Source organism: Capricornis sumatraensis, chromosome 1 (genome assembly GCF_032405125.1).
Source record: "Capricornis sumatraensis isolate serow.1 chromosome 1, serow.2, whole genome shotgun sequence".
Taxonomy (NCBI): Eukaryota; Metazoa; Chordata; class Mammalia; order Artiodactyla; family Bovidae; genus Capricornis; species Capricornis sumatraensis.
In genome coordinates, this window is record NC_091069.1 from 216,045,945 (window position 1) to 216,118,033 (window position 72,089).

Consider the following 72,089-nt stretch of genomic DNA (forward strand, 5'->3'; position numbering starts at 1 on the left):
TTCTTTAATCATTTTTTAACAGTATATACCAGATAAAGAGCTGGCATCTTACAAACAGTATTTAGTAGTCTCAACAGTACAATGAGATGGGCACTATTCTCCTGACGGTTCCAGGTCACCCAGCTGCTGAGTGACAGAGCTGGAGCCGACACTGGATTCCCTGGTTCTAAAGCTTGTTCTCTTAACCATGGTGCCATCCAGAGGGGATGCTGATGCTGACATTTCAGTTTCTCACTAGATTACAGGAAAGGCCTAAGGCCAGTGACATTCTGGACTTGCTTGTCTAAACAGCCAGGCAATTAGATAAGGCACTGATGCTCACAAATCAAATCAGTCTCAGAGTTAAAATGCAGCAGAGGGATTGTGGAGAACTTCATTCACAAGGAATGAGGTCCTGAGGAATGATTGCACCAACAATCACAGAGCTTAAGAAACTCTGGTTTCTGCTGGCTTAAGAAACTGGATCTCTATCTCCCTGCATTATGCTACCTCCAGGTCTAAATTATTCACAATGAGCTTTTCCCTTTCCAATTCTTCCATTCTCTTATTTTCATTCATTTTGGCTTGGGAAGGGGAGATTCTGGTCAGATGAAGCTTTAGTCTGACAATGTCACCGATAGAAAAGAGAACTGTGGAGCGGAGTTAATACAGATACCCTGGCTGGGATGATTTTGGAAATCTACTATCCTCCATGGGCTACAGTACTCAACGTCCCAGAGGCAGCTTCATATTGACCTTGACAACCTGTTTACACCTGGATAAAGCCTCATCTTTTAATGTCCCCTGAGAGGGGCTTACATAGAACAATGCCTCCTTCTCTTCTTGAGTTGTTCTGTCATAAAAGATTTTGCAAGTTTTGTATAACTCAGTTCATTTGCATTATTTGCCCACAAGTCTTCTTTCCCTTTAGAAAATGTGAGCCTTTGGCTTAATCATTCTAAAACAGTAATACATATGACTACTGCTAAATTCAAGTTTCTGGGTTTCACCCAGATGTTCCGAATCAATACGTCTGGGTGCCTTGGATCTGCATTTTGAATGAAGGTGTGTCGCAAACGGTCTGTTGATCCCACTTTGAGATGCTCAGAAACAGTATTCTCAATGACATGTGCTCTTCAAGTCTTCCTGTTCTTGTGAGTGCCAAGCCCTTGGTACATGTCTGCTGAGAAAATTAAGGCCATTTCTATCCTTCTACTGCAAATATAGACTATTTGGAAAACTTTGTAGCTACTTTGGACTAAGCTTCTTTTAATGATCACTGGTGTTGATTTTCAATGTCATCTTTCTCAGACATTGCTCATAGTTCTGTTTGTTTGTTGTTGTTTTTAGGATCCAAAAGTTGTGTGTTAATGAAGTTACTTAAGCAGCAATTTATCTTTAAAAAGCATTAGCAAATTTCACAAACATTTTACATTCAAACTATTAGGCGATAGATTGAAAGGTAGAATAAGAAATAGTAATCCATTTGCAGGTGGAAGAGACAAGAAAAAGAGACAGCTTAAAAGAAACATTGGATTTCCCTTTTCTGGTAATACAGAGGAATTTTTACTATTTGCGATGTCAAATAACCCAAATTCACAGAAAACCCAACAGTCATTTTTGCAATAATGAGACCTCCCAAGCATGAAATAGATGCATAAATTGGAATTTGATAGAGTCAGAAAATCTAGGATCTCCTCTTAAATTATAAAATAAAATCTTAGCGTTCTCCTGCCAGTTTTTGTGACAGTCATTACTTTTATATTTGCACCAAAAATTCTAAAAGATGAAGAAAACAATAAGAAGTATATGTTTGCCTAACATCTGTTGACATTTTGTGAGACTAAAAAAAAAAATGAACATAGGATTTAGTGATTTGCTCTAAAAATCATTATAGAGCATCACCAATTATTATAGCATCTTCTGGCATTAGTGAACTGCTGGAGGTTTTTATCCATTATTTTCAAGAAATTTCTGCTGGAAATCCATTTGTCATAGTGACTTCATAATCATATTATTGGATGGCACAAAACTGAACCATTTGGAACTTTGGTGAACAAAAGCATATTTATTTCCCTTTTTACAAAAAAATTCATCTAACAGTCAAGGCAAATTATTCTAAACTAACCACCTGTGTGGTTCTCATTTCAAAATAAGAATAAAAATTCAAAACACTCAAGAGCTTGCCTCACTGTGATCTTCCAGCCATGCCCTGTCTAAAGTTCTCTGAACTTGGCATCTGTTCTTTGGAGGTTCTGCTGTTCCCTGAAATGTTAGAGACAAGTCCATCTGCTAGCTTTGTCCCCAGGAGGAATCAGGTTAGGAGCAGTCATGTATCTTGAAAAGAAAAACTCTAAATCAAACTCTGAATCCCAAGGTAAAAGACCAAAGACAATATAACATTTTAATTTCCCTTGATGTCAAAGAATATTCTGAAAAGACACTGGTTTAAAAATAGAATTTGACTAGTGTACTTCCCTGGTGCTTCCCTGGTGGCTCAATGGTAAAGAATCTGCCTACAATGCAGGAAACCCAGGTTTGATCCCTGGATTGGAAAGATTCCCTGGAGAAGGAAATGGCAACCCACTCCAGTATTCTTGCCTGGAGAATCCCATGGACGGAGGAGTTTGGTGGGCTATAGTCCATGGGGTCACAAAAGAGTCAGCCATGACTTAGTGACTAACAGATCACTTAGAGAGTGTGCTTCCCTGGTAATTCAGTTGGTAAAGAATCCACCTACAGTGCAGAAGACCCAGGTTTGATCCCTGGGCGAGGAAGATCCCCTGGAGAAGGAAATGGCAACCCATTCCAGTATCCTGTTCCATGGACAGAGAAGCCTGGCAGGGTTGGCCATGGGGTCGCCAAGAGTTGGACATGACTTAGCAACTAAACAACTACCAGTGAGCATCCAAAACTTAAACAGACTCACATTTTTTAGAGTGAAACCATGGTGGAAGCAGTGGAAGAAAAGTCAACTTCAAGACAGTCTCCATGGTCTTCAATTTCTCTGCATCAGATCTACAGAGGTGGGAGGAAATAGCTTTCTTTGTAAGAATTGCTGGCTAGTTTAAGTTTTCCCCGAAAGTAATGCTGGATGTGAAGAAAATACCCATGTTTTCAGGAAAAAAAAAGAAATGGAACAGGAGAACTTTATCTTGTGCTTCATTGCATGATGACTTGTTATTCAGTTTACTTGATTTTAGAGACAAAACAGACCTTAGGCAACTCATTCATCTAAATCAATGAACTGTTCTCTCCTGAGTGTGTGCTCAGTTGCTTCTGTCCAACTCTTTGAGACCCTGTAGACTGTAGCCCACCAGGCTCCCCTGTCCATAGGATTCTCCAGGCAAGAATACTGGGAGTGCATAGAGTGGCCATGTCCTCTTCCATGGGATCTTCCTGACCCAAGGATTGAACCCGTGTCTCCTGTATCTTCTGCATTGCAGGAGGATTCTTTATGCTGCAAGGCACCTGGGAAGCCCTGTTCCTATCTTACAAGACCAAAATTAAGTGATTCCTAAAGATTATACTTTTATTCAGTCCCTAAAATATAACATGAAGCAGATATGGAAAGGTTTGGAGAGGTTTTCCCTGCATCTCACGGACATTATTCTCTTCCTTTAAGATATTTAACCCACAATTGCTCTTCTCTGGGGTCTGCAGATGATAAGAGCAGTTCCAGAGTCCAGCTCAGAAACACCTGTGGGCTCTATTTGTCTGGAAATTTCTGGGCCTGGGCTGGTGGAAATCACAGTAGGCTCAGGGTCAGGGGCTCAGACCTTGTGGTTTACTTGTATAACTTGGTCTAAGACATTTAACTTCTTGGAGCCCCAATGTCCTCACCCGAAGCTCTAGCTTTCTACGTCAGGTGACATATCACTTGCAAACCTCCACTAGTCAAGAGAAAGAGATAAACCTCCAAGTAACAGGAGCCTCCATGGTTTGTGTTGATAACAACTAACTTTCACTGAAGACCTACAATGTGCCAAGCAAAAGTCCTTCACATCGATGACAAAATTGGAAAATAAGGAGGGTTTTTTTTTTTTTTTTTTGGTTTGCTTATTTTATTTTTATGGAACTCTGAACATTTTAGCATGGAATACCCCAGGAACTGTAACTGCTTTGTATATACTGCTGGACTCCTTGCAGATACACTACAAGAGGAGTGAAAGGGAATAGGGTTTTTTTTTTCTTCTTTCCTCCAGACTCACACCTATGTAACTCATTGATCATCCATCCACACAACAAAACTACATCACCTACTCATAGGAAAATACCCATTCACAAATATTCAAATATACCAAGCAGAGAGAAGGAGCCCACCTAATCAAAAATGGGCACAGAGCAAGTTTTCCATAGTATTCTTGTATCACATCAATAAGGTGTGTTAGCTGGGGCATCTAAGGAAGGGCTCTTGCCCTAAGAGCAGCCATGGCTAATGAACTCTTTAACACTTATGTACTAAAACTTGACATTTTTCTGGCAGTACTTTCAAAAATATAGGGTGAAAGTCTATCCAGAACTGTGGGAGAATCCATGCATTCATTTTTTAAAAAAAATTTTCAACAAATATTTATTGACTTCCTAGTAGGATGTCCTGGGATACAACAAATAGGGAAAGTCTCCCCCATAATGAAAGACAAATGAGGAGACAAAGGAAGTATACATAACCAATACATTCATGTGAATGAATTGTACCAACTTAATCTCTTCAACAGTAGTAGCACATTGGGTACCAAGATGGACAGGGCATTTGACCTGGGAAACTGAATATATCTCTCTCTTAATTTCTTGACTTTTCTCTGACCTATGTCCCCTTGGATGATGTCACTCTGAGGTTGTGTATTTGCCACTAAGACATATTAAAAAGACGTTTAAACTTCTGTGGCAGAATAATAGTGTTAAGCATTTACCAGTAGGTTTTTCCTTGGTATTTCCTTTCTTTCACCAGTGGAGGAAAATTCATATGGCTCTTTAAAACTACTTCTGTTAGGGTCTTGGGGTTCTTCAGACACATTATAGGAAGAAAGCTAAGTAAAGGGCTTGATGCTTTTTAACTAAATGAAGTCAAGGCCCTCGTATAAGAATAAAGTAACAGAATGAAGTTAGAGAGGCTGCAGAGCTGATGTGTACATTGCAACTTCAGGTGAGTGAACTTGATTTCTAGCAATAAGCATTCTATCAAATTTAATTTTCTTTCACAAACTTAGGGTGAGTAAATGCAATTTCCCATTTCAAGCAAACATGTCTCTGAGATTAAGGAAGTGTGTAGTGTGTAGTCCATAGAATATAATAAGGTTTAGAGTCAGTATTTCTCCAAGGAAATTCTTGCAAAAAAGTCAGAAAATGATTTAATGATCACAAAATGCAGAATAAATATAAGCATGGGGGGAAAAGACCTTCACCCCAAACTTGCCATTTATATTCTTAGTCTGCTTGAAGTAAAAATCGTCCACTTTCCAGCTATTATATTAAGATGTTCTGGCTAACTTAGTGCTTTGTATTCACTAAGTCCTATGCCAACATTCTTTAAAGTTCTTTGTTAAACTCATTACTGAAGCTTATGACCCTCTGGCTTTGGTCACAACTTCAGCCAATGCCGAATCAATTGAATTTCAGAGAAAGGCTAACTCTATTTTTGTTACTCCCTAGCATCACCCTGATACTTATAGCTGGGTGCTTAAGGCCTTGGGTAAAAGTGATGGTGTCTAAAGAGGAAAATAAGTCATTTTCTCTGATTTGTTCAAAAGTCCAACCCTCAAAGAAAAATTAAAAGATGCTAGTGTAGAAATAGTGCAACAGGTTCCTGGGAATGCTTGACCATGTAAATGAAACACTGCTGCCCCAGGGACTAGAAGAGATTCCCTGGAGAAGAGGGAGGAGCAGTGAGGAGTAGATGGGGGGATGGGGGGTGGGGAAACTTGAGGGAGGAGGGCCTGTGAATAAAGCCACAGTGGAACAGGAGCAAACCGACCCTCTTTCCTGGGAAGAGTGTCTGGAGAGGCAAGATCCCAGGGTAGAAATGGCTACCTCTTGTATCAACATAAATTTGCCAGAGGCAAACACATAGTATACCCCTGCCCATGGTGGGGTGGAAGCAGCATACTCGTCTTGTGCCCAGATATACGAAAACTAGTAGGTTCCTAAAACCTTGCAGAGGGTATGAGGGTGATAAAACAGCAAGGACCAAACAGGATATTTCTGTGTTCCTGTGATGCCAGCAGGAAGAGATGATGACTCAGGCTGGAAGGCCTGACCTTCCTGATGACCATCCACCCCTGTGCCCTGGTTTGTTGTTGCCCAGTAGCTCAGTCATGTCTGACTCTTTGTGACTCCATAGACTGCAGCACACCAGGTTTCCCTGTACTTCACCATCTCCCAGAGTTTGCTCAAACTCATGTCAGACATGCCACCTGACCATTTCATCTTCTGTCATCCTCTTTTCCTCCTGCCTTTCTTTCCCAGCATCAGGATCTTTTCCAATGAATTATCTCTTCGCATCAGGTGGCCAAAGTATTGGAGCTTCAGCTTCAGCATTAGTCCTTCTGAAGAATATTTAGGGTTAATTTCCTTTCAGTCCTGTTCAGTTCAGTCGCTCAGTCATATCCAACTCTTTGCAACCCCATGAATTGCAGCACGCCAGGCCTTCCTGTCCATCACCGACTCCTGGAGTTCACTCAGACTCACATCCATTGAGTCAGTGATGCCATCCAGCCATCTCATCCTCGGTCATCCCCTTCTCCTCCTGCCCCCAATCCCTCCCAGCATCAGAGTCTTTTCCAATGAGTCAACTCTTCACATGAGGTGGCCAAAGTCCTGGAGCTTCAGCTTTAGCATCATTCCTTCCAAAGAAATCCCAGGGCTGATCTCCTTCAGAATGGACTGGTTGGATCTCCTTGCAGTCCAAGGGACTCTCAAGAGTCTTCTCCAACACCACAGTTCAAAAGCTTCGATTCTTTGGCACTCTGCCTTCTTCACAGTCCAACTCTCACATCCATACATGACTACTGCAAAAACCATAGCCTTGACTAGATGGACCTTAGTTGGCAAAGTAATGTCTCTGCTTTTGAATATGCTATCTAGGTTGGTCATAACTTTTCTTTCAAGGAGTAAGCGTCTTTTAATTTCATGGCTGCAATCACCATCTGCAGTCATTTTGGAGCCCCCCCCCCCAAATAAAGTCTGACACTGTTTCCACTGTTTCCTCATCTATTTGCTGTGAAGTGATGGGGCCCGATGCCATGATCTTCGTTTTCTGAATGTTGAGCTTTAAGCCAACTTTTTCACTCTCCTCTTTCACTTTCATCAAGAGGCTTTTTAGCTCCTCTTCACTTTCTGCCATAAGGGTGGTATCATCTGCATGTCTGAGGTTATTGATATTTCTCCCGGCAATCTTGATTCCAGCTTGTGTTTCTTCCAGTCCAGCCTTTCTCATGATGTACTCTGCACAGAAGTTAAATAAGCAGCGTGACAATATACAGCCTTGATGCACTCCTTTTCCCATTTGGAACCAGTCTGTTGTTCCATGTCCAGTTCTAACTGTTGCTTCCTGATCTGCATACAGATTTCTCGAGAGGCAGGTCAGGTGGTCTGGTATTCCCATCTCTCTCAGAATTTTCCACAGTTTATTGTGATCCACACAGTCAAAGGCTTTGGCATAGTCAATAAAGGACTAGTTTGATCTTCTTGCTGTCCAAGAGGACTCTCAAGAGTCTTCTCTAGCACCACAGTTCAAAAGCATCAATTCTTAAGTGCTCAGCCTTCTTTATGGTCCTACTTTCACATCTGTACATGACTACTGGAAAAACCATAGCTTTGACTATACGAACATTTGTTGGCAACGTGACGTCTCCGCTTTTTACAGTTTAAATTTCTAGGAACTGAGTGTAGTTCCTAGAAAGGAGATGAAGATACTTTTAGTGATTTAAAAAAAGATTTGCCTTTTATGAAATGAGAACTTGAAATAGAAACTAAGTTGAGTTAAAGAAAAAGTTCCACTTAAGGGTGGTTCATGATTGGGAACTCATGTATACCCGTGGCGGATTCATGTCAATGTATGGCAAAACCAATACAGTATTGAAAGTAAAATAAAGTAAAAATACAAATTAAAAAAAAAGTTTATGAACAATCTTCCTGCTATGTTTTTATAAAGAGTTTGGTATTTCAGCTTAACTGAAGTTAGTTGGGAGTGGTTCTTGTCAGAAACTTGTTTAGGTAAATAGATTTTCTGTCTTTTGTTCAGGTGGTTTGATTTTGTTTGTTTGGTTGGAAGGAGTCCAGAGGAAGAAAGGGGGAATCTCTTTAAATTAGAGTGGAAAGCAAAAGTAGTTGTTTTGAAGTCCCTAGTTTGGATCCTGGATTGGCAAAGACTTTTTCTAGATAAGCTAATAACATTTGATAAAATTACAGTTCAGTTCAGTTGCTCAGTTGTGTCCACCTCTTTGTGACCCCATGGACTGCAATATACCAGGCTTCCTTGTCCATTACCAACTCCTGGAGCTTGCCCCATAGAGTCAGTGATGCCATCCAACCATCTCATCCTCTGTCATCCCCTTCTCTTCCTGCCTTCAATCTTTCCCAGCATCAGGGTCTTTTCCAGTGAGTCAGTTCTTTGCATCAGGTAGCCAAAGTCCTGGAGTTTCAGCTTCAGCATCAGTCCTTCTAATGAATATTCAGGACTGATTTACCTTAGGATTGACTGGCTTGATCTCCTTGCAGTCCAAGGGACTCTCAAGAGTCTTCTCCAATGCCACAGTTCAAAAGCATCAATTCTTTGGTGTTCAGGTTTCTTTAAATGGCAACCCACTCCGGTATTCTTGCCATGGAGGAAGGAGCCTGGTGGGCTGCTGTCCATGGGGTTGCACAGAGTCGGACACAACTGAAGTGACTTAGCATGCATGTATGCATTGAAGAGGGAAATAGCAACCCACCCTGAATTCTTGCCTGGAGAATCCCAGGGACAGAGGAGCCTGATGGGCTGCCGTCTATGAGGTCACACAGAGTCGGATCGGACACTACTGAAGCAACTTAGCAGCAGCAGCAGCAGCTTTCTTTATGGTCCAACTCTCACATCCATACATGACCACTAGAAAGACCATAGCTTTGACTAGATGGACTTTTGTTGGTACAGTAATGTCTGTACTTTTGAATATGCTGTCTAGGTTGGTCATAGTTTTTCTTCCAAGGAGCAAGCATCTTTTAATTTCATGGCTGCAGTCACTGTCTGCAGTGATTTGGGAGCCCAAGAAAATAAGTCAGTCACTGTTCCCATTGTTTCCCCATCCATTTGCAATGAGGTGATGGGACCAGATGCCATGATCTTAGTTTTCTGAATGTTGAGTTTTAAGCCACCTTTTTCACTCTCTTCTTTCATTATCATCAAGAGGCTCTTTAGTTCTTCACTTTCTGCCGTAAGGGTGGTGTCATCTGTGTATCTGAGGTTATTGATATTTCTCCCAGCAATCTGGATTCCAGTTTGTGCTTCATCCAGCCCACAAGCATAAGGATTAAAATTCTTTGGTATCAAGTTTAACCTTGCTCTTAAAGCTGTTATAAAGTTTGAAAAGTTGAATGTAATCAGTGATTTTTCAACCTTAGCTCTATGTCACAATCATCTTCAGAAGTTTTTATAAATAGCCACACCCCAGACTTATCCCAGACGTATAGAATCAGAACCATTCCTGCTGGGGTCTGGTACTTAACAGCCTTTCTGGGTAATCACTTATTAAATAGTCACAAGGCCCTCGAATGGCTAATGCGGATGGAAACCTGGGAAACCTGTTTTACTGCAGCAGACTATAAGTACTTTCAAAAGTCATGGGCATGGTAATTACTGCATTTATTCACAAACAGTAACCACCAATGGTTTGCTAGGCTCTCCAGGGGGTACTATATACAGGTAAATAGGCTTTTAAGACTTATCAACAATATAAAATGCTGTTTCAGCTTCAACAGTTCAATGTGAGAAGTATCACATAAACCCAAAGATGAACTAAAGTCTAGGAGTTGGGCAGTATGTGAGCAGTATTGCCAGCCATGCCTAGGAGCTGGTCATGCTCACACAGCTGACAGTCAGGGGGCTTCAGCAGGTGCCAAGCAGCCTGCTCTGACAACTCCATATTAGATAATGTCTCCAAGATGCTATTGGATCATGGCATTGCTCCGAAGCCTTCAGAGGTTCCCTACTGCCCATGGATGACCCTAAAGACCCTGAAGCTCTGACCCACCTTTCCTAGCCTATTCTACTATTGTCCTACAGTCATCCTCCTCCAGTCAAACAGTTTTCTAACTAAATCTCAAATACTTAGCCACCTCTAAGCCTTGCTCTTCCATCTGCCCGGAAGTTCCTTCCTCTAAACTTGATCTACTGCCAACTTACTCACTCTTTCAAGCCCACATCAATTATTCCCTTCTCAATAGACCTTTATGTATTCCTTTGCTAGGGCTACCATACAAAGTTCCACAGACTGGGCAGCTTAAATAATGGATATTTATTTTCTTACAGCTCTGGAGTTTAGAAATCTGAGAACAAGGTGTCAACAAAGTTGGCTCCTTTTGGAGGCTGTGAGGGAAGCATCCACACCAGGCTTTGTCCCTTGGCTTACAGATGCCATTTCTCCTCATCTTCACATTGTCCTCTCTCTGTCCATGTCTGTGTCCAAATTTCCTCTTCTTAAAAAGAGGCCAGTCATACTGGATTAGAGCCCACTCATTTTAATTTAATTACCTCTCTCCAAATACAGTTGCAGTCTGAGGCACTAGGGGTTAGGACTTCAATATATGAACTTTGGGAGGACACAATTTATCCCATAACAACTGCCTTCTGGTTGTTTATTTCAGCCAGAAGTGATCTTTCTTCCTCTGCTGACTGTCTCCACTGCACGTAACGCTTAGAAACAACTGGACTTCTATCTTCTTTTCCCAGCTGGGGACTGTCACTCTGCACAGTAAAGATATATTACAGTAGAAGCTGCTTAATGACCCCACCTGCAAATGCTGCAGATGAGTGGTCACTCTCGTCCTCCTTGCCACCAACACCAAGGGCCAACAGGGAGCAGGTCTCCTTCTGTTCTGACTGGCTGAGTTTTAAGTTCACCAAGAATCAGTTTATTTTATTGCGGTGCAGTTGATTTACAGTATTGTGTTAGTTTCATGTATACAGCATAGTGATTCAGAATTTTTGCCAATTGTATTCCATTATAGATTATTACAAGATAATGAGTATCAGTTCAGTTCAGTTCAGTCGCTCAGTCATGTCTGACTCTGCAACCCCATGAATTACAGCACGCCAGGCCTCTCTGTCCATCACCAACTCCCGGAGTTCACGCAAACTCACGTCCGTTGAGTCCGTGATGCCATCCAGCCATCTCATCCTCTGTCGTCCCCTTTTCCTCCTGCCCCCAATCCCTCCCAGCACCAGAGTCTTTTCCAATGAGTCAGCTCTTCACATGAGGTGGCCAGAGTACTGGAGTTTCAGCCTTAGCATCATTCCTTCCAAAGAACACCCAGGACTGATCTCCTTTAGAACGGACTGCTTGGATCTCCTTGCAGTCCAAGGGACTCTCAAGAGTCTTCTCCAACACCACAGTTCAAAAGCATCAATTCTTCGATGCTCAGCTTTCTTCACAGTCCAACTCTCACATCCATACACGAATACTGGAAAAACCATAGCCTTGACTAGATGGACCTTTGTTGTCAAAGTAATGTCTCTGCTTTTGAATATGCTATCTCGGTTGGTCATAACTTTTCTTCCAAGGAGTAAGCATCTTTTAATTTCATGGCTGCAATCACCATCTGCCATGATTTTTGGAGCCCCCCAAAATAAATTCTGATACTATTTCCACTGTTTCCCCATCTATTTCCCATGAAATGATGAGTATAATTCCCTCTATATCCCTTGGCTTATCTATTTTACATAGAGTAGTTTGTATCTCTTAATCCCATAATCTTGATTTGTCCCTCCCCTCTTACCTCTTCCATTTGAATAACTGTAAGTTTTTCTTCTATATCTTTAAGTTTATTTCTGTTTTACATACACATTCATTTGTATTGTTTTTTAGATTCCATATATGTGATATCTTACAGTATTTGTCTTTCCCTATCTGACTTATTTCATTAGGTGTAATATTCTCTAGGTCCGCCCACACTGCTGCAAATGGTGTTATTTCATTATCTTTTATGGCTGAGTAGTATTCCATCATGTATCTATATCCATATGTCTTTCTCTATATATATAGATATATATACTGCATCTTTTTAATCCAATCATCTATTATTGGGCAATTGTGTTGCTTCTGTTAGGTAGTTAGAATAGGGAAAAGGAGTCCAGAATGGTGGTGGCTAAAAGATAAGGAAAGGAAAAGCCCGTGAAAATAGAAGAAAGAAAGGTCCGAGGACTGGAGTGAGGACCTCAGGTAGAACAAACAACACTCCTGGCGAGCCCAATTTACATAGGGCAGGCCCAGGGGGAGAAAAAAAAAAAAAAACCATATAAAAAGAGGAGCCAAAGGGCCGGGGCCCTCTCTCTCCACCCCCCCACCCCTCCCACTCCCTGCGCTGGGCCTCGAAGATGGATTTTCCTGCTATTTTCTAAATAAAATAGAACTGTAACATGGAGCTGTAACACTGATTTGTCTAAGAGCTATAACACAGTCTGCTCGAGATCTGAGAGCTATAACACGGTCTGTATAAGACCCGAGAGCTGTGACACGCCAAGTGCTTTAACGTCCATCACTCCAAATCTTTGTTGTGATGGGACAGAACCAAGGAGCATACACTCGCCTGACACTTCCATATCTAGTCTATTATAAACAGTGCTGCTATGAATATTGGGGTGCATGGGTCTTTTAAGAATCAGTTGTTTTTGATTCAACACCTGTGTATGCATTGTTGGACTTAATGTATTAACACAGTTTAGCTAACTATTATGTGAATCCATGAAAGGTGAGGGCAAAAGGAAGGAATTATTTTTATGAAAATAAAGATGACTGCTTTGGAAAAGCTTATTGAAAGGGAGCTTCTAAAATATTGCTATATTGGGACTTCCCTGGTGGCACAGAGGATAAGAATCCACCTGCCAATGCAGGGGACATGGGTTCGGTCCCTGGTCTGGGAAGATTCCATGTGATGTGGAACAGCTAAGCCCATGCACCATTGCTAAGGAGCCTGTGATCGAGAGCCTGTGAGCCACAACTACTGAGCCTGTGTGCTGCAGCTACGGAAGCCCAAGCCTAGATCCCACGCTCCAAAAGAGAAGCCGCTGCAGTGAGAAGCCTGCATACCGCAACTAAGAGTGGCCCCTGCTCACTGCAACTAGAGAAATCCCAGACAAAAAAAAGAAAAAAATGAAGGCCCAGTACAGCCAAAAAAAAGTTTTAATTGTTATATTACGCATAAGTGAGACAATTATAAGACTTAAAGGAAAAAATGACAGTTACAGCCTGGAGGCCTCTGCTCTCAGAGTATTCTAGGAGCGTCTTTAAGTTCTTACACTAATGCAGCAATAAATTTCAAGGAACCCCAACCTGGGAATTGTATAAATGTGGTTTGTGAAAGACAACTCCAATATCAAACCCAGATTTTAAGGAGACTTTTCTTGTCCTGCATCAAATGATTCCTGAATGAATACACAGCTTTAATTTCAAAGAAAATGTTTATAGTATGTATTATTTTTTTTAATGAATTCATTTTTTTTAATGACTCTTCATTTTTCTTTACCACTTCCAGTCAATGATCCAGTCCCCCATCCCTCTTGCAGAAACTTAGAGGGACCTCCCTGAATGAGCTCCCATTCAGTACAGTGAACGATTGTACTGAGATATGTTTTTAATAAACAAAGAAGGTACCAGAGCTGCCTGCAGGATTTGCTAAGCTCTGAGCAGCAGCTGACAGACCTAAGGTTTGAGGAATAATAAAGCTTCTTTCCAAACAAAGAACTCCAGGCAATTGCTGCTGCCAGTATTTCTGAGCAGAGACACACTGGAGACTGGCTGCCTTTGTTATCACAACCTATCGCCTCTCTGGCCGGAAGAGGAAGGCCTCTACTGGGGTCCCTCCCAACCATACCCACACCCGCAAGTCAGTCCACTCAGCGGCTTTTGAGCCACTATTTATGGAATGCCTGCTCATACCAGCCAATTGTACCCTGAGAACCATTAGAATCTTTTCCAGAACCAAATTCCCTGTACAGTTGTATCAATATGTTACCACAGCCCCTTCTCTCAGGAAACAAAACATTTTACAGTTACCTACAACAGAAAGGATGCCTAATCTTCACTCAACTCCTGTCTGCTTTAAGAGAACAAGGAGCACACAGAACCCATCAGTTTTTTTTTGTTATTCTGAACATTAAAAAATAAGAATTATTGCCAACCACTGAAAAAAAATTAAAACTAGACACAGTAATTCTTACAGATTTTTAGGTCAACTAAAATGTAGCCAGTTGCAGAAAAACTTGATGGGAAACCCACTCTTTATTTTGTAACTTATGGACATCATTGGGACAGAAGATTCTAGAATGGACACACAGCAGGGAGGAAGAGGCATGGAAGCATCCCAGCACCCAAAGATCATCAGCAAAATGAAGTTCCTCAACTCACCTTGGAGGAGGTGGCAGTTGCACTTGGGGATTCCTCATTAAACAGTAAGGGCTCTGCTTCAGCACCACTCAGCTGGGCCACTGTCATCTGTGCCTGCAGTACAGAATGAACTGCACTGTCACCTGGTGTGTTTTTCTTAAGGAAAAAGTTAAACGGATTATTAACTCTGTCACTACATACAGAATTACACTGCAAATCATCAGCTATTTCTCCCTCATATTAAATCCAAGATACAGGAAATTAATCTGCCTCCCACAGTTCTCTCACTCCATTATTTATCTACCAGCCTATTTCCTTTCATTCTTCTCCAAGTTCATTCTCACTCTCCTTTCCCTTCCCTAATCTTTACCTTCCTTGTCCCCTCCCCAGCTTTACTGCTAGCCTTTATGTCCTATACCCGAAGGAATGAAAACAAACAAATGAAATTCTGGGGTTGAACATAGAGAATAGCCCAAGAATCCTAAAGCTGGAAAGACTGTTAAAGATGTAATACAGTTCCATCCACTATTGACAAGCAAATTAAAGTGCTAAGAAGTGGAAGTTTGTTGTGGCAGAATTTTTTGGCTCTAGGAGTTACTGTTTGCAGCTGTCCAGTTGGTACAACTACAAAAACTGACTAAAGCAAAGACCATGTTGCACTCTTTTGATTCACTGAGGACCTTTCCTCTGAAGAATAGCAAATCTGAGATGGCTCTGTCACCTGGAAAATGTTTTAAAACCATCAGTTGACTGCAATGGCATTTGTGTCTCCTCAATTCTGCAATCACATGTAGGCGTAGTGAGAGTTGATGTGAAAGCTGCATCTAATAAGATGTCTGTTGTATATCCATGTTAAGAGTTAAATAAACACCTCCATGGGATGCACACTTTTTACATTCTCACATTTAAAACAGCCCCAGGACTCTCAGGAGAGTACTAATAAAAGACTGAGAGTACCACACGCTAGGACTATGTGTTATTCTTGTCAGCACCCTGAATCATGAGCAAATGCATTCTCTTTGGGGAATGGACATTTTTCTCATTTTAAACAAGAATAAAATTCATCTTTTGAATACTCTGAAAATTTCACCTCCTCTATGTATCTTATTTATTTGTTCATTTGTTTGTTTGTTTTTGCTACATGTTTAGACATAGCACTTCTTACCTTTGTCCTTGAATTTCTTATCTATGAGATACTCTACCTTTGGCCCAGGAATTTTTAGAATTAAGTCATGGAGAGAAGTGTTTTCCCAATACAAATTTCTGTATTATGGTACAAGTAATGAAAATTACTGGAGAGAGCTCCTCATTCTTTTTCATCTGGCAATCACCCCCAGGAGATAACATATTCACTGCTTTCATTTCTTTTGAAAAAAGGATAAGTTTTTCAATTTTGAAGTGAAATGAGCTTGTGCTAACTTCTCTCTCTCTCTCATCTAGGGTCAAACAAACATGGTGGTGTTCTGCCACTGGCAGCCAACATTAGTTCAGGTCAAGATGACTCACTGAGAGGAAGAAGTGAGAGGAGAAACAACACCAGTCACTATTTCAAGCCGGCTGAGCTCAACTTGGCACCTCCAGGGCCTGAACTCACCCTGCCATTCCTCAGCAGAGGGACAACGTCCAGGTATGACATGGATGTAACACAGGCTATGAGATTCCATGCAAGACTAGGGTTTGCTGCCAACAGAAGGCTAGGGAGGCACTAAATTCAGAGATATGCCCTAAAGATGAGGGAGGAATAGAACAAACACCCTTAATCTCAGTCACAGAATCAGAAATCAAAGCAGAAAGCTGGGGGGTGATGGGGGGAGATGAATCCAGATCTCATTCCCTCTCAATGTAAAAGAATTTTAAAAGAGTTTTCTAAGAGCAGAAACTGCCACCAAGGGTGTAGGAGTCAGGCTAGCTATGGTCTGTGACTGGTCTGACAAAGGCTAACTCTTACCCAGATGTCCAATAAAAACACTTAGCAAGTATCATTTCCATAAGGCTTTGTCTACTCGAAACACAAGCCAATTGTTTGGGTCCAATTTATGAAGCAAGGTCTTACGAAGGTTATGGGGTGAGGAGGCCTGATGACAACTAAATTGCCTTAAATGGAGCTCAAAATACCACCTTAAACATTCTCCTCTCCCAAGAAATGCTTAATCATAAATCAAATGACTCAAACTGTATTAAAAATGACAAATAGAGCAAGCACTTACATCTCATTTTTTTCTTTTAATTCACCAATGCATCAAAGATTTTTGAAGGATATTATTCCACACACAAAAAGATGAAGTGTACCAGGAATGCAAGATTCCAGGGATAAAAGAAGAGATTAAAAATCAAATGGTGGACCAGGCTTCATGCTGAAAATTATTCTGAAAATAGACATACTCATTTTAAGACAAGGAGATGAGGACTGTCTGTTCTGAACTTGTAAGGAGTGGTGAATCTCACAGTAATTGGACACATGTTTTTCATCTTAGAAGAACTTATGAATCCATTTTAATGCATTAAAGTTCATGGGTACTATTTGTCCACAAGTAAGCTTTCTCCCCTTTTTCCCACTATGCATTCTTTAATGGGGTTTTGATTCAACGGGGGAAAAAAACCTTCCAAAACTCACTAATGTTTCCTGAATTGCCATTAGGCTAGCTTTAGAAGGAATTTTAAAGTATGTGCTAAATGAAACTTTCTGTCTAAGAATCTTTAATATTCTAGTACTTTTGAGTAACAAGTTATTTTTATGTGTCCCTACTTTTATTGGTAGAAATTCATTCTCAGCAATAAGAATTATGAAGTGTCTAACTCACAATGCAAATTTGTCTTGACCTGGAATAGATTAGAAAGTGGATCAGGCAGGAAAGCTCAGCCTGGCAAATCATAACACACCTCTTCAAAAGGTACTGATGCCGAGCCTTTGGAGGGCTCATTGTGGAAGGAAAGGAGAGTGAATTCTGTGGAAGCAACTCATTTCTCCTCCCTTCATATTGATTACAAATACCTAGAATAGTCAACTGATTCTAAAGGCAGTAAACCTGCTGTTTTTTTCACAGCGTTTTTCAGTCTACTTGGAAACATCTGTTTTTAATTGCATTTGGATTTGAAAACTAATTTCGGGTGAGATTGGGTTCAGGCTCCAATCAAGTTGGAACTGAGAGATTATTGCTTATCCACGCATCCTGAAACTCACGGAGGGTTGAGGCCAAGGATACCACACTTTCCGAATGTGTGCACGAGGCACATGCATTTAGAAATGAAAAAAGAATGGCCTAATTCTCTCAGGGAAGCTTCTTTAAGGCCAATGATTTTGGGTTTTAGGTTACAGCTTTTAGACTCCAGATTCGATTTTGGAAAAGGTCAGCTGGAGGACAACACCCTCCCATGCATTCCAATACATGGAGCAGGAGATGAACAGTCATATGATCAAATCAAAATAAAAACAGTATTTTGGGTCCTTCGTTGACAATATCATAAATCCAGCCCATGCTCCAAATTTGAAAGAAATGGAAACAAATACGCTGTCTCCTAACACAATGGCATGGAGTTCTCTGCCCTTCATCTTACTAGAAGGTGAAGAAAGGAGAATGACTCAAGAATTCCCCTTTGTGCAGGTTCCGGGATTGCCTTTCTCACTCCAGGACCTGCTGAGGACACAGGTTCTGGAGTTAGTCCCAAGCTTGTCGCTCACTCACAATATATTTCTAGTATCCACTCTCTGCCTCAAGGCATCCAATTTTAAATGAGGCTTTTATTTTTCTGCTTCACAAGAAATATTTTGGGAGTATTTGTTCGTGATCTATAGCAAAGTACTAAAAATCATACAGGGTGGCTAAAGTGCAAAGAGCTATTTTGATTTCCTTTAATGTCCAAGTCCAAAAAATAACTGTAAAACTCATGCCAAGAATTCTTAAGTGATTATTTGATATTTTGACAACCCAGAATATGAGCCCTAGGTCTTTAACTTTGCAATTCTGAGCTACAACCAGTGCCAATTTTATCAGACTGATCAACTTCCCTGGTGGCTCAGTTGGTAAATAATCCACCTTCAATACAGGAGACCTGGGTTTGATCCCTGGGTTGGGAAGATCCCCTGGAGGAGTGCACAACCCACCTGAGCATTCTTGTTTGGAGAATCCCATGGACAGAGGAGCCTGGTGGGCTACAGTCCATGGGGTAGCGAAGATCAGACATGACTGAGCAACTAAGTATGAACATGCATGTTTTCTGAAACTCAAATAACGAGTAAAGAACATAAATATAATATTCCAGTTTGATTACATAACTATTATACATTTTAATAAACTAAGATATTGAAAATGAAGAGTACCCTCATATTTGTTCCCTACCTTCAAAGGATGTAAGTTTAAACACTATGGTTAATTTTAATGAAATTCATTATCCAATTAATCCAAAAGTTTTACTACCATAAGCTATTCATTTCTAAGAATCACTTTCATTGACATAAGGAAGAGCACTGGTTACCACTTACAAATTCTAAATGTTCTCTGGAGGGCTTTTCAGAGGTGAAAAGACTCTTTTTCTTAATACCTGCCATTAAATTCTAACAAGAAGTTTGTATCTAAAATACATCACTTTCAATGCTTAATCGTGGCTCAACTTCTTTATCTGATGAACCAAAGAAAACCAAGGAACTTGCATTTGAATTTGATCCCCTACTAAAATGCTAATAACCTAGAACACATTGGGGGAAAAGAGAGTTGTCTTTATAAATGAATATCCCAAATATAATAATGAAATGCCTATGCCATTAGCTATCTACACTTCTTAGAAGAGACCATATAAAGTACACGTTTATGCCCAAAGGGCACTCTGATGGCAGAGAGTCCAAGAGAGTCAGGAAATAAGACTCTGAATCTCCCAAAAAGCCAGGGACACTGATGCTCCTGTGACCCTGGGCAGTGGGTGCCTTTCAACCCACATTAAGCCCCTGTGTGCAGTTACAATCACAGCCCATGCAAACAGCGAAATGAGTCCCTTCAACAGACCTTCTTTGGGATTAATAGGAGTGAGAATGTTATTGGTCATTTTTTTCTTTTCACTTCACAATCCATCATGTAAAAAAAGTTTTAAAAATTGTATTTCTTTAGAATTTATGGCATCTTTAAAAACTTATTTTTATTTATTTATTATTGAATCATAGTTGATTTACAATGTTGTGTTAGTTTCTGGTGTACAGCAAAGTGATCCAGTTATACACACACACACACAACACACATATATATATATGTATATATATATATTCTTTTCCATTATGGTTTATTACAGGATGTTGAATATAGTTCCCTGTGCTATACTGGAGGTCCTTGTTGTTTACTTATTTTATGTATAATAGTTTGTGCCAGCTAGTCCCAAACTCTTAATTTATCCCTCTCCTCCCTTTTCCCTTTGGTAACCATAAGTTTGTCTTCTATGTCTGTGATTCTGTTTCTGGTTTGTAAAGTTAATTTGGATCATATTTTAGATTCCACATATAAGTGATATCGTATGGTATTTGTCTTTTTCTGATTTACTTCACTTAGTTCGATAATCTCTAGGCCCATCCATGTTGCTGCAGATGGTATTATTTCATTCTTTTTTATGGCTGAGTACTATTCCATCATGAGAAATGCTGGACTGGAAGAAGCACAAGCTGGAATCAAGATTGCTGGAAGAAATATCAATAACCTCAGATATGCAGATGACACCACTCTTATGGCAGAAAGTGAAGAGGAACTAAAAAGCCTCTTGATGAAAGTGAAAGAGGAGAGTGAAAAAGTTGGCTGAAAGCTCAACATTCAGATGGGGAAACAGTGGAAACAGTGTCATACTTTATTTTGGGGGGCTCCAAAATCACTGCAGATGGTGACTGCAGCCATGAAATTAAAAGACGCTTACTCCTTGGAAGAAAAGTTATGACCAACCTAGATAGATATTCAAAAGCAGAGACATTACTTTGCCAACTAAGGTCCGTCTAGTCAAGGCTATGGTTTTCCCAGTGGTCATGTACGGATGTGAGAGTTGGACTGTGAAGAAGGCTGAGCACCAAAGAATTGATGCTTTTGAACTGTGGTGTTGGAGAAGACTGTTGAGAGTCCCTTGGACTGCAAGGAGATCCAACCAGTCCATTCTGAAGGAGATCAGCCCTGGGATTTCTTTGGAGGGAATGATGCTAAAGCTGAAACTCCAGTACTTTGGCCACCTCATGTGAAGAGTTGACTCATTGGAAAAGACCCTGATGCTGGGAGGGATTGGGGGCAGGAGGAGAAGGGGACGACAGAGGATGAGATGGCTGGATGGCATCACAGACTCGATGGACGTGAGTCTGAGTGAACTCCAGGAGTTGGTGATGGACAGGGAGGCCTGGCGTGCTGTGATTCATGGGGTCGCAAAGAGTTGGACACGACTGAGCAACTGAACTGAACTGAACTGAACTATTTCATTATGTATACATAGGTATACACAACGGAATAGACACACACACACACACACACACACACACACACACACGCTCACACATACCACGTCTTCTTTATCCATTCAGCTATCAGTGGACATTTAGCTTGCTTCCAAGTCTTGGCTATTGTAAATAGTGCTGCTATGAACATTGAGATACATGCACCTTTTCAACTTAGAGTTTTTATCTTTTCTGGATATATGCCTAGAAGTGGAATTGCTGGATCATATGTAACCCTATTTTTACTTTTTAAAGAAATCTCCATACAAACTGCTCTTGATATAAATTGCTAAAATGTCTTCCAGAAAGGCTATAACAATTTATACATTTACTCAGCAGAGTATGAGTGTGCCAACAAGTCCTGCCCTTATCAGCTTTGATCCCTAAAGTTTCTTTATATTTGCTAATTTGATAGATTAAAAAGGTATTTTACTTCGGATGTATTCATTTTGCATGTATTCAATTCCTAGAGAGATTAAAGTGTTTTTCACACATGTTCTAATTATTTCTATTTCTTCTTATTTAATTATATCTGTTTTAAAATCCTTTGTACATTTTTTGTTTGACTTTTTTTCTTCTCAACTATGGAAATTCTTATTAACATTCTGTTATTCACCATGTGTTTTTCCTAATGTGTCCTTTATGTTTTGGTTTTATATCTATATTTGATGTTCAGATATGTCAAATATTTATAGTTAATTCTATAAATCTTTTCTTTTCTCATCCATTTCCTTCAAGATTAGAAAGTACTAAGTTTTAATATTTAAAATGTCTTCTATGTGTGATATTGGTGTCAGTTAATGCCCTTTTAAGTGTCATTTAGCACCTGTCTCATTGCTCCAATATTAGATCAGGAGTCAGCAAATGCTTACCTACTGTGAAACTGCCTTCTGGGCTCCTTTTCAAGACAATTTTGAGGTAGAGACTATAGTAATCTCTTCTGAAGAAAGTGTTGTTTCACAAAACTTCTTTATTCAGAGTCTGAAATGTGCTTCCCTGTTGCTAATTACTGGGTTATTTATTCCTCTTGATAGATAGATACTATATATATTGCCTTTTGCAATACTTCATTTCAAAATATTGGCAAATATATAAGACTATTTGGACTGTGTGGAAATTCAAATATATTACTTAGAGAAAAATATTTTATTTCCACTGAGCATTCAAAAATTTAAAGTGCTCAATTTCTAGGACCTGACTGAATGAGAGAATATATTTAAATGGAAATTCAAATAATCCTTGAATGGCTAAAAAATCAGGAAGATAAAGTGTGTATCCCCAAATTGAGTCCTTTCTAGGTTGCCACAATGAAGTACATTAGCTGCAAAACACAAGGGAATAGTGAGTTTTTCACAAGTTGAAATAACCACCATATCCATTCCAAATGCTTTATATAATTTATTGTGACTTCATTATATTGGTGTTAATATGCAAGCCTAGCAAAACAGATTTAGACAAATTCTGGCCGATCTCTGTTCTCTGCTGCCTAAGCCAGAAGGAGCTTAACAAGCAAAACAATCTGAGCAAGAATCAGTTCAACACTGTGACTTCCATTTTGTTGGTTGCAAATACACTCCTCTGAATTCCAAGTTATCTTCCAAATGTAGAGAAAGAGATAAGAAGCACTTTTGATTGAGCAAATAATGTACTTACTTTTCTATACAGTTAGGAGAATTGAGATCTCAAGTAGAAAGTATAAGATATATAGCCACAAATAAAGCCTGCCATTTCAATTATGCCAAGCATATCCTAATGCAGAAAGAATGATAACATTAAGAGGCAGTCAAAACATACATTAGGATCTACGTATTTTAAAGGAAATTGGGAGCCATTAAACAGAACTGAAGGAGAAGGCAATGGCACCCCACTCCAGTACTCTTGCCTGGAATATCCCATGGACGGAGGAGCCTGGTGTGCTACAGTCCATGGGGTCGCTGAGAGTTGAACATGACTCAGTGACTTCACTTTCACTTTTCACTTTCATGCATTGGAGAAGGAAATGGCAACTCACTCCAGTGTTCTTGCCTGGAGAATCCCAGGGACAGCGGAACCTGGTGGGCTGCTGTCTATGGGGTTGCACAGAGTCGGACACGACTGAAGCAACTTAGCAGCAGCAGCAGCAGCAAACAGAACTGGTATGGAATTTTTTTTTTCTGTGTCTTTGTTATTTTGGAGACCAATGAATATTAAATATGTTTTTCTAGAGTAGGTAGTATTCCCTAGACAGGTAGCAAAATCACTTACCTATCCACTTGGATATACTAATATAATAATGACAACTAAATTTTTTTTCTTAAATAACTTCAATATAGGTTTATTTATCTGGTTTCCATGTGAATTCCTGGGTCAACCCGATGGAACCCCTTCTTTGGCCACTATAAAACCATTTGCCTGGAGGGGGCTCTATGTGGGCAGGTTTCCTGGCAGGATGGATGGGTCTTCTCACTTTGGGTCAGGCCTATTTGCCCACCAGGCTGTGTTCCATGAAGGGAGAAGGTGCCCTCTGTGTTTTCCTTTATCTAGATTTTATCAAGCCCTGATCAATTCTGGCATAAGAACGTTCACTAGTTGTGAAATCCCAAAGGCCTGAAGTTTCTTAGCTGAAATCCAAAAAGTTAATAAAAATTCTGTCATGAAATTTTATTGGGAGAATGTGGAGGGGATGGGTATTGAGTCCCAGCACACTCTCACTTCTTCTTTGAAATAAAATATTTCCTAGACTAACTTTAGCACATCCACAATATCTTTGCAGAAGTTATAAGATGAACAAGGAAAAACTCTTCAGGGACCTTCTCTGGTGGTCCAGGAGTTAAGACTCTGCACTCCCAATCCACAGGGCCCATGTTTGTTGCCTGGTCAGGGAATTATATTTCACATGCCACAACTAAGAGTTCGCATGGCACAACTAAAGATCTGGCGCACTGCACAGACAAATAAATAAATAATTTTTTTTCATAAAATGAAAAACTCAGAGCTTCCCTGTTGACTTAGTGATAAAGAATCCATCTGTCAATGCAGAAGACATGGGTTCGATTCCTGGTCTGAGAAGATCCCACATGCCAGAGAGCAACTAAAGCAGTGAGCCACAACTACAGAGGCCATGCTCTACAGCTCAGCAACTGCAACTACTGAGCCAACACGCCTGGAGCCCATCCTCGGCAGTAAGAGCAGCCCCCGCAGGGAGAAGCCTGAACACCACCATTAGACAGTAGCCCCTCTCACCGCAGCTAGAGAAAAGCCCGCACCACAACAAAGACCCAGAGCAACCAAAAATAAACAAATAAAATTGATTTTTAAAAATGAAAAACTGCAGAAATATTTCCAAAGTGACTCAAAAACTGGGTCTAAAAGAAAGAGCTTGTGGCTCTCAGATGAAGATTCCCTTTTTCACTCCTGTTGAAGTCCCATGTCGATTCTTCATCAATAATCCCGAGTATTGCCTCTGACAGCACAATGAACACCAGTGCCCTGATCACACTTAATTCTGTGGGCTTCTACTCCCTAGTGCTTAGAAACAAATAAACAAGTCAATGGTGAACAAACGCCACAAGCTGATATGCAGCAGTACACAAAAGGCATTACTGCTCCTGAATAGCACTTATTCGGTATTTAATCTCCCGAATACTTGCATTTTTGGAATGGCTCCGCAACAAAGGGTATCCAGAGGAAAAAAGAAAAGTATGTCCTTTTCTTAGAACTCAGTGTCACCAAGTACAAATGAGACGACAGAAGCCACAGGTAGCACCTGATGAACTGTGGTAATTGGCTGGATCAATTACAGGAAAAGAAAGTGCTGTTTAACTGCCCAGCTGCACGTTTAGAAGTTCAGTGCCTCCATACTCGTGCTGGCAGACCTTGTAAGGGGACAGCAGACAGGAAGGAGAATGCTGCAGAGACGGAGCGGGAAGACAGTGCAGGATAGGAGAGAGGAGATGAAAGTGGTGTGAGTGGCAGCAAGTCAATGGAAACTACAAGCAGTAACAGAGAGTGTGATCCAGGCCTCTGAGAGAAAGAGAGAGGTAGGCAAAATTCTTGCCCTTGAGATGGAGAAAAAGCAGCAAACAAGAGAGACCCGGGCACCACTGGAACATGCCAATCAAGGGTCCTGTGATGGAGAAAGAAGAGTCATTTAATCCATGAATTCTTAATAAACACCTACATTTCTAGGGACCTGGAATACAAAACTGAATGCTTTATGCTGATCCTCCAAAATGCTACAAACCAAGCCACTGCCTCCTGAAGACCACATCTCTTATGTGTGTATGCGTGCTAAGTTGCTTCAGTCATGTCTGACTCACTATGACCCTATGGACTGTAGCCTGTCAGGCTCCTCTGTCCATGGGATTTTCCAGGCAAGAATTTTAGAGTGGGTTGCAATTGCCTCCTCCAGGGGATCTTCCTGACCCAGGGATCAAACCCACTTCTCTTATGTCTCCTGCCTTGGCAGGCAGGTTCTTTACCACTAACTCCACCTGGGAAACCCAGCCACCTCTATATCTGCGTCTAGATCATTCAACTTTGCTGACAAAGGTCCATCTAGTCAAAGCTATGGTTTTTCCAATAGTTATGAATGAATGTGAGAGTTGGACCATAAAGAAAGGTGAGTGCTGAAGAATTGATGCTTTTGAACTGTGGTGTTGGAGAAGATTCTTGAGGGTCCCTTGGACTACAAGGAGATCAAACCGTTCAATCCTAAAGGAAATCAGTCCTGAATATTCACTGGAAGGACTGATGCTGAAGCTCCAATACTTTGGCCACCTGATGCAAAGTGCTGACTCATTTGAAAAGACCCTGATGCTGGGAAAGATTGGAGGCAGGAGGAGAAGGGGATGACAGAAGATGAGATGGTTGGATGGCATCACTGACTCGATGAACTCATGAGTTTGAGCAAGCTCCAGGAGTTGGTGAAGAACAGGGAAGCCTGGCGTGCTGCAGTCCAAGGGGTCTCAAAGAGTTGGACACAACTGAGCGACACAACTGAACTGAGATCATTCAACATCTAATCAGCAGTGCCAGCCAAGGTAGTTTGGGAATCTCTCCAAGAAAAAACAAAAGGTCCATAAACCATATGGAAGAGAACAGCTCCTTCTCTTTTGGTGCTGGCTGGCTCTGGTCTTTCTCCACCAGGTAATAATAAAAGCATGATAATTTCCAGGAATGAGAATCAAATGGGATATTATTCTTTAGGAAACTAGGAAATACTGGAATGTAGAATCTTAGTAAATGTGAAAAGCGAAACCAAAAATAAATACAAGCATACAAAAATCTTTGTTGAAGTAGAAAAGCCTGGTGCCTTACAAATCAGACTGTCCACCAGGGTTAGAGGCAGAGTTAAGTCCATAGGGTATTACCTTTTGGATGTGATTTTTAATTTTGTAGTTATGTTACATCTGTATTAGGGTTGTTAGTGTCATGAGACACCAGATACACAGATGTCTGTTTGCCAGATTCTGTGTAAACCATTCCTAATTTTACATCAAACTGATGAAGCATTTATTTAAAAACATTTGTGGAGCTATAACTGCAAAGGTGGAACTCACAGCTTTTTTTTTTTTTTTTTACATATTACAACCACATGTTAAGACAAGAGACTTCAATAAAAAATTACCTTCAAACACATTTTGTATTGGGGGGATTTGCTTTATCCCTTAACACTCCAGGTTTAGAGGAGCGATCGAGCCCATGTTCCTTTGCAAAACTTCATTTTCTTTTGAACCCTGCATTGACCCTAAGTTTAACATCATTCCAAATTCAGTCTATTTTGCTCACACAAGATATTGCAGCCAAGCGAAACTCTGTCCTGGAAACCTCATAAATTGTATGAGCTGCTCAATTTAGGCCTGAGGGAGTAAATTGGAGAGAGCTTAGTCTGTCATACTGTTTTAGAATGCTTGCCGCAGAAATTCAGGATTAGTTCTAGATTGATTGAACTAGTTATGGTTCACCAAACTAGTTATGGTGGTGACTATGTGTGTGCGTATGTCCATATATATGGGCATACACACACACACACACACACACACACACACATATTTATATATAGTTGTTGTTGTTTAGTCCCTAAGTAGCATCCAACTCTTGGGATCCTATGGACTGTAGCCCATCAGGCTCCTCTGTCTGTGGGACTTCTCATGCAAGACTGCTGGAGTGGGTTGACTTTTCCTTATCCAGGGGATCTTACTAACCCAGGGATCAAACCTGAGTCCCCTGCATTGGCATGTGGATTCTTTACCACTGAGCACATATATATGTATGTGTGCATGCATGCTAAGTCGCTTCAGTTGTGTCTGTCTCTTTGTGGCCCTATGGACTGTATGTAACCTGCCAGGCTCCTCTGTCCATGGGATTCTCCAGGCAAGAATACTGGAGTGAGTTCCCATGCCCTCCTCCAGGGGATCCTCCCAACCCAGGAATGGAACCCATGTCTCTTAGGTCTCCTGCCTTGGCAGGCAGGTTCCTTACCACTAGCACCCCCTATACACACACCTATGTCCCATTGTTTTAGTTGTTGTTTTTTTAACCAAGAAGTCCTTTACTTGTTATTGATGTCCTGCTTATTTAATATACTTAAAGTGGGTTTGATGTTGGGGGAAGGGGGGCCAGTGAGGAACCTGAGTTAGCACCCTCTGAATACCGACTTTACTGGAAACATCCATGTATTCACCAAATACATCCAGGCATTCACCAAATGCCTGCTATATACTATGTCCCAGGGACTCAATACTGAACAGAGACAGAACTTCTTCTTATGAAGGTATGATTCACATAACACCATTTAAACTGTGAATCAGTCAGATAAATTCCTGATGTCACTTTATTTTGAAATCCAACGCCTCTACTCACCAGCTATGTGACCTTCATCCAGTTTACTCATGCCTCAGTTTCCTCATGTCTAGAACAGAGTTTGCTGTGAAGAGTAAGTGAGAGCAGATAGTAGAGCCTGGTTCACCACTGGATGATGTCCTTTGCCTTTCTCACAGTATTACCCAGTGGACTTTGAAACCGATTTTGTAGGCATCAGTTATGAGTGACTGCTCATAGTTATGGGTAACTGCTCCCGCCTGGTAATAGTTACAGCCACCAGGGGGCAGTAGAAGATGGGTCCCCAAGCACTAAGGAGAGGATAGTGCTATTTTCATTGATAGATAGCTAAAAACTAATTTCATGTTTGTGTTGGCTCATAAATGAACAAATGAAAAAAGAAATACATTAAGCAGTCATTAAAAGAAACAGTGATCAAAGCGGAAGTAAATGATGGTACTCAGTTGTTTGAGGGTCTATTCTGTGCCAGTCTCTGAAGATAAAAATGGCACCTGTTCTACCAAGTGGTGGGAAGGTTACCTGAATTACAGCAGTACTGACAAGCAGTAAACACTTAGGGACAGTTGCAGTTATGATTTTGGGGAGGATATGTTTTTAGAGTAGTCAAGAGAGAAAATGTGGTACTATTTACCACCTACCGAAATCTTTCTAACAATGTTTGACTTTTCCTACCAATCTCTCTCTTACCTAGAGGAACCAAAATTTTTCTGATTTATCATTTCTGTTCATTTTTTAATCATACCAACCAACTGAAATAAAAGATAAAATAGCATGGAATCTAAACGTGTCACATCCCCAAATTCTCAAAAGTCTCACTGGGATAATTAAGAGAAATGTTAGGTCATATCAAATTCTGCCTCATCGCATTGAAAATAACTCTAAAATGTTCTATTGATTTTTAAATGAGAAAAATGTCAATTACAAATAGAAATATTAGAATGAATTGTTACCGATCTTACATTTTCCTTCTTTATATATGCAATTTGTGTAAATTTATATATGCAAATTGTGCTTGCTGCTGCTGCTGCTAAGTCACTTCAGTCGTGTCCGACCCAGTGCGACCCCATAGACAGCAACCCACCAGGCTCCCCCGTCCCTGGGATACTTAAGGCAAGAATACTGGAGTGGGTTGCCATTTCCTTCTCCAATGCATGAAAGTAAAAAGTGAAAGTGAAGTCGCTCAGTCGTGTCCAACTCTTAGCGACCCCATGGACTGCAGCCTACCAGGCTCCTCCATCCATGGGATTTTCCAGGCAAGAGTACTGGAGTGGATTGCCATTGCCTTCTCCAGCAAATTGTGCTTCTAATATGCAAATTGTGAAGGCATGATTATATCCATGTTCATGTAGCAGAGAGCTATAAAAATCTGGAGTGGTAAATAAGTGGGGGAAAGAAGAAGAAAGAAAGTATTAGTTGTTCAGTCATGTCTGACTCAGTGATTCCATAGACTATAAGCTGCCAGGCTCCTCTGTCCATGGAATTCTCCAGGTAAGAATATTGGGGTTGGTAGCCATCCTCTTCTCCAGGGGATCTTCCTGACCCAGGGACTGAACCCAGGTCTCCTGCATTGCAGACAGAATGTCAAATCCAAAGCCATCATTGTCCAACATTTGTAATATGGTGTATGAAGGAGACAAAGTTACTTACATGATTAAATACATTGACAAGATATTTTAAAAACTCACAAATCTTTCACTTTATTTTTTTATGTTTGAATACTACCACAGTGGGGTTCCCAGGTGGCTCAGTTCAGTTCAGTTCAGTTCAGTTCAGTCACTCAGTTGTGTCCGACTTTTTGTGACCCCATGAATCTCAGCGAGCCAGGCCTCCCTGTTCATCACCAACTCCCGGAGTTCACTCAGACTCGCGTCCATCGAGTCTGTAATGCCATCGAGCCATCTCATCCTCTGTCGTCCCCTTCTCCTCCTGCCCCCAATCCCTCCCAGCATCAGAGTCTTTTCCAGTGAGTCAACTCTTCACATGAGGTGGCCAAAGTACTGGAGTTGCAGCTTTAGCATCATTCCTTCCAAAGAAATCCCAGGGCTGATCTCCTTCAGAATGGACTGGTTGGATCTCCTTGCAGTCCAAGGGACTCTCAACAGTCTTCTCCAACACCACAGTTCAAAAGCATCAATTCTTCGGCACTCAGCTTTCTTCACAGTCCAACTCTCACATCCATACATGACCACTGGAAAAACCATAGCCTTGACTAGATGGACCTTAGTCAGCAAGGTAATGTCTCTGCTTTTGAATATGCTATCTAGGTTGGTCATAACTTTTCTTCCAAGGAGTAAGCGTCTTTTAATTTCATGGCTGCAATCACCATCTGCAGTCATTTTGGATCCCCAAAAAATAAAGTCTGACACTGTTTCCCCATCTATTTCCCATGGAGTGATGGGACCAGATGCCATGATCTTCATTTTCTGAATGTTGAGCTTTAAGTCAACTTTTTCACTCTCCTCTTTCACTTTCATCAAGAGGCTTTTTAGTTCCTCTTCACTTTCTGCCATAAGAGTGGTGTCATCTGCATATCTGAGGTTATTGATATTTCTCCCAGCAATCTTGATTCCAGCTTGTGTTTCTTCCAGTCCAGCGTTTCTCATGATGTACTCTGCATAGAAGTTAAATAAGCAGGGTGACAATATACAGCCTTGATGTACTCCTTTTCCTATTTGGAACCAGTCTGTTGTTGTGGTAAAGAATCCACCTGCTAATGCAGGAGATGACGCAGGTGAAATGGATTTGATCCTTGGGTTGGGAAGATCCCCTGAGGAGGGAATGGCAACCCACTCCAGTGTTCTTGCTGGGAAATCCCATAGACAGAGGAGCCTGAAGGGCTACAGTCTGTGGGGTTGCAAAGAGTGACATGACTGAGCACTGTTACAGAGATGTTTGTCTGCAGTCTTGAACTATTTTTAATGATTACTCTTATTGTGGACCATCTGTCAGCATCTGTGGGTCATTCTTCAGGCTTAGTATAGAAAAGAATAAGATATCCCTTAATGGCCGCATATCAGATTCAGCTACTTTGAGGCAAGAAAATATTAAAACTGGATGAAGACAAGAAATTAAAACTGTATATAGATTTTAGAAAAAAGAATGTCTGAAAACAGGCTGGCCTCTATTTTAGCCTAAACAAGTTGCAACATTAGGAATATTGTCAGATAAAATACAGGATTTTTATATAATATTTAAGGCATGCTTGAAAGAAGGTTAATCATTGTTTTTCTGAGAGTCACATTTAACTGTGTTCTGTATTTTTATTTGCTAAAGCTGGTAAGCCTACTCATGAAGATGTCTTTGCACATATAACACAAAACTTTCACTCTCTGAAGGTTAACCCTGAGAAAGGTTTACCTGAACAGGCAGTTGGTTAGTCTGGTAGCAGCCTATGAAAATTTGTCAGGTCACCACATTTTCAGCATAGCAGAAGGCTCAGAGAGAGAGAGCTTCACCCACTTTTCCATTTCTGTAGACTACACAGAGCTGTCTGCAAGGTAATAATTGACAAATAAATACTCATACTCAGAGCATAGAGCTTAATGAGACAACTCAGCTCCAAGTACAAACTAAACTGAAGAAGTACAGCATAAAACATCCTATTTATTCCCAGTCAGGGTACCCTTATCAAGAAATCAATTGGCTGTAAATGTATGGCTTTGCTTATGGATTTTCAGTCCTATTTCATTAGTCTATATACCTATCCTTATGCCAGTACCAAACTATTTCAATTACTGTAGCTTTGTCATAAGTTTTAAAATCAGAAAGTGAGTCCTTCAGCTTTGTTCTTCTTTTTTTTGACATTGTCTTGGCTATCCAGAGTCTCTTGCAAGTCTTTATGAGTTTGAGGATCATCTTTTCCACTTATGAAAAAAGGCTGTTGGAATTTTGATAGAGACTCCATGCACTCTGTAGAGCGCTTCGGGTCATATTATCATCTTAACACTATTAGGTCTTCCAATCCATGAACAGCTATGTATTATCATTTATTTAAGTCTAATTTCTCTTACAAATATTTTCTAATGTTTAGTGTACAAGTCTTTTATCTCCTTGGTTAAATTTACTAACTAGGTATATTATTCTTTGGATGTTATTATACATGTAATTATTTTTTAAATTTTCTTTTTGATAGTACAGTGCTAGAGATGAGAGACACTATATTGATTTTTGTGTTACTCTTGTACCATGCAACTTTGATGAATTCATTTATTAGCTCAAGTACTTTGTGTTATGTGTGATGTGTATTTTTTTAAAATTTTCTACATATGGGACCATGTAATCTATAAATAGAGATAGTTTTTCTTCTTCCTTTCCATTTGGATGTCTTCTGTTTCTTTTTATTGCCTAACTGAGCTGGCTACAACCTCCAGTACAATGTTGAACTGCGCTGCTGGAAGAAGGCATCATTACATTGTTCCTCGTTTTAGGGAGACAGCTTAGTCCTTCAACATTGAGTACAATGTTAGCTGTGAGTTTTTCATGAATGCCCTTTACCACACTGAGGAAGTTTCCTTCAATTCCTAGTTTTCTATTTTTTTTTTTAATCAGGCAAGGGTGTTGGATTTTATCAAACATGTTTTCTGTGTCAGTAGAGAGGATAGTGTGGTTTTTTCTTCTCTTCGCTCAATTAATGTGGTGCATTGCAATGACTGTCTTACATTTTTAGTTCAAATCCCACTTTGCTGTGTATAATCCTTTTGAATCTGCTATTGGATTCAGTTTGCTAATTTCGTTGGTGGTTTTTGCATCTATATTCATAACAGCTTTATCTATAATTTTTTCCTTATAAAATGTCTATCTGATCTTGATTTTAAAGTGACATTGGCCTCATAGAATGAATTTGGAAGTGTTCCGTCCTATTCAATTTTTTGGAAGAGTTTAAGTAGGATTGATATTAATTCTTTTTTAAATATTTGAAAGAATTTACCAGTAAAGCTATTGTCCTCAGACTTTTCTTTGTTGCAAAGTTTGATTACTGGGTCAATCTCTTGTCCTCAATCTATTCAAATTTTTATTTCTTCTGCATCAGTTTTGGTTATTTGCATTTTTCTAGGAACTTATCTATTTCATCTGGATAATTTAATTTGTTGGCCTACAATTAATTGTTCATGGTGTTCTTTTAATCCATTTTGTTTTCTGAAAGGTGGATAGTAATGACCTACTTTCATTTTTTATTTTAGTTGTGTCTTCTCTTTTTTCTTGGTTAGTCTAACTAAAGTCTTGTCAGTCTCATTGATCTTTTTAAGGACATAACTTTTGGTTTATTAAATCCCTCTTTTTTTTTCTATCCTCTAAAAGATTTTTTAATAGCATGAAGGACACAGAGAACAGAGAAATCAATTCTAATTAAGGACTCTTGGGAGTGTTTCTTTGAAGGATTAGGCTATAACTAGGTCATTAAATTCCTAAAAAGCAAAGTTTTATTTCACAACTCCTTCCCAAATTAAGAAAAACATCTAAAACAAATTGCCACTTTTGAAGAACTGCTGGTTTAGGAAAATTAATGCATTTTGAGCATCCTGGGTATTTGTTTAACTTCTTAGTGGCTTTTTGACAGTAGTAAACTTCTAAAATGCAATACTGGAAAGCAAAGTCATACAAGTAAATCAGCTTACTTTTCTTCTCACTGCTTTCAACTTCCTGATTCTTGACAACATGGAGCATAATTGTTGGTTTGGAATCTGAAATAATACAATAGCCTATCAGGTCCTAAAGAATGTATTTTGAAAATGTGCGATCAAAAGTGCATGCATGCCAACTAAGTCTATTCAGTCACATCTTTGCAACCCTATAGACTGTAGCCCACTAGGCTCCTCTATCCATGTGATCCTCCAGGCAAGATTACTGGAGAGGGTTGCCATTTCCTCCTCCAGAGGATCTTCCCAGGAATTGAACCCCATCTGTTATGTCTCCTGCATTGGCAGGTGAGTTCTTTACCACTAGCACCACCTGGAATGGCCAAAGAAATGTGTTCAAAACAGAGCTTACTCATAGAGCCTCCCCAACATTTGAGACTAAGGGAGGAAAAACAATTCATTCAAAAGAGTCTCAGAAGTTTGTCTTAGAATTTGAATATTGAAACTTCTTCTTTTTGACCATTACTTTAACTTCTTTTAACACATATGTTAAAGAATAGAGTAGAACAAGGAGGAAAAAAGTTTTAGGTCACATTTCATCATTGTATTTTTCACAAAATTCACTCTTACTCACACAAAATACAGCAGTAAGTTATTAATCACACTAAAAGATGGTATCAATTTTACTAGTAAGAAAATTCTGATCCTATCCATAAAACCACATAGGATTTTGATTAAAACTAATAAACAAAATTTATACTTTTCTTTTTGAAATCACATTTAGCTTTGAAATACATACAAATACATATATGTAGCACACATACGTCACTCTCCATTTTCAAATTCTCGGTAATCTTTTATTGCAAAACCAAAACTGTTTGAAAATGGAGTCATCACTTCGATCTTTTGTAAACTCTTATGATTGTTCTCTAAATAGCGTAAAATGAGAAAGCTCACACATATCACACAACCCGCAATCAACGTCCATCTATCACAGCCAGTGAACGCCAGTCAAGTAGGACGAACATCATCCAGTATGTCATTAGTAGACTCTTACAAATATTTCAAATGTGTGGATGTAACACCATTCTATTGTGCTTAGAAATAAATCCAAAATATAAAATATGCATCAAACATTATACTTGCTTTTGACTCAGTTCAGCTTTCACACTAACCAGCACCCAACTACAAACTACACAGCTGCCAGGTAAGGTGGCCCAACAGGTTTTACTGTTGTTGATACTTCATATAAACTTTAAGAAAATGGCTGGCAGTTAAAGTATAAACATATTACTATAGAGATCCCCACAGGACTTCTTCCACAGTGATGTGAAGCCATGACAGCAGGATTTTCCCAGAGATTCTAAGCACAACTCATGCTCAACAGATTACAGTCATACACATGATCAAGCTATTTTGTTGTTCAATCGTTATGTCTGATTCTGTGACCCTATGGACTGCAGCACTCCACACTCCTCTGTCTTCCACTACCTCCAAGAGTTTGCTCAATTTCATGTCCATTGAGTCCATTGGCCATCCGACCATGTCATCCTCTGTCATCCCCTTCTCCTGCCCTCAATCTTTCCCAGCATTGGGATCTTTCCCAGTGAGTCGGCTCTTCGCATTATGTGGCCAAAGTATTGGAGCTTCAATTTCAGCAACCGTCCTTCCAGTGAATATTCAGGGTTGATTTCCCTTAGGATTGACTGGTTTGATCTTGCAGTCCAAGGGACTCTCAAGAGTCTTCTCCAGCACCACAATTCTAAAGCATCAATTCTTTGGCACTCAGCCTTCTTTATGGTCCAACTCTCATATATATACATGACTACTGGAAAAATCATAGCTTTGACTATACAGACCTTTGTTGGCAAAATGATGTCTCTGCTTTTTAGCGTGTTAAAAACGTTTGCCTAGGTTTGTCATAGCTTTCCTTCCAAGGAGCAAGCATCTTTTAATTTTATGGCTACAGTCACCAACTGCAGTGATCAAAGCTATTCAAATATCAAAAAGGGAAATATTACTCACTGGAAATCCTGTACTGCTGGAAGAACACACTTTTGCAGCTTCCTCAGACCATATAAAAAGAGTGACCTAAAGTCGATTGAATGCAAGATATCAATTAAGACGAACTTAGAAGTACATATCAGGAAAAGAATTTCCATAGCAAAAGATATTTCATACCTTGTTCTTCACCTGAGCTGTGCTGGTCAAATACTTTGCAGCTCACTATGTCCCCTTTTCTCTCAGAGAGCCTGAAATTCATAATAGGGTACAAGTTTGAGACCTGGTGTCTCAAGTGTCTGGTCACCACATACAAATTGCCAAATGCAATTCTTAATGCCAAACAATGTAGGACAGGCACAGTAAACATTTCTACCTCAGCAGTCAGCGATGTCAGGTCTAGGGTCATAGTCTAGTATTAGGGACGCATCTAGACAGATTTCCGCTTTTCCTGATTTCAAGGCACTGCTTTACCAGACTCATCACCACTACACGAGGTTCTGGGCTAAAGATTCCGACTCTTAAAAGAAATGTAAAGATACAACATGTGCCTGGGACGGTTGTCTTCTAGCTTTATCTACAGGACTTTATCTAAAGTCATACAAGTGGGTTGGCTTCCCCAGGACTCATCCTGGGGATAAGAGGAGCTCGGGGAACAGGATCTGGGGCAGAATGCCCTTGGCATCCCAGAAATAGGCACTGGTGGGACCAGGAATCCCAGGCCACATCACCAAGCCAGGACTTCAGCTCACACCCTCCTCCTTGAAACTCTGCTGCTCCCAGCTTCAGTGTTTTATCCTGCTCTCCTAAGGTCTGTTTTGAAGGCATAGTACCAGAGTGCTGTGGTCAAATGTAGCCTGTAGCTGGGTGATGTTGTGATCTCTAGTTGTAAAAATCTTAAATTTGTTGCCAACACTTAAAACCAAAAACATTTCATATAAAAGTAGAGAATTTGAGCTTCTCTTGGAAATGGGAAAATCTGGCATCTGGAGCAGCTTTTTGCTTGACAGCAGGCTGGAACTGAGGAACGGCTTCACCTTCCAAGACAGGACAAGCACCCTCTGGACCTGTTGGCATTAGAGCTGGCAGCTCTGGCTCAATAGTTAACCACAGCTTTTAAAACACAATCACAGATTCTAGACTGTGAATAAGATTAGATGTTAAAAATGTATTACTTTCTGAATGGGAGGCATGGTTTTGTGTGAGTCTTGGTAGAACTGGTCCATTATGAATCTCTGGTCTCCTATTCATCTTGTTTGCTTACTTAGAGAAAAAAAGAAAAACATTTCTACTTCTGGAGAAGCCTTCAAAAAAAAAAAAAACTTTTTGCTCCTCAGTTCATTAAAGTCATTTGTTAAAAGGCTGAAGACACCTTTTTTGCACTGCTAATTTCTCTCTTCCCTAGAAGCTTTAGAAATCTCACTTTCCTCATCCTGAAAGCCTGAACACTAATCCCCACCAATGGCCAGGTTGTCCTGAGGACTCATACAAACATTCATGCTTTCAATCCCGATTAATGTACCTCCAACCTTGTTCCAGGCACTGTGCCAGGGACTGGGTTAAATGAGACACCTGTATGCAGGTACAAAGTGTAAGAAAAACTTTTAGAACCAGGCTGCAATCATCACTGGAGTCTAGACACTGAACTTCACTTTAGCGGGAATTCACACCAGCACTTTATGGAAAGAGAATCTAAAAGGAACAGTAAAGGAAAAAGCTGAAAGGGGTTTCTTACCCCCTTACTGGAAAACAGCCATGTTTGATGTGTGTAGCTTTCTGTTAATATAGTTTGGAAACAGGTGCTCCTTCTGCACCTTTTTCCTCATTTGCCAGCTAGATGCCAGTGTCCAGAACATCCTAGGAAGTCATACACTGGAAATGACAGAGCAACAATGTGGAAAGAGCCTGGAATCTCTGGATCTCCATTTGGAGAACTGCCTGCCAATCAGGAATATTAATCCTGGACTTGGATGAATAAGGAAGCTTCTATGCTGTTTATGCCACTATACATTTTGGAGTTTGTTAGAGCAGGTAGCATTGCTTTAACTAACACAGATACTGCCTGCTCGTGATAGATTAAATAATGTAGAGTGCTAAGGAAAGCCTCTGGTATGTAGCAAACATTCAATAAATGCTAGAAATAGTTATCATAGTAATTGTTATCATCTCTCTGTATTATTTAGTGGGGCCAAAGGCACTAAAGTCTTTTGTTTGGGGTAATTTAGGTGTGTAGGATGCTTGTAGACGCAACAGATAAATCAATCCAAGAATGGATTAAATGAAAACAGTCACAATATCTCACTTGGTAAGTTCAGGGCCAGTGTTTTCAGGATTGGCTGGACCTTGCTGTCACAGGTCCTAGGGCTATCCATCATTTTTGCCCCATTATTCTGGTGTGTGATGATGTCTCTCCTCATGGGTGTATGATGGCTGCCATAGCTTCAGAGACCACTTGCAAACAGGACAATGCCCGGTGATGGGCTTTCTCTTTAATAGATAAAGAAGCCCTCTTTTTCCAGAAGACCCCAAACTCCTGCAGGACTGGTTTACATGCCCATGACAAAACTAGTCAGTCATTGGTAAGGAGAATGAAGCTATCATTGTTGGTCACCTTTCCTGAGTATAGGGGAGGACAAGCAACAAGATGGAGAAGGCAATGGCACCCCACTCCAGTACTCTTGCCTGGAAAATCCCATGGACGGAGGAGCCTGGTAGGCTGCAACTCATGGGGTTGCAAAGAGTCGGACATGACTGAGCGACTTCACTTTCACTTTTCACTTTTCATTTTCATGCATTGGAGAAAGAAGTGGCAACCCACTCCAGTGTTCTTGCCTGGAAAATCCCAGGGACGGGGGAGCCTGGTGGGCTGCCGTCTATGGGGTCACACAGAATCGGACACGACTGAAGCAACTTAGCAGCAAGCAACAAGATAAATAGATGCTCTGTAACAGGTACTATGGATGCCGTTATTTCCCTAAAGGAACGTTTTATACTTCCAATGCAAGGCTATTCTACTAATCTTGCAAGCATCTTTTATTCACATCTACCTCTGTATTTTTTACTTTATTCATGTCCCCTGGAATGCCATTTGTTCTGCTCTTTGCAACCAGTATTCAAATGGCTTCTCAAGTTCTATATTTTCTATGAAGGATTCTCAATGTGTCCTGTGTCCTTTTTCTTCTTGGCTTTTATTATCAGTATTATATTTTGGCAGATATTATAACATATTATTTTATGTGTTGTTAGTTTATGGTATATTACTCATTGCTTGGGGCTTCCCTGGTGGCTCAGAGGTTAAAGCGTCTGCCTGCAATGCGGGAGACCTGGGTTCAATGCCTGGGTCAGGAAGATCCCCTGGAGAAGGAAAATGGCAACCCACTCCAGTATTCCTCTCATGGAGGGAGGAGCCTGGTAAGCTACAGTCCATGGGGTCACAAAGAGTAGGACATGACTGAGTGAAAAGTAATATTAATAATAAATAACTCATTGCTTATTTGTTTGATGTATATAGATTTATTCTTCAAAAATTGTTTTGGAGCAACCACTGTATGCCAAGCATTGGGGGAACAAAAGATAAGCAAGGCATGGCCCTTGTCCTCAAGCTCCTTATAGCAAAAGAAAACACCATACCTAAAATGCCCAGTTTTCCATGTTGACCAACCCAGAGCCAAGCATAAGGTGGACACTTCTTTACCTACAATAATATACCCAGGAAGGGATATATTTGGAAAACAAAGGGTCATCACCATACAAACCCAATTTGTAAAGTGATCACCCATTCTTGTACCTCAATCCTCACTTTTAATCACCAAAACCACCCAGGTGGAAACCTCATCACCACAGTTACACCATGAACTTAAAAGCAGCAGTTTCACAGCAGGTCCAGAACTCCCAGACATTGTGGATATCAGGTGTAATTATGTTTCCTTCCCCAGAAGAACGTGTCCCCATTTGTCTCTTCTCTGCAGAGATCCAGGGCATTAAATCACAAAGGAGAGAAAAGACAGGAAGAAGAGTGGATTTAGGCAATCATTTACTAGTTGCCTTAGGACTGGCACATAGAATATACAAGATGAAAGAAAGTGAAGACACAATCACTTTTAATAGTTCTTTGGAAAACCTCCATCCCCAAATGTCCTTCATTCTTGTTGCTATTTGTTGAAGGTTTGCAAAGCTGACTAAGAGTGTTTTATGCTAATTGGCTTCATCTGACATCCCTTTATCATTTGAAATTAATAGACAGCCTCGTAGATACAAGGTTAATGGAATATCTTCTCCTCCTCAGATTTGCAACTTGGCATTTTCCCCAAAACACCACTTTCATCTTTATATAAGTGATCGTGTCTAGAAAGTCTTCTAAAAAAGGCATGCTGTCTAATCCCATCAACCCATTTGTGAAACGTTCCGGAGGGAAATTGTTACACTGTCATTGTGGAAGCTGTTCTGCTCTTGGCGTGTTCCTACATGCCCTGCAGATTTGACATCCTCTTAGCATGGGAGGGAGATAGCAGCCTGATTTGCCAAACACTAAGCAACAGCTGGCCCCATAGCAAAGCCCCTTCTTTGGCTCTTTGGGATGGTGCCATGCAAGAAAAGGAACACTTAATGTGCAATAGGACGAAACTCCACCCCAAAGTTCAGAGATGATAGAGGCCCTCCCTCCTTTCTTCCTGCTTCTCCCTTTCTAGGAATGCAGGCTAAGGTGCCACTTGGAAAGAAAGTATGACAATGTTTCCATATTGGAAAGACTTTTGGCTGAGGGAAGGTTTCTCTGCCTAGCTGCGAGGGACAGTGGAGAGGGGAGGAGAGGAAGTAGAGAGGGTAACTCTGTGGGGCTCTAGGGGGAAAAGTTAAGGGAATCAGCAAGTTTATTTCTATCTGTCCAACTCAGGTCACTAAAGGGAAAGGAGAATTGAGGGAGGCAGACTGCATGCAGAGCCCATAAGGATATTTATATGCTTTATACTCCCAGAGCTCCAAGGGTTCCAGAGTCTTAATATAGCATTATGCCAGCATTTAAGACATGCAGAAAGGTATAAAGAATAAAATGAAAATCAATACGTATTGTGCATACATGTCTCATCTCCTCCCCCTGAATCCTACCCCAAAAGTAATCACTATCCTAAATTTGTTGTTTACCATTGCATGCTTTCCAGGGTTTTGCTACATATGAATTACTTTGCATCTTTTGAAACCTTATTTACATCTGTAGAAATAAACAGAAGTAACAGAAAAACAAAATGAAAGCAGCTTAAACAGGATACATATTTATTCTTCTATCACATACAAGAAAGTTGGAAGTGGGCCAGCACCATTGATATATTGGTACCTAGGAATCTGTTTCCGCAGAAGGAAATAGCAACCCACTCCAGTATTCTTGCCTAGAGAATCCCGTGGACAGAGGAGCTTGGTGGGCTGCTGTCCATGGGGTCAAGCGACTTAGCATGCAAGCATGCACTGGAGAAGGCAATAGCAACCCACTCCAGTATTCTTGCCTAGAGAATCCCGTGGACAGAGGAGCTTGGTGGGCTGCTGTCCATGCCAAGCAACTTAGCATGCATGCGTCCACTGGAGAAGGAAATGGCAACGCACTCCAGTATTCTTGCCTGGAGAATCTCAGGGGCAGCGGAGCCAGGTAGGCTACCGTCTAGGGGGTCGCACAGAGTCGAACATGACTGAAGTGACTTAACAGCAGTAGCAGCAGCTGTAGCGGGAATCCGTTTCATCTAGCTCATGGCTTCCATTTTCTGCATCACCTTATAGTCTAAAGTTAGCTGCTAGAGTGTTTCAGCCATTATGGTCACCTTGATGGCTAGAAGAAGGGGAAAAGGAAGAAGGACCAAAAAAAAAAAAAAAAGAGGGAGTGGGTGATTAGCAGTTGAGCATAACTCCTTTAAGAGGTCCTAGAAATTCTAGTCATCATTATACTTACAGCTCATTGAGTGAGTGAGTGAGTGAGTGAGTGAAAGTCGCTCAGTCGTGTCCGACTCTTTGCGACCCCATGGACTATATAGTTCATGGAATTCTCCAGGCTAGAATACTGGAGTAGGTAGCCTTTCCCTTCTCCAGGGGATCTTCCCAACCCAGGGATCGAACCCAGGTCCCCGCACTGCAGGCAGATTCTTTACCATCTGAGCCACAAGCTCATTGGTCAAAACTAAATCACATGACCTCATCAAGTTGCAAGGTTTCCCCTTTATTCTGGGAAGCAATTTGCCAAGTAATGTTGGTGTTCTATTACTAAGAGGGAAGCAAGAGTGGCTTAAGCAATTGTATTCTCTGCAAAGATTCATGATCTATGCATGCTAGTTTTTATTTAATTGCATTTGTTAGATTCATCTTGTTATAGCCCCAATTCATTAATTTTCACTGTAATATACTATTTCATTTGTGAATATTCTCCAACTTATTTACCCAATCTCCTGTTTATGTTTTTTTTTTTTTAATTCCCTTTTGAGATTGGTGAAAACAAAGGTTTACAGAAATGATGCTATGAGCATCCTCATATGTCTTCTGGTTCATACACATGAATGTTTCTTTAGAGCTCCTAATGGGGAGTGGAATTGCAAGGTCGTAGGTGTGTAATTCTCCAACTTTCCAAGATATTGCTGAATTTTCTCAAAGGTGATAACACCATTTTATTGACCCCAATCAAAAGTGTCCCTCAAACTCTACTTTCTCAACAACTCGTGGTATTCTGAGACCTTTTAGATCTTTGTCTTTGATATATGTGAAATAGCTTCTCACTGTGGCTCCCTTTTGCATTTCCTTAGGTATTAATGTAAATGAATATCATTCATGGTGTTGGTTTTTTTTTTTTTTTTTTTTTGACTACCACGTTTCATCTTTTGTAAACTGTCCATCTTTTTTGTTAATTTTTCAAACATCAGGTTGTTTGCTTTCTTCTTTTTGGATCTTTATGTCTCCTGGTTACCAATCCTTTGCCAGTTATGTGTGTCGAAGATATTTTTCTCCCAGCTGGGATTTGCTCTCTCACTTACTCTACAGTAACTTTTGATTAATAAAAATTTTAAATTGTAGTGTAGTGTTTTTATCTTAAATATTTTCTACCCCAAATTCAAAATGTTTCTCTTTCACATTTTAATCTTCAGTTTGCTTATACATAAAATTTATTTTCTGAGATAAAGCTCCAATTTCCTTTTTTACCATTTAACTAATCAATCATTAGTTCTAATACCACTTATTAAGTTGTCCTTATTTTCCTTATATAGCCTGCAATGCCAGGCATGAAATATATTCTTTCCAGATATTGATAGATGGACTTTTTTTTGGCTCTTTCATATTTTTCACCAGTTCACTTGTCCATCGTTCTGTCAATAAGGCACTGTTCCAATTAGCACAGCTTTGAGCACGAAGCTAGTGCGTGATTAATAGCATGAAGGACAAGTAAACTCATGAAACAATGAAAGAGCCAGTGTTATCTTGTGTTCTGTGTCCTTTTATGCGATGGTCAGTCAGGTGCAGTCACAAAGGAGGCACAGAAGACCAAGGAAAGCAAAGTCTATTATGCTCACAGGTTCTACAGAGGGGGTCACAACAGCTCTCTCCTCTCTGGTTTTTAAGCTGCACAGTCTAGCCACCTTGGTCCTTCTGGACTATAACTCTGTTTTGTGAAGTCAGAAAGTCTACCTAACTCTTCTTGGGTGTGCATCTCTGTAACCTGGTGTCAAAACTTTCTCAAGGAATAGTCTGGGGCAAGCACAGGGCTCATCTCACTTGTTTCTCATAATTCAGGAATCACTGTCCTTCATTGCCTGATGTCCAGTGTCACAAAACCCATTTTTTCATATATATTGTCCTTTTCCATTGTTTTTTCATTTATAGGATAAATCTGGTCCTTGTTACTCCAAACTGACTGAAAAAAATAATCTAGTCAATTCCCATTTTTTTCAATATCCATACGAACTCCAGTAAAGACAATGATTGAAACAACAATGAATTCACACAAATGGGAATATTATGATATCAGGTCTTCCTATTAGTGATATGCATGTGTGTGCTCAGTCGTGTCTGACTCTTTGTGATGCCGTGGACTCTAGCCTGCCAGACTCCTCTGTCCATGGGATGTTCCTTGCAAAAATACTGGAGTGGGTTAACATTTTCTTCTCACGGGGATCTACCTGACTCAGGGATTGAACCTGTATCTCCTATGGCTCCTGAATAGACAGGCGGATTCTTTACAACTGAGCCACCAGCAAAGTCCACTAGTGATATGCTGCTGCTGCTGCTGCTAAGCCGCTTCAGTTGTGTCCGACTCTGTGCAACCCCATAGCAGGCAGCCCACCAGGCTCCCCCATCCCTGGGATTCTCCAGGCAAGAACACTGGAGTGGGTTGCCATTTCCTTCTCCTTAGTGATATGAAACACATGCAAATAACTTCAATACAAACATGGTATATCTCTCAATTGTTAAAGATTTATAAACAAAGTTTTATAATTTTATCCCTTAAAAGTGAAGTTGCTCAGTTGTGTCTGACTCTTTGTGACCCCATGGACTGTAGCCTACCAGGATCCTCCATCCATGGGATTTTCCAGTCAAGAATACTGGAGGAGCTTGCCATTTCCTTCTCCAGGAGACCTTCCCAACCCAGGAATTGAACCCAGGTCTCCTGCATTGTAGGCAGATGCTTTACCGTCTGAGCCACCAGGGAAGATCTAAAGGGAAGATCACTAGGGAAGATACTTTATCCATTAACGTATTGTATATTTTTGTTAGATTTATTCTTAATACTTTTATCTATCCCTACAATTATAAAAGCTATCTTTAAAAATTAATTTTAAAAATATACTTTTATATATTTTAGTTAGTGTTTTGGAATGTAGTTGACATATATGTTGATTTTAAATCTAGGAACCTTGCTAAACTCTTATGAATTAGAATATCTTAATTCTTTTGGATTCTGTACCTAGACAATTGTAAGATCTGTGTACAATTATGCTTTTTTTCTTCTTTCTAATATTCATACTTTTCTTTCCTTTTCTCTTCTCTCTTCTTTCCTTTCTTCTTTTTCTTTGTTTCTCTCTCTCTTTCTTTCTGTCTTATTGCACCGACCTGACTCCCCAGCTCAGTGATCGATACTGAATAGAAGTGGTGGTAACAGGACTTGCTGTCTCATTCCTAATTTCAAAGAGAATTTTCTAACATCTCACTATTTTGAGGTTTGCTATAGGTTTTCATAAGGTCCTATGTTGGTCCTTATTCCCCTCTCAGCTTAAATATTCATTGAACATTTGCAACACGAAAGGAACTGTGCTAGGTCTATGAAGTAGACAAGGATATACAAGACATGATTCCTACCTCAAGAAAATGACAGGATCATTAGTGATATAAAATATATACAAATGTAACTTTAATGAGAGCAGACTGGAAAGTAACAAGTGAAAGATACAAAACCAAGAGTTTAGATGTTTCATCAATTCCTTGTAAGATTCAACTGAATAAATAAATTTTGAATATCTACTCTATGTAAGGATTAAGGAAGGCTCTCTAAAGAGGCTACTTAAATGTTAAATATTTCTAAAAATTAAATGAATCAACTCTTAGGTTAGTAGCAAGGTTAAGTTTATGTTCAGTATTTTGATTATTTAAATATTTAGATCTCAAAACCCCAAGATTTCAAGAAAAGGAAAAGGCCAACTAAAAGATCAACTAAAAAGATACATTTTAGACATAAATTTTTAAAATAGAGATGTAAAAGTTGCAAAGCTATCTTCAGAGAAAAAAGGACAAAAATGACTACCCATGGATAATTGCTTTTAGTGCCTTTAGAATCTGAGTCTGTAATTTTGTACTTAAATTCAATCCAGTAATTTGCAAGGGGAAAAAAAATCATCTTCAAGGGCTTTGGATAAAGCCACTTGGTATTTTATTCTCATTGTATGAAATTAGATATAAAACATGATTGTACCCACCTCTCATTATTATAAAAAGAAGTGAACATTCATATTCCTAAATCATTTGTCCTTGGAAATATTACATATGGAGAAGGAAATGGCAACTCACTCCAGTACTCTTGCCTGGAAAATTCCATGGATGGAGGAGCCTGGTGGGCTAAAGTCCACGGGGCTGCAAAGAGTCGGACACGACTGAGCGACTTCACATTCTTTCTTTCTTTCAATGTTACATATATCCTACCACAAATATAAATAAATAAATAAAAGACTTCTTCCAACATTTTCCTGTGTAAAACATGCACTTACCTTATTATTGTTAATATTTTATAGCAAAAATCTTGCCTGGCTTAGTTCCATGAAAAGTCAGAAAAAGTGGAACCTAAATCTCTGGGGTGTAATAACACTAGAGAAAAAAAAATAAAAGAATGATGAAAATGATCAAGAATTTTCCATACCAGTGAGATGAAGAATTATGCCTGAGAAGTACCGATTCAGTTGAGTCAGTAGGAAGTCACTGGTGACCTTATGGAGCCCATTTCTGATGAAATGACAGGAAAGCCCTTACTGTGAAAGGTGAACAAAAAGTGAGTGAGAGGAGACAGGAAAATAGACAATTCTTCCCAGCCATGAGTCAACTGCTGTGTCTCAAATTCCCTCAGGAGAGTTGAACCCATACAAATGCATAACAGAATTTTCACTGGTCCAAATCAAAGTGAAAAGGGTACAGATTATGTAGGAAGTTGTTCATAAAAATACATTATTTCATACATGACTATTAAAAAGCAGAGACATTACTTTGTCGACAAAGGTCTGCCTAGCCAAAGCTATCGTTTTTCCAGTAGTCATGTATGGATGTGGAAGGACTGATGCTGAACTGAAGCTTCAGTACTTTGGCCACCTGATGTGAAGAACTGACTCATTGGAAAGGACCCTGATGCTGGGGAAGATTGAAGACATGAGGAGAAGGGGACAACAGAGGACCAGATGGTTTGATAGCATCACTAATTGGATGTACATGAGTTTGAGCACGATCCAGGAGTTGGTGATGAACAGGAAAGCCTGGTGTGCTACAGTCCATGGGGTCACAAAGACTTGTACACAACTGAGCGACTGAACTCAACTGAACTGAACATTCATTTAGTTTTAAAAGTCACCTCTTGCTCTGAGATATTGACCTTCCAAAGCATCTATGTTCTCTTGGTGGAGGTGGAGAGAGTGAGGAAAAGCATTCTTTTTTCTCAGAAATCAGTTCAGTTCAGTTCAGTCGCTGTCGTATCTGACTTTTTGCATCCCCATGAATCCCACCACACCAGGCCTCCATGTCCATCACCAACTCCCGGAGCTTACCCAAACTCATGCACATCGAGTCAGTGATGCCATCCAGCCATCTCATCCTCTGTTGTCCCATTTTCTTCCTGCCCCCAATCCCTCCCAGCATCAGGGTCTTTACAATGAGTCAACTCTTTGCATGAGGTGGCCAAAGTATTGGAGTTTCAGCCTCAGCATCAGTCCTTCCAATGAACACCCAGGACTGATCTCCTTTAGGATGGACTGGTTGGATCTCCTTGCAGTCCAAGGGACTCGCAAGAGTCTTCTCCAACACCACAGTTCAAAAGCATCAATTCTTTGGCGCTGAGCTTTCTTCACAGTCCAACTCTCACATCCATACATGACCATTGGAAAAATCATAGCCTTGACTAGATGGACCTTTGTTGTCAAAGTAATGTCTCTGCTTTTGAATATGCTATTTAGGTTGGTCATAACTTTCTTTCCAAGGAGTAAGCGTCTTTTAATTTCATGGCTGCAATCACCATCTGCAGTGAATTAGGAGCCCAAAAAATAAAGTCTGCCACTGTTTCCACTGTTTCCCCATCTATTTGCCATGAAGTGATGGGACCGGATGCCATGATCTTTGTTTTCTGAATGTTGAGCTTTAAGCCAACTTTTTCACTCTCCTCTTTCACTTTCATCAAGAGGCTTTATAGTTCCTCTTCACTTTCTGCCATAAGGGTGGTGTCATCTGCATATACCAGGTTATTGATATTTCTCCCAGCAATCTTGTTTCCAGCTTATGCTTCTTCCAGTCCAGCATTTCACATGATGTACTCTGCATAGAAGTTAAATAAGCAGGGTGACAATATACAGCCTTGATGTACTCCTTTTCCTATTTGGAACCAGTCTGTTGTTCCATGTCCAGTTCTAACTGTTGCTTCTTGACCTGCATATAGGTTTCTGAAGAGGCAGGTCAGGTGGTCTGTTATTCCCATCTCTTTCAGAATTTTCCGCAGTTTATTGTGATCCACACAAAGGCTTTGGCATAGTCAATAAAGCAGAAATAGATGTTTTTTCTGGAACTCTCTTGCTTTTTTGATGATCCAGCAGATGTTGGCAATTTGATCTCTGGTTCCTGAGCCTTTTCTAAAACCAGCTTGAACATCAGGGTGTTCACAGTTCATGTATTGCTGAAGCCTGGCTTGGAGAATTTTGAGCATTACTTTACTAACATGTGAGATGAGTGCAACTGTGTGGTAGTTTGAGCATTCTTTGGCATTGCCTTTCTTTGGGATTGGAATGAAAAGTGACCTTTTCCAGTCCTGTGGCCACTGCTGAGTTTTCCAAATTTGCTGGCATATTGAGTGCAACACTTTCACAGCATCATCTTTCAGGATTTGAAATAGCTCCACTGGAATTCCATCACCTCCACTAGCTTTGTCCATAGTGATGCCTTCTAAGGCCCACTTGACTTCACATTCCAGGATGTCTGGCTCTAGATGAGTAATCACACCATCATGATTATCTGGGTTGTTAAGATCGTTTTTGTACACTTAGTAGTTATAAATGTTTTAGTTATGACTTTTAAAAAATGGACTTAGGACACTTTTTTAAGTTGGTAGCTGTATATTTTTCTTCCATTTTTGTTTTTGTTTTGTTTGGAGGGCAGGTGGGAGGCGCCCAGGACTCCAAGTCTTGGAATCAGATTTCTTTATGTGGCAGAGAAACCCCCCTAGATAGATAATCTATTGCCACAGCCAATCTACCTGGGTACTCAGGCTTCCTCTCGGGTGTCTATCTTCTCTCTCCTGGAATATGATTCCTCGGCTGCCCTGCACTATGGAACATACAGGGTCCCACATGGAGGCCCACCTCATTTTCTTCTCAGCCCGACAGTGGGCAGCAATGAGACAGAGAGAGAGCATAAATGAACCTCTTTCGTTGTAAGATTGCTGACCGTCAGCTTGGGGCAGCTCAGAGCCCTGCACACTCTTGATCAGAGCATCTGTCCATTCGGCTATCCCAGGTGTGGTAGTTCTCTTACAGTTCTAAGTTATGGCAGTGAACTCGTATAGACTTCATGCTACCATCAGTTTGGAAGAGCCTGCAGATTCTTTTACTCCTGCTCTCCTGACAGAAAAAGATGATGATGATGGTTGGAGTTTCACTGACAGAAAGTCCTTTTAACCCTATAAATCAGCCCTATTAAATTACTCCTCGTTTGCCAAAACATGATTTGTTCACAAATGACAAATAGCGAGAATAATGTGAACGTGTCCCAGGATGTCTGTTTGGAAGCTGTGACAGAATGTATTTTCCAAGGGCGTCACACAAGATCTACTTTTTTATGTGATTTTCTTATGATGTGATGTTGATACTTTTCCAATTAAGAGGGGATGTCTATATTATTATCCCTTGAATCTTGGTGTCCTGGGACTGTGGCTGAATAATATTATGTGACTTCCAAGGCTAGATCATAAAAGATACAACTTACATTTTCTTCTCTTGAAGTGCTTTCTCCTGGAATCCAGCCACTGTACCATGAGGAAGTAAAGGGGCCGCATGTGGGAGATCCAGCCCATAGCTTCAGCTGAGACCCCAGCAGACTACCAGTTTTGACTGCCTGACATTTGGGTGAACAAGCATTCAGACAATTATAGCCCCCAGCTGTTATCACAGTCTTCCCAGGTGAAGCTTCAGGCATTATGGGGCAGAAAAAAGCTGTGACCAGTGTGCCTTGTCTGTGTTCCTGACCCACAAAATCTCTGAGTATAGTATAACTTTTGTTGTTTTAAGCCACTAAGATCAGATGGCTTCTTATGCAGTGATAGATAGATAAATGACAAAGATGCTTGTTTCTTGTTTATAAGATAATAATAAAACCTAATGTTTATTAGTTCTGGCAACAGATGAGAAACTTACAGTACTTTCTCATTTAATTCTTAACAACGAGCCCTTGAAGTAGGTATTACTTATGAATCCCATTTTGTTGATGAACAAACCAATGAATAAATGCATGGGCACAACTTCATGGAACGCAGATGTGTTTTATATTTTCATAATTAGTGCCATGTTATCCTTATTAAATATTTCTCTCCTCTTTTTTTCTATACACCAATGATATGGGATCATTCAATGCAGAATAACTTTGTTTCGTTTGAACTACTTTTGGAAAAATCCAAATTCAGAGTAAATGAAGTAAACCTATGAATGCAAACTCATAGTTTGCATTTCTTACTAGAGACATTACAAAGCAAGCTAATGGGAAAATCCTGGCAAATACTTTGCTCATGGAGAATAGTATAATAAAATGATTTCTACAAAGAATATAAACCACAACATTCTATTCTAAATGATGTATAGCTGACCTTCAACATTGTATTAGTATCCAGTTCATAGTACAGTGATTCAGTATTTCTATATATTACAAAATGATCACCACAAGTCTAGTTACCATGTTTCACCATACAATGATTTGCCGATATTATAGACTATATCCCTGTGCAGTACATTTCATTGCTGTGACTCACTTATCCTGTAACTGGAAGTTTGTATCTCTTAATCTCCTTCACTTATTCTCTCACCTGCCCACCTCCTCTCCTCTGTCAACATTTGTTTTCTGTAACTATGAGTCCATTTCTGCTTTGTTTGTTCAATTTTTCTTTTTCAGACTTCACATATGAGTGAAATCATATGGTGTCTGTCTTTCTCTATCTGACTTATTTTACTTAGCGTAATACTCTCTGAATCTATCCATGTTGTTGTAAATGACAAACTTTCATTCTCTTTTATGCCTGAGTGTGCAAAGAACTGACTTGTTGGAAAAGACTCTGATGCTGTGAGGGATTGGGGGCAGGAGAAAAAGGGGACGACAGAGGATGAGATGGCTGGATGGCATTACTGACTCGATGGATGTGAGTTTGAGTGAACTCCGGGAGTTGATGATGGATAGGGAGACCTGGCGTGCTGCAATTCATGGGATCGCAAAGAGTCGGACACGACTGAGCAACTGAACTGAACTGAATTGAATATTTCACTGTGCAAATATGTCATATCTTCTTTATCCATTCATCTACTGATACACATTTGAGTTACTTATAACTTAACTATTGTAAATAATGTTGTAATGAATATCAGTTCAGTTCAGTTCAGTTGCTCAGTCGTGTCCGACTCTTTGTGATCCCATGGACTGCAGCACACCAGGCCTCCCTGTCCATCACCAAGTCCCAGAGTTCACTCAAACTCATGTCTATCGAGTTGGTGATGCAATCCAGCCATCTCATCCTCTGTCATCCCCTTCTCTTCCTGCCCCCAATCCCTCCCAGCATCAGGGTCCTTACAATGAGTCAACTCTTTGCATGAGGTGGCCAAAGTACTGGAGTTTCAGCCTCAGCATCAGTCCTTCCAATGAACACCCAGGACTGATCTCCTTTAGGATGGACTTGTTGGATCTTCTTGCAGTCCAAGGGACTCACAAGAGTCTTCTCCAACACCACAGTTCAAAAGCATCAATTCTTTGGCGCTCAGCTTTCTTCACAGTCCAACTCTCACATCCATACATGACCACTGGAAAACCATAGCCTTGACTAGATGGACCTTTGTTGGCAAAGTAATGTCTCTGCTTTTGAATATGCTATCTAGGTTGGTCATAACTTTCTTTCCAAGGAGTAAGCGTCTTTTAATTTCATGGCTGCAATCACCATCTGCAGTGAGTTTGGAGCCCTGAATATAGGTGTGCATATATCTTTTCAATTTAGTATTTTTGTATTTTTGGAAAAATACCCAGAAGCAGAATTGATATATCATGGTAGTTCTCTTTGTAATATTTTCAGAAAACTCCATGGTGCCTTCTGTAATGGTCATACCCAAAAAAGATGTCCTTTTCATCATAAGAGACTGGAATGCAAAAATAGGAGTCAAGAGATACCTGGAGTAACAGACAAATATGGCCTTGGAGTACGAAATGAAGCAGGGCAAAGGCTAACAGAATTTTCCTGAGAGAATGCACTGGTCATAGGAAACATCCTCTTCCAACACACAAGAGGAGACTCTACACATGCACATCACCAGATGGTCAATACTGAAATCAGATTGATTATATTCTATGCAGCCAAAGATGGAGAAGCTCTACACAATCAGCAAAAACAAGACCGGGAGCTGACTATGGCTCAGATCATGAACTCATTATTGCAAAATTCAAACTTAAATTGAATAAAGTAGGGAAAATCAGCAGACCATTCAGGTATGATGTAAATCAAATCTCTTATGATTATACAGTGGAAATGACAAATAGATTCAAAGGATTAGATTGAATAGACAGAGTGTCTGAAGAACTATGGATGGAGATTCATGACATTGTACAGGAGGCAGGGATCAAGAACATCCTCAAGGAAAAGAAATGCAAAAAGGCAAAATAGTTGTCTGAGGAGGCCTTACAAACAGCTGAGAAAAGAAGAGAAGCTGAAGGCAATGGGGAAAAGGAAAGATACACCCTTTTGGATGCAGAGTTCTGAAGAATAGCAAGGAGAGATAAGAAAGCCTTCATCAATGATCAGTGCAAAGAAATATAGAAAAACAATAGAATGCTAAAGACTAAAGATCTCTTCAAGAAAATTAGAGATGCCAAGGGAACATTTCATGCAAAGATGGGCACAATAAAGGACAGAAATGGTATGGACCTAACAGAAGCAGAAGATATTAAGAACAGGTGACAAGAATACACAGAAGAACTATAAAAAAAGATCTTCATGACCCAGATAACCATGATGGTATGATCACTCACCTAGAGCCAGACATCCTGGAATGTGAAGTCAAGTGGGCCTTAGGAAGTATCACTGAACAAAATTAGTGGAGGTGATAGAATTCCAGGTGAGCTATTTCAAATCCTGAAAGATGATGCTGTGGAAGTGCTGCCCTTGATATGCCAGCAAATTTGGAAAACTCAGCAGTGGCCACAGTACTGGAAAAGGTCACTTTTCATTCCAATCCCAAAGAAAGGCAATGCCAAAGAATGCTCAAACTACCACACAATTGCACTCATCTCACATGCTAGCAAGGTAATGCTCAAAATTCTCCAAGCCAGGCTTCAACAGTACATGAACTGTGAACTTCCAGATGTTCAAGCTGGATTTAGAAAAGGCAGAGGAATCAGAGACCAAAAGACAGAGGAACCAGCCAAAATCTGCTGGATCATTGAAAAGCAAGAGAGTTCCAGAAAATACATTTCTTTCTTCTTTATTGATTACACCAAAGCTTTGACTGTGTGGATCATGACAAACTGTGGAAAATTCTGAGAGAGATGGGAATACCAGACCACCTGACCTGCCTCCTGAGAAATCTGTATGCAGGTCAAGAAGCAACAGTTAGAACTGGACGTGGAACAACACACTGGTTCCAAATTGGGAAAGGAGTATGTCAAGGCTGTATATTGTCACCCTGCTTATTTAACTTCTATGCAGAGTACATCATGTGAAATGCTGGGCTGGATGAATCACAGCTGGAGTTAAGATTTCCAGGAGAAATATCAATAACCTCAGATATGCAGATGATACCGCATACCACCCTATGGTAGAAAATCAAGAAGAACTAAAGAACCTCTTGATGAAAGAGAAAGAATAAAATGGAAAGCTGGCTTAAAACTCAACATTCAGAAAACTAAGATCATGGCATCTGGTCCCATCACTTCACGGGAAATATATGGGGAAACAATGGAAACAGTGACTGACTTTTTTTTTTAGGGTTCCAAAATCACTGCAGATGGTGACTGTAGCCATAAAATTAAAAGACGCTTGCTCCTTGGGAAAAAAGCTATGACCAACCTATAGTGTAAATGAGGTCCCTCAGTCGTGTCCGACTCTTTGAGACCCCATGGACCGTAGCCTACCAGGCTCCTCTTTCCATGGGATTTTCCAGGCAATAGTCCTGGAGTGGATTGCCATTTCCTTCTCCAGGGGATCTTCTTAACCCAGGGATCAAACCCGGGTCTCCTGCATTGTAGGCAGATACTTTACTGTCTGAGCCACTAGGGAAGTCCAACCTAGATAGCATATTGAAAAGCAGAGACATTACTGTGCCAACAAACGTCCATCTAGTCAAAGCTATGCTTTTTCCCAGTAGTCGTGTATGGATGTGAGAGCTGAACTATAAAGAAAGCTGAACACTGAAGAATTAATACTTTTGAAATGTGGTATTGGAGAAGACTCTTGGGAGTCCTTTGTACTGCAAGGAGATCAACTCAATCAATCCTGAAGGAAATCAGTTCTGAATATTCATTGGAAAGACTAATGCTGAAACTGAAACTCCAATACTTTGACCACCTGATGTGAGGAAGTTACTCATTAGAGACCCTGATGCTGGGAAAGATTGAAGGCAGGAGGAGAAGGGGATGACAGAGGATGAAATGGTTGGATGGCGTCACCCACTGGATGGACATGAGTTTGAGCAAGCTCTGGGAGTTGGTGATGGACAGGGAAGCCTGGTGTGCTGCAGTCCATGGGGTCGCAAAGAGTTGTACACGACTGAGCGACTGAACTAATACCAATTTACATTCCTATCACCTGTGTATGAGGGTTCCCTTTTCTGTACATCCTCACCAACACTTGTTATTTGTTGTCTTTTTATAATAGGCATTTCGACAGGGAAGGAGGTGATATTTCATTGTGGTTTAGATTTACCTTTCCTTGACAATGAGTGACATTTGACCTCTTTCCATATGGCTATTGGCCATATGTATGACTTTTTTTGAAAAAATGACATCTATTCAGGTCCTCTGCCCACATCTAATCAGATTGTTGTTAAGCTCTTCGTATAGTTTGGATGTTAATCTCTTATCAGGCATATCATTTTCAAATTTCTTCTCCCATTCAGTAAGCTGCCTGCTGGTTTTATTGATAGTTTTCTTAGCTGTACAAAAGTTATTTTAGTTTAATGTAGTCCTATTTTGCTGTTTGGTTTTTTGTCTAAGATGACATATACAAAAAAAAATAGCTAAAACATGTGAAAGTGTGCACCACTTGTGTTTTTTTACTAGGATTTTATGGTCAGGCCCTACATTTGTCTTTTATTCACTCTGAGTCTATTTTTGTGTACGGTGTGAGAAAGTACTCCAATCTGATTCTTGTACATGTAGCTGTTCAGTTTTTCCAACACCATCTATTGCTGAAGCTGTCTTTCCCACATTGTATATTCTTGCTGTTTGCGGTAGATGAATTAACCATATAAGCATCATTTACTTCTGGGCTCTTTACTCTGCCCCATTGACCTATGTGTCTGGTTTTCTGCCAGTACCATGTTGTTTGACGACTGTAGCTTTATAGTGTGGTTTGAAATCAGGGAGCATGATCCTCCAGGCTTGTCCTACTTTTTTCAAAACTGTTTTCTTTGTTTAGGGTCTTTTGTGTTTCCATACAAATTTTAAAATTATTTGTTCTAGTTCTATAAAAAAAAAAAGTCACTGATATTCTGATAGGGATTGAATTGAATCTGTAAATGGCCTCAAGTAGTCTGGACATCTTAACAATATTAATTCTTCTACTCCATGCGCATTGGTGAGTCTCTCCATTTGTTTGTATTGTCTTCAGTTTCTTTCATATTCAGTGTCTTATAGTTTTCCCAGTACAGCTCTTCTACCTCCTTGGTTAGATTTATTCTTAGATATTTTATTCTTTTTGGTGCAGTTATAAATGGGATTTTTTCTGAATTTTCTCTTTCTGTTAGTTATTGTTACTGTATAGAAACAACAGATTTCCGTATATTAATTCTGTATTCTTCAAATTTACTGTATTCATTTATTAATTCTAATAGTTTTTTGGTGACATCTTTCAGATTCTCTACATACATCATGTCATCTGCAAAAACTGACAATTTTACTTTTTCCAATTTGGGTTCCTTTTTTTTTCTTATACATTTGCTGTGGCTAGGACTTCCCATACTATAAAAGTAGAGTAGGCATCCTTGTCTTGTTCCTGATCATAGAGGAAATGCTTTCAACTTTTCACCATTGAGTGTGATGTTAGGTGTGGGCTTATTATATATGAACTTTATTATGTTGAGGTATGCTCCAGTATTCTTGCCTGGAGAATCCCAGGGACAGAGGAGCCTGGTGGGCTGCCGTCTATGGGGTCACACAGAGTCAGACACGACTGAAGCGACTTAGCAGCAGCAGCAGCATATTCCGTTTATACCCACTTTGTTGAGTTTTTATCATGGATATTGAATTCCTCTGTATCAAGTACTCTTGATCCCTTATAGTGTGTTCTTCATTTCAATTATTGCATTATTCAGCTTTGTTTGGTTCTTCTTTATATTTTCTAACTTTTGTTAACCTTCTCACTGCATTCATCCATTCTTTGCCCCGGTTCATTACTTTTTAATCATTACTTTTATCTCTTTTTTTTGGCAGATCACCTATCTCCTCTTTAATTCCTCTTCTGAAATTTTAACTTGTACCTCTTTTCAGAATTTATTCCTTTGTTGCCTCATTTTGCCTAATTCTCTCTGTTTTTATTTCTCTGTATTAGATAGGATAGTTACATTTCCCAATCTTGGAGAAGAGGTCTTATATAGGTCCAGTGTGGCCCAGCAACACACTGTTCTCTGGTCTCCAGACCTATATGCTCTAGGGGACCCCCTATCGGCTCTTCTGTTGTAGCAAAGCCAACTACTGTGGGCATGCTGGTAGTCAGGGCTGGCCCCTGGCCTGGTTGGATAGCAGGCACTTCCTCCTGGGGTGGGGAGTACTGGTCCACTGGTGGGCAGGGCTGTGTCTCAGTGCTGCTGGCTGCCGTGCCTGGCATCACACACCTGTTTTGTTATAAGGAGCTCACAGAGCTCTTCTAAGTAACTATCATCACTTGTTAACCATAATTCTGTCTCTATTTTGAAGGTTTAGAGTTGTGTAATTGAGTTGTACAGAATCAGACACTCAACAGGAGGATAAGGAATAGTACTACTTGTACTTCCTAATCCATGTTCTGGCCTCTCTATTTATCTAACTGCAGTTATTTAACTCATTTGTTATTAATTTTTTAAGCTACAAATACCTATTATACACCAACACTGTGTCAGACACAAATCCCAAAGTGATGAAGAAGTATTTTTGAAGCATTAATTTATTTATTTTTAAATTTTGCTGTCTCTTTGTTTTAGCTCTTTCCCCCAGTTCAGGTAGTTAAGTTTTTCTAGATTCATAGATTAATGGAAATTGTATGAAATACAAAACAGAGAAAATAGTGTCCCTTTGCTTTTGAGTTTCAGAAGATTAGGCCCTCAGGGGAAGAGAGAGAGAAACTCAAAAGTTAGAGTGAGGCTTCTATCTATCCCTTCCCCTACTCCTTCTAGGAAAAGGTTCTCTGAATTGAGAGAAGAGTTGAAGGAAGGTAATGAAAGTGCAGACGCCTGTGGGTCCTGCCTGGAACAGAGGCCAGTGCCTATCCCCAGGGACACCCATGTAATCACCCTACAACTTGGGTGCAACCCCAGGGAAGTGCATCAGGGGCCACCTTGAATTAGATTCTGTTTGCCTGCCTTGGGAGAGTGGGAATTTGTGAACAAAAATGAATTTTTAAAATAGCCATATTTTTGCACACTAGTGTTAAGGACAGTAATTTTTCTTAACCAAACTAGGTTTGGAGATTACATCTTTGGAGAGGAACATAATAAATAAGCAAGCAAGTAAAAAATAAAATAACTATCGAATGTGAAAAGCACTAGGAAGGAAGTGAATAGGATGATACAGAATAATCAGGAGATCTGCCTATCTAGGATGTTGAGGAAAAGCCTGAAAGAACAGCCAGCACAAGACCCTGAGATGTAAAAAAAAATGTTTGGCTTGTTCTGTACTCCAAAGAAGTCCAGCTGTGTGGAGTGAGGATTGGGATAAAACTGGGCAGGTGGCCAAGGATCAGAATAGAGGGACTTGTGGGCCATGTTATAGAGTGGGGTTCAATTTTATGTGCAATAAGATGCCACTGAAGGGTTTTAAGCAGGGAAAATCAGAGTCAAATCTATAATTGAGATTTAAGAAAATGAATCAGGCTGTTGTGTGGGGACTGGACTGTTGGGGAGAGGGACAAGAATGGGAGTGTGGCACCAATGAGAGGCTCCTACAGTGGTCCAGATCAGAGATGATAAAATCTTTAATTAAAGGGGAACATGAAATGCAAAGAAAACGGTAAGAAAAATATAAGATATATTTTAGATATGGGATAAGGAGATCTGACTAGGGCATCTGACTTTGGGAAGAAGCATGAGTGGGTATCAGGATGACTTCTAGGTATCTGGCTTTAATAACCAGGGAGATGTTAGGGGCATTTCCTAAAATGGGGAGTAGGAGATGCTGGAGGATGGGGATACCTTTTCTGTGTTATCGTGCAAAATCCATTGTTCCATTTAGATCTGTTCACTTAATAGAACAGGAAATCACCCACATGGAGTTGTCAGGAAGGTATTTAGGTATGGGGTTCAGAGGAGAGGTCTGAGGAGATGAAATTTTGAGAATCATCACTGTATAGAAAACGAAAGTGTTAGTCACTCAGTTGTGTCTGACTCTGCGATCCCATAGACTGTAGCCCACCAGGCTCCATCCATGGAATTCTCCAGGCAAGAATACTGAAGTAGTAACCGTTTCCTTCTCCAGGGCATCTTCCTGACCCAGGCATCAAATGCGGGTCTCCCGCATTTCAGGCAGATTCTTTACTGTTTGAGCCACCAGGGAAGCCCTCATCAACTTTGTAAATGCTCTTCAAAATCATTGACATATAGAGATTGATTAGGGATAGAGGGTGATAGAGAAGAAAAGCGGGCATAGAACTGAGCTGGATTCCCACATTTAGAGGTCTGGCAGGTAAGGAAGGCCTTTAAACTAAAACAGGTATTCATAGTTCTTTACTCTTCATGATAGCTCTGCTTGATGAAGAGTGCAGCTGACAGGGAACCAACACAAAGCAGCCTATTCCTCACATATAACTCCCTCCTCCTAAGGCTCTGACAAGTCTCCTCCACTATTAGTTTCCTCGGCTGCACAAAAAGGCCCCTGTGGTAGCAGCCACCACCTTCCTTACAAGATTTGGCGAGAAGTGTCAAGATGGAATTAAGCTCAGGCACAAAGATTTACATCCAAATGCCAGCCATTTTCTCAACCCTTATGAATAGCCCAGACTTTGTATTTTAGGCCTCTAGAAATACTAATAATGCACACGAAATCAAAATCATCATTCATATTATTAACAAGCATTTTTGAGTAATGTTTTGAGTAAGTGCCTAATAAAGTTTAAGAAATAAAAGTAACTCATGTTTATTAAAGAGGAATTACTAGGTCTCCATTCATAAGCTTCAATATCCTGCTTAATGGATTCCATACAACATAACATAGAAACTTAGTGAATGAATTATGGAGAAACAGTCCACAAAAATTATACGGTTTCCTTTTCTTTCTTTTTTTTTTTTCACTGTTGTTCCCCCTCCATGAAATAACAATGAGGAGTGTAGCTTGAATAAAGCCATTTCTTACAACAGAATGAAAGCATTAAGGTGACACTGGTTGTATTTTATAGCTGCTTGGCAAAAACTTCAAAAGCTTTATGGTCAGAATGTGCCCCCTAGTGGAAGATGTAAGTAATAAAAAGCGGAGAGGAAACAGAACTGTGCTGAAGATCTTGAGAGAGTTGAGGGTGAGGAGAGGCCTGAGGATCCAATGAATAAAATGCTTGTTGACCACTGTTGGTAAAGAGTTGTGTAAAGAAGAAGGCACTTCATCTAATAAGGAAATGAATGTAGCCAAGTGGAAAGAAGAGCCTGGGGCAATTAAGGCTGCAGCCTTAGGTACTAGAACATTTGAATCATTTATGATGAATTATAAATGAAGAAGCCACTGAATGAGGCCTTGAAAAGCGGTGGAGAAGTGTGTTGTCCCAGAGCTCAGCCTGCCCCAGTGCAGATCTTGGCTCTGTGCGTAGCCTTGTGACTTTAGGGAGTCACTTGCTGTCCTCTAAGCTTCAATCAGCAGATCTTTAAAGGAGAGTAATCACAGCGCCCTCGTAGGTGATGGCTGCTGTGTAGGTGAGGGTTGCTTTAAAGGGCAAAGGAGACAATGTTTAGAAAGTGTTTTAGTGTAGGGACTGCTGTACTGCAATAGCTGTGGCTGTTACCTACCAGGGGTGCATTTAAAATCAGGGACAGACATTTGCATTTCTGTTTTTAAAAATGCCTTCCAGATACAGACATTCATCAACTACAGAGGGAAGCTCTGGGGCTCTGTGAAAGCTGTCAGACCTGAGACCTTGGACTCATTCTGTAAGATACCTGGATTCAGTAAACCAGGTTGCACTTGCTCCTCTGCCATGAGTCTCAGAACATTATCCAGACACATTTGGATTTGTATGAGCAATTTGATTTTACAGTTTTACAGTTGAGGTGAAGTCAGTCAGTTGACTGACTGGATAGTTGACTGAGCAGGGCTGGTGGGATGGGTGAGGTGGGACAGAGGCCAGCTTGCCGTGAGTGACAGCTGAAGGGGGAAATGGAACACCAGCTGGGGTCACGGGAAGGGCACAGGTTTACCCGAACCCAGAAGAGCTGTACTCCAGGGGAACACACAAGAACATTCTCAGGGCAGTAACCCATTTCCACTCAAGTGGTGACATGGTGCCAGTGGGCAAATAAAAGAATAGCAGGTTATTACAGGAAGTTTTCTGGGTTTTTGCAAACTTGCTTTACACAAACATAAAAAGTGTTTGTTTTTCAATTCCCTCAAATATGCTGCCAAAAATCCAGGTATTTGAAAAGGTCAAGAAGCACTGGTACAACTAAGAATCTCTCCCTTTGAAGCAGGCTTCAAGGAGCCATGCTCATGGGCGGAAATGCCCACTTCGCTCACCCAGTTAAGGGGTCCACAAGCTGGGTTTTAAATATGAATTGGTGCAGTAGTCATCAGATGGGAAAGTCCATTTCAGTTAACTAACAGTCGGAAATTACCAGCCCTTTTCCTCACTTTACATCAATATAAAGAGTAAGTTTCTCTTGTTTTCTCAAATCACAAAATGACAACTCAATAAGCTTTGGAAATTAATTCACTCTAGTGAATGTTATGAAATGAAACAAAACCATCTTAATGATTCTAATCATTGACACTGGACTTCCGAGGCTTTCCCTGCGTCTGTGCCATCCTCTGACTTCATTTGGCTGGCCCTCTTGGCTGGCTTCACTCACAGGCCTCTCTGTTGCACCTATAATCCCTGTCCTCATTGGCTATCTTCAGTGCCCACCTAACCAGTTCATTCCTCTGGGTTGCTCACACTTTTACCCTTTTTTTTTTTTAATTGAAATATTGTTGATTTACATACTTCAGGTATACAGCAAAGTGATTTGGTTATATGTATTATATACATATATTCTTTTTCATATTCTTTTCCATTATAGGTTATTACAAGATATTGACTGTCCTGGAGAAGGAAATGGCAACCCACTCCAGTATTCTTGCCTGGAAAATTCCATGGACAGAGGAGCCTGGTGGGCTACAGTCCATGGGGTTGCAAAGAGTCAGACACGACTGAGCGACTAACACACACATGATATTGACTATAGTTCCCTGTCCTATATAGTAGGTCCTTGTTTTTTATCTACTTTGTATATACTAGTATATATATGTTAATCCCCAATCCCTAATTTATCCCTTCCCCTTTCCCCTTTGATAACCATAAGTTGGTTCTCTATGCCTGTGAGTCTATTTCTGTTTTATAAATTAGTTCTTCTGTATTTTTTTTTCAGATTCTGCATATAAATGATATCATGTGATATTTGTCTCTGTCTTGCTTCACTTAGTATGATAATCTCCAGGTCCATCCATGTTGCTGCAAATAGCATTATTTCATTTTTTATGGCTCATATCCCGTTGTACACAGGCACCACATCTTTATCCATTCTTCTGTTGATGGATATTTAGTTTACTTCTGTGTCTTGGCTATTGTAAACACTGCTCCTGTGAACACTGGGAGCATGTATCTTTTTGAACTAGAGTTTTCATCTTTTCCAGATACATTCCAAAGAGCAGCATTGCTGGATCATATGGGAACTGCTTGTTTTTAAAGGAACCTCTATGTGTGTGTTAGTCACTTAGTCATGTCTGACTCTTTGTGACCCCAAGGAGTGTAGCCCGCCAGGCCCCTCTGTCCATGGGATTCTCCAGGCAGGAATGCAGGAGTGGATTGCCATTTCCTTATCCAGGGGACCTTCCTGACCCAGGGATCGAACCCGGATCTCTCCTGCATTGCAGGCAGATTCTTTACCATCTGAGCTATGGGGAAGTCCACAAAGGAACCTCCGTGCTCTTGCCTATTCTTGATCTGGGCTGACAAGCAGTATTGTGAGGGGTGGAGGGAACTCACCAATTGTACTATTTGAGTCCATCATGTATTTATGTTCTCAGAATCTGATCTGGGACCTCAAGGCTTCTTTCAAATATTTCATTAATCTCTCATCATTTCCTCATGTTCCCCGTGATGTCCGAGTCAGACCTGTTCCTCAGCCCTCGGATCCCTTGCCGCAATGCCCCTGCTTCTCACTTGTAGTAAATCATATTCCATCTTTTACTTTTGAAGAAGATCTAGGGTAATTTTTCTTGGTTCATCTTTGACTAAAACTAATTTTTACTGTCATGGTAGACATTTTCTGTGTTTCTTAGTGGGGTGTGGCCCTGCCCTTCTGCCAAGGCTGATCTTGAGCTCGGCTCCCAGTCCTGCCCCCAGAGACATCTATGGCGCTCTGTTCCATCAATTCCCCCCTTTTTTGTTCATCAGTTGCTTCCTTTATGCTCTCTCCTCCTCTATTTCCAACTACACTTCTCCACCATTCACTTTCTACTCTCTTTCAAACTTTCTGAAATAGGTCTCTGTGCCTATTCCTGGTGACTGTGGTCCTTATTATCTAGGCTAACCCTTATCACTATCACGGCACTCTCTTGAGGGCCATTGATGATCTATTTTCAGAACTTGTCTTTCTTAACCTCTCTAGAAAGTACCAGATGGCTGACCATCCTCTTTTTTATTTTCTCCTACCTCTGTCCACATTATTCTGCCTTCTCTGAGTGTTTTCTTTCAGTGTTTCTCAGTGCTTATTGTACATCTCCAATCCATTTTCTGTAAGCTGCTTGAGTACTCTATCCCAAGTGCAGATTTGATCATGTCATCCTTCTGTTTAAACCATTCAAGTCTCCAGTTGTAGGATCAACTCCAAATCTTAAACTGGCTCCTGAGGCTCTGTGCACCTCTTTAGCCTCACTCCTCACTGTTTCCTATCCACTCCCTACTCCACTTGTCCATAACTCAGGCTGCTGCTCATGATGGAACGCTCAAACTCTGCCTTTCCCACTTTGCCTGCCCACATCTCGTATTACCCTCTTTGACGGTCTTTGCCGGTTTTTCATATTTAAGTTTACTGTCATTTCCTCCTAGAAGGCTTGTCTGATGTCCCATGTCTTGGTGGGCTTTCTCTATTATGTGCTCCTGAGCTTGCCTTTCGATAAAGTTATCATGATACATAAGCATCTCTGACCCCCATTATCTCGGATCTCCATAACAAAAAGCCCTGTTTGATTAGGTCACTAATGAATTTCCAGACCTAGCACAGGAAGTGACAACTACTAGAGGCTTAATAAATATTAATTGAATGATCAAGATAATGAATTAAATGAGTTATACAATCCAAATGATAACTAATAGTAAGAAAAGTAGCTAACATTTTCATAGTGCTTACTATGTGTGAGCCATAGTTCCAAGTATTTGAGTACCAAGTACTATTTCAGTCACTTAATTGTTCTAACATTCTCATAATTAGGTAATAACACGTTTTGTTTTCATTTTACAAAAGAATAAACCAAAAGATGGTGAAATAAGTGATTCAAACCAGTGGGTAACAATCTACTGCCTTTGAGCCAAATCTGGCCAACTGCCTGGTTTTGTAAATAAAGTTTTATCGGTACACAGCCATGCCTATTTGTTTATGCCTCTTCTATGGCTGCTTTTTCTCTGCGATCAAAGACTTATGTAATTATGACCAAAACTTGGAGACTACATGGCCTGAAAAGACAAAACTGCTTACTATCTGGTCTTGCATGGGTTCATATGAACCATCTACCCATCTGTGCCATGTGAGGCATGCTGAAAATTATGTTTATTTATGGCATCTTATTGTTTATATACTGAGAACACAACCTTGCTATTCCCAAACATCGTTTTAATTTTTTATTATTGTTATATTTTGGGAGTATTTTACAGCAAAATCTGTTATTAACATTAAATACTTTCCCCTGATGCAGATGCTTTTCAAAACCTGTAACCTGTCTCTTTATACTTCACAGTATTTAGAAATTAAAGGTGCCCATGGCTTCTCTCATCTCTAAAAAATGGATTGACAAATGACGTCTAGAGACCCTGATTTATTTCTGAAGAGTCACCTGAGCATTCAAGTATATCATCTAGGCTAAAACTCAGATCCCTGACCTCTGACACATGCCCTAGTGGTCCTGACCTCAGACTCCCCATTGGCAGGGCACCTTGAGCAACTACTCTGCCTGAAGGAATCGTTTGGAATCAGTGATGTAGAGTCAGAGATAGCAAGGTCGCATTACTTATTTTCCAAATGTATAGAGCCAATTCTAAGCTTTCAACATCAACAGGATCCAGAGAGGGTAGCTAGGACTACTGTTATCTTTCTGCCTGAGCTTGTCTAGAATTACTCCCTGATTTCTGACTACTTTGTTTATCTCATTTATGCATATGTGTATGTGTGTAGTCCCCAGTATCCATGACTAAACCTTAAGCAAATGAGAAAAGTACCTTAAGGTCTTAACTAGGACAAATGATACTATAGTAAATATTGGTTTTGATAATATCTGTGCCCTGGGGTCTGGAATATGAAAATTCCAAATGGTTATTACTCAGATCAATCAGTAGAGAGCACACCAGTGCCTCAGTGGAGCTGCAGAGTTCAATTAGCACACAGGGCATCTACTCCATGCAGCTCACATCACCCAGAACCCTGCGCAGGCAGCACTGTGGTTAAGAATATGTCACAGCAAATCAACAAAATATGCAGTTTGATCAGCACATTCTGAGACATCATTAAAATATGCAACCAGATCCCCCAAGTGCATGAAAAATTAACTAACAAGTTTTGTATCTTGATCAGTTTAATGAGTGAGAAGTCACTGAACAGAAGTGTCAAATTGTACAGTCTGGCAAGGGGGCAGATGATTGTCTGAGAGGAGCTGGGAGGGCCAGAGCTAATACTGTTGGTTTTCAAAATACCAATCCTTCGAATTCAATGTCAGAGAGAGTTGATTAGTAGGAAAATGTTATCCAGCTTGTGTCCAGCAGGATGTGATGACAGTGAGAGCCTTCTGATGTAAATGAAGCACTGATTCTCCCTTTCAGGCTTCAGTAAGTTTTAATGGACTCAGCCATGTGCCCAGAAGATCCTGCCCAAGACATCATATACACATGTGTACAACTAACAGGCAAACCCAGCCTCTTGAAATATATAAACTATTTGACCTTGAAGAGCAACTAAATAGAAAGTGAAAGTGAAGTCACTCAGTGGTGTCCAACTCTTTGGGACCAGTGGACTGTAGCCCGCCAAGCTCCTCCGTCCATGGGATTCTCCAGGCAAGAATACTAGAGGGGATTAAAAAAAACTCTGTAATCAAACTGTATCAGAGATACCCTATGCCATTGAGAAAGAAGTGGGGCTTAATAAACTAGGCATGCCCTGGCTAGAAAGTTAGTGGAGAATCTGAGTAAATTAACCCAAGTGGTTGATGATCACTGAGAAGACATGTGAATTGGATTGTCACTGAAGACTATGAGGTCGGCTGTCATGCTGATATTGGTAGGATGCTAATGAGGAGGTTCACAATCCATTTTCAGCACGGCCACACATGCCTCCAGTGACTTGGCCCTTATATAAACAGGGACTTGGGCACCAGTCTATTAATTCTGCTCTGCTACTTTATCTCGGCTAACTGGCTGGCATTGCAGCTGCAAGAGTGTTGGTTTCCCAGGGCATAAATTTACCTTCTTCTATAATGAGCTAGGCAACAGAGAGGTGGCAATCCCAAATAAAAGACGTAAAGCAAACCCAAATGAGGAACATTCTGCAGACAAAGGAGAAAATTGGCAGTTTGGCAAATGCTGACTTTAGGGCTGACTGCTGGGTAGGGCAGAGGAGGTAGGAGAGAGACATTTATTTTGTCTTCCTAAATTTGATTAGATTTCACCAAAGAACAGCATATGGACATACCCAGAATGATTTGGGGTCAAATGTAGTATATGGATAAACATTTTAAAATGGTAATAGTTACCATTTTAACATGATTTTATGTTCATGAATATTAGATAAAATAGATATAGCATATCAAACTCATGATTTGCCTAGCATTATTTCTTAGAGTGAGGTAAAGATACCAAAAGTGAGCCAAATTAAAGCAATTTTTAAGTATACTATGTATACAACAAGACATGAAAATACCACATATACAAGAAGACATGATAAATGGATATGTCAAAAATCATAAAAAGCTTTTCAAATGGTTGAAGTTTAGGAAAATTTGGGCTAGAATTTTTTTTTTTTTTTGGTAAGACAGTTTCATGTAATTCAGCCTAAAAATCAGTTCTGTATATTTTTTGAAAAGGTGTATATTTCTGTTTAAAATGGTTTTAAGTAGAAAAGGAAGACCAGAGGGCAGGAATAAACAAACCACAGAAATTAAAGAAGGATTTCAAAATGTGTCACTTATCCCATTTTCATTGTTTCATTCGTTAAATGGGCCAATGGAAGTTCTCCGGCCATAAGCCAGGAAAAGAAGATTAAGGGTTAACAGGTATTTTTTCTACCATGTGTTTCAATGGCGCACAGTATACATGGCTCAGTGCTACCATAGGAGCCACACCCAGGTCTGCACAAGGGCCCTGGGAACCTCTATGAATCTCTCTTAGATCAATCAGAAAATGTAACTTTAACAAATTTATAATACACAGATGAAAGTGAAGTTGCTCAGTCGTGTCCAATTCTTTGCGACCCCATGGTCTGTAGCCTACCAGGCTCCTCCATCAGTGGGGTTTTCCAGGCAAGAATACTGGGGTGGGTTGCCATTTCCTTCTCCAGGAGATCTTCCTGACCCAGGGATTAAACCTGGGCCTCTCACATTGTAGGCAGACGCTTTACCATCTGAGGCACCAGGGAAGTTCAATACACAGATGAGGGGATCTGAAAACAGATCATGGATTTACTTATTACCTCACTGTACAGAAACACTTTTCCTGGCATTTTGCCAAGAGAAATAGCAACAACCTCAGATATATAGAGATATCACTCTAAAGGTAGAACGTAGGGAGGCACTGCTGCTGCTGCTGCTGCTGCTAAGTCGCTTCAGTCGTGTCCTGACTCTGTGCAACCCCATAGACAGTAGCCCACCAGTCTCCGCCGTTCCTGGGATTCTCAAGGCAAGAACACTGGAGTGGGTTGCCATTTCCTTCTCCAATGCATGAAAGTGAAAAGTGAAAGTGAAGTCACTGAGTCATGTTCAACTCTCAGCGACCCCATGGACTGTAGCACACCAGGCTCCTCCGTCCATGGGATTTTCCAGGCAAGAGTACTGGAGTGGGATACCATTGCCTTCTCTGAGAGGCACTAAAGAGCCTCTTAATAGGGGTGAAAGAGGAAAATTAAAAAGCTAGCTTGAAGTTCAACAATCAAAAAACTAAGATAGTGGCATCCAGTCCCATCACTTCATGGCAAATAGAAGGGGAAAAAGTGGAAGCAGTGACAGATTTTATTTTCTTGGGCTCCAAAATCACTGCAGACAGTGACTGCAGCCATGAAATTAAAGGATGCTTGCTTCTTAGAAGAAAAGCTATGGCAAACCTAGACAGCATATTAAAAAGCAGAAACATTACTTTGCCAACAAAGGTCCATATAGTCAAAACTATGGTTTTTCCAGTAGTCATGTATGGATGTGAGAGTTGGACCATAAAGAAGACTGAGTGCCAGAGAACTGATGCTTTTGAATTGTGGTGTTGGAGAAGACTCTTGAGAGTCCCTTGGACTGCAGGGGGATCAAACCAGTCAACCCTAAAGGAAGTCAATCCTGAGTATTCCTTGGAAGAACAGTTGCTAAAGATGAAACTCCACTACTTTGGCTCTCTGATGGCAAAGAGCTGACTCATTGGAAAAGACCCTGATGCTGGGAAAGACTGAGGGCAAAATGAGAAGGGAGTGGCAGAGGATGCAATGGTTAGATAGCACTACTAACTCAATGGATATGAATCTGAGCAAACTCCGGGAGACTGTGGAAGACAGAGGAGCCTGGTATGCTACAATCCATGGGGTTGTAAAGTCAGACATGACTTAGCGACTGAACAACAGGGACAAAGTAAGAAACTCAGATCAAGAACACACCCTTGCGGCACTAACACATTAGTGAACTATCGTAAGACCATTAAAGTACTCTTGGATTACTGAAAAATAACTCTCAATTATTAAAAAATGTTAGTTAAGATTTTATTATAAACTATAGAATATATAAAAAGTATATATGCTATGTACACATATAGTGGCTCAGATGGTAAAGAGTCTTGCCTGCAATGCAAGAGACCCAGATTCAAACCCTGGATTAGGAAGATCCCCTGGAGAAGGAAATGGCTACTCCAGTATTTTTGTCTGGAGAATCCCATGGACAGAGGAGCCTGGAGAGCTACAGTCCATGGGGTCACAAAGAGTCAGACATGAGTAGGCAGCTGACATTTCACTTTCATAGCATGTATCAAAAGTATATTTTTAATGTATACATGTATGACAAGGATACACATAAAAACATATGTATGTATATTTCTTAAATAATGGTATACATGTACCCTCCAGCCAATTTCAGTTAAGTTCAATTCAGTCACTCGGTCGTGTCCAACTCTTTGTGACCCACGAACTGCAGCACTCCAGGCCTCCCTGTCCATCACCAACTCCCAGTTCAGTTCAGTTCAGTCTCTCAGCTGTGTCCGACTCTTCGCGACCCCATGAATTGCAGCACGCCAGGCCTCCCTGTCCATCACCATCTCCTGGAGTTCACTCAGACTCACGTCCATCGAGTCAGTGATGCCATCCAGCCATCTCATCCTCTGTCGTCCCCTTCTCCTCTTGCCCCCAATCCCTCCCAGCATCAGAGTTTACCCAAACTCATGTCCATTGAGTCAGTGATGCCATCTAACCATCTCATCCTCTGTCGCCCCCTTCTCCTCCTGCCCTCAATCTTTCCCAGCATCAGGGTCTTTTCCAAAGAGTCAGCTCTTCACATCAGGTAGCCAAAGTATTGGAGTTTCAGCTTCAACATTAGTCCTACCAATGAACACCCAAGTCTGATCTCTTTTAGGATGGACTGGTTGGATCTCCTTGCAGTCCAAGGGACTCTCAAAAGTCTTCTCCAACACCACAGTTCAAAAGCATCAATTCTTCAGTGCTCAGCTCTCTTTATAGTCCAACTTTCACATCCATACATGACTACTGGAAAAACCATAGCCTTGACTAGATGGACCTTTGTTGACAAAATAATATCTCTGCTTTTTAATATGCTGTCTAGGTTTGTCATAACTTTCTTTCCAAGGAGTAAGCGTCTTTTAATTTCATGGCTGCAGTCACAATCCGCAGTGATTTTGGAGCCCCCAAAAATAAAGTCAGCCACTGTTTCCACTGTTTCCCCATCTATTTCCCATGAAGTGACAGGACCAGTTGCTGTGATCTTCATTTTCTGAATGTGGAGCTTTAAGCCAATTTTTTTCACTCTCCTCTTTCACTTTCATCAAGAGGCTTTTTATTTCCTCTTCATTTTCTGCCATAAGGGTGGTGTCATCTGCATATCTGAGGTTATTGATATTTCTCCCAGCAATCTTGATTCCAGCTTGTGCTTCTTCCAGCCCAGCGTTTCTCATGATGTACTCTGCATAGAAGTTAAATAAGCAGGGTAACAATATACAACCAGTTTAAGAAGTGGAAAATGACTAGTATTCCAGAGTTTCCAGTGTGCCCTGCCAACAGCAACCCCTTCCCTTCCTGTCCCCAGATACCAACTTGACTGTTTCACATTGATCATTCCCTTGCCTTTCTTTATAATCTTACTATATGTGCATGTACCCCAAGCCATATTTTATCTAACATTTCCTGTCCTTCATTGTATGTTAAAGAAATCACATTGTATGGATTTCTCATATCTTGCTTTTCTTATTCAATATTATGATTTTAATATTGACACGTGTTAATATGCATTCAATTCAGTTCAGTCCTCAGTCGTTTCCGACTCTTGCAACCCCATGGACTGCAGCACACCAGGCTTTCCTATCGATCACCAACTCCTGGAGCTTTCTCAAACTCATGTCCATAGATTTGATTTATTCATTTTCACTTCTGTGTACTTTCCAGTGAATATACCACAATAATCTATTCATAATATTGTATGTGGATATTTCAATTGGTTTCATTTTTTGTTATTATGAACAATGCAGTTTTTACAGGTCCCCTGGTATTCATGGTCAGGAACTTCCCTTGTATATACCCCTGGTATTCATGGTCAGGAACTTCCCTTGTATATACCTTCCCTTGTATATCCCTTGTATATACCTGGAATTGCTAGATCCTGAGTATATGTTTTCTCACTTCATAAGACAATGTCACATTGTTTTTCCAAAAATAGTTTTGATCCTTGTTGGTTGCACCATTTGCAAAAATTTTCTCCCATTCTATGGGCTGTCTTTTTGTTTTGTTTATGGTTTCCTTTGCTGAGCAAAAGCTTTTGAGTTTAATTAGGCTCCATTTGTTTGTTTTTGTTTTTATTTTCACTACTCTAGAAGACATTGAAAAAGATATTGCTGTGATTTACGTTAAAGAGTGTTCTGCCTATGTTATCCTCTAAGAGTTTTATAGTATCCAGTCTTATATTTAGCTCTTTAATCCACCTTGAGTTCATTTTTGTGTATGGTGTTAAGGTGTGTTCTAATTTCAGTATTTTACATGTGGTTGTCCAGTTTTCTTAGGACCATTTATTGAGAACCTGTCTTCTCTCCATTGTATAGTCTTGCCTCCTTTGTTGTAGATTAATTGACCATAGGTGCAAGGGTTTATTTCTGGGCTTTCTATACTGTCCCATTGATCTATATCTCTGTTTTTGTACAAATATGATACTATTTTGATGACTATTTCTTTATACTATAGCCTGAGGTCAGGGAGCCTGATTCCTCCAGTGTCTGTTTTTCTTTCTCAGGATTGCTTTGGCTATTCAGGGTCTTTTATGTCTCTAAACAAGATTTTTTGTTGTTGTTCTAGTTTTGTGAAAAATGCCATTGTAATTTAAAAGGGATTGCAGCATATCTGTACTATCTCGGGTAGCAGAATTGTCATTTTGACAATATTGATTCTTCCAATCCAAGAACATGGTCTATCTTTCCATCTGTTTGTGTCATCTTTGGTTTCTCTCATCAATTTTACAATTTTGGAGTACAGGTGTTTTGTCTCCTTATATACATTTATTCCTAGATATTTTTTCTTTTTGATGTGATGGTAAATAGGACTGAAATATCAAAAAGGCAAGTTAAAGAAATGAAACAGATTTAATCTCCAAAATTTACAACCATCTCTTGGGTCTTAATATCAAAAATAAACAACCCAATCAAAAAGTGGGAAAAAGACCTAAATAAACATTTCTCCAAAGAATACCTTAGTTCAGTTCAGTCCAGTCATGTCTGACTCTTTGTGACGCCATGAACTGCAGCACACCAGGCTTCCCTGTCCATCACCAACTCCCAGAGCTTGCTCAAACTCATGTCCATCCAGTCAGTGATGCCATTCAACCATCTCATCTTCTGTTGTCCCCATCTCCTCCTGCTTTCAATCTTTCTCAGCATCAGGGTCTCTTCCAATGAGTAAATTCCTCACATCACGTGGTCAAAGTATTGAATTTTCAGCTTCAGCATTAGTACTTCCAATGAATATTCAGGACTGATTTCCTTTAGGATAGACTGGTTGGATCACCTTGCAATCCAAGGGATTCTCAAGAGTTTTCTCCAACACCACACTTCTAAAGTATCAATTCTTCGGTGCTCAGCTTTCTTTATAGTCCAACTCTGACATCCATACATGACTACTAGAAAGTAATGTCTCTGCTTTTTAATACGCTGTCTAAGTTGGTCATAGCTGTTCTTCCAAGGAGCAAGTGTCTTTCAAGTGCATGGCTGCAGTCACCATCTGCAGTGATTTTGGAGCCCAAGAAAATAAAGTCTGCCACTGTTTCCATTGTTTCCCAGTCTCTTTCCCATGAAGTGATGGTACCAGATGCCATGATCTTAGTTTTCTGAATGTTGAGTTTTAAGCCAACTTTTTCACTCTCCTCTTTCACTTTCATCAGAGGCCTTTTAGTTCTTCTTCACTTTCTGCCATTAGGGTGGTGTCATCTGGATATCTGAGGTTATTGATATTT